This window comes from Eumetopias jubatus, unplaced genomic scaffold (assembly GCF_037043125.1).
Source record: "Eumetopias jubatus isolate StellerSeaLion01/CBP00866 unplaced genomic scaffold, mEumJub1_p1.0 scaffold_9, whole genome shotgun sequence".
Taxonomy (NCBI): domain Eukaryota; kingdom Metazoa; phylum Chordata; class Mammalia; order Carnivora; family Otariidae; genus Eumetopias; species Eumetopias jubatus.
Window position 1 is genome coordinate 129,456,021 of NW_028274815.1, and position 71,149 is coordinate 129,527,169.

General features: G+C 49.1%; 2 protein-coding genes across 2 annotated transcripts in view; both read right to left on the bottom strand.

Annotated features, from left to right (window-relative positions):
- Window positions 1–11,259: 11,259 nt before the first annotated feature.
- UBE2V1 (ubiquitin conjugating enzyme E2 V1) lies at window positions 11,260–43,082 on the bottom strand. Its single transcript, XM_028125198.1, has 4 exons — window positions 43,011–43,082; window positions 24,372–24,520; window positions 14,085–14,210; window positions 11,260–12,854 (listed from the first exon to the last, which is right to left on the bottom strand). Exons 1-4 carry the CDS (start codon window positions 43,030–43,032, stop codon window positions 12,708–12,710), a joined length of 444 nt encoding a protein of 147 aa, XP_027980999.1. The 5' UTR covers window positions 43,033–43,082; the 3' UTR covers window positions 11,260–12,707.
- An 8,944-nt stretch (window positions 43,083–52,026) lies between these two features.
- PEDS1 (plasmanylethanolamine desaturase 1) overlaps window positions 52,027–71,149 on the bottom strand; it is a 22,532-nt gene continuing 3,409 nt past the window's right edge. The window contains exons 2-6 of the mRNA XM_028125196.1: window positions 66,258–66,377; window positions 57,733–57,824; window positions 56,551–56,695; window positions 54,994–55,206; window positions 52,027–53,094 (exon numbers count right to left, since the gene is read on the bottom strand). Of these exons, the coding sequence (XP_027980997.1) occupies window positions 52,973–53,094; window positions 54,994–55,206; window positions 56,551–56,695; window positions 57,733–57,824; window positions 66,258–66,377 (692 nt within the window). The 3' untranslated portion in view covers window positions 52,027–52,972. The remainder of the gene's footprint in view (window positions 53,095–54,993; window positions 55,207–56,550; window positions 56,696–57,732; window positions 57,825–66,257; window positions 66,378–71,149) is intronic.

Below are 71,149 nucleotides of genomic sequence, written 5' to 3' on the forward strand. Positions count from 1 at the left end.
GCAGCAGGCCTGGAGTAAGGGTGTTAAATGTTGGAGCGTTTTCTCCCTGTCTACACGCACGCACGCACGCACACAGACACACTTAAAAAAAGATGGGCATTTCAGCCAAATCCTACGTTTTCCCATAAAAATGCAGCTGGTGACAATCACACATGCGTTTGGCTTTGGCAAACGTCCCTCTTGGGACGGGGAGCTAAGGAGAGAGAGTGGGATGGTACATGAAGAATGGGGTGACTCTGGCGCCCATGAGCATGAGTGGGGGTGGGTGTGCTGGGCCCGCCCGTTGGCCGGGCCCTGGGCATCTTGCTGTGCTGAGCAAATTGTAAGTTCAAAATCGAGGTTTTCAGCCCCTATGCTCCTAGATCCTCTGTGAGGTGCAGCAAAGAGCCGACTGGATGCTGGGGTGGAGGGATGGGGGCAGGTTTGTGGAAGGCATTTGTAGCCTCTCACTGGGACCTCTCTCAGGGACCACTGTGACCACGCCTGGGGTGGGGGTGGGTGCTTTTCTCCCTGACCCTGCGCCCCACTGTGGGGTTTCCAAAAACGAGGGCCAGCTGGTGCTCTGCTGAACCAAGCGCCCGGTAGCAGAACCCATTCTGTGATTTATCTGAGCAGAGCTTTGGGGGGGTGCAGAGACCCCCACGCACAGTCCACACAAATTCGTTCCTGGCTGGCCGGCTGGGGTCGGATCCCTCTTCTGTCAGCCTGAGGGTCATGTATCTATGATTAGATAAGAAGTGCTGGCCTTGGATGAAAGTGTCAGGGGCCTCGGCCCAGTGGATCCGGTCCTGGGCTGGAGGTGAGCAGGGGGTTGGCGTTCCCCTCCTAGGGCTGAATTCTCGGAGGTGGTGGTGGTGGGGGGCACTCAGAGCTCTGAGTCACAGTCTGTGGTCAGGCTGAGGGGACCGAGGCTCAGGGACAAGCAAACTGCTCAAGGTCACCCAGCATGCTGCCCTCTCTCAGCACCTCGGGGTCTGTGGGGAGGTTGGGGTCTGGGGGGTCAGCAGGAGCTGCAGGGGCCAGCGGACTTCCTCCCACAATCATTTAGGTCTCGATTTCTTCTTACGTAAAATGGGCTTGGTAAATAGTCCCTGCCTCTCAGGGCTGGGGAAGATAGTTTCGTGATGTGCCCAGCACGCAGAAGATGCTCCTCAAGATCTGACAGTTATTCTTAGTCCCTGGGTCACCTGCTCCCCCAGGCTGCCCCCTCGGGGGCCTAGAAGGAAAGCTCTGGACGAAGACAGTTTGGGTTCAGATCCCGGGTCTGGGGGGCCACCCCATTCTAGCGACTTAACTTCTCTCTCTCAGTGTCCTCATCTGAAAAATGGGGGCACCAACAACATCACAGGATAGTGGGAAAAAGAGTGATATTGGGGGCTGGGGGTGTGATGCACTTCAGCCCCGGGATTTAGTCAGTCCTGAATAAACTGGCCTCACAAGGCTGGTCAAGGAGCGGGTAGTCGTCGTGGTGGGGAGGGGGGGTAGGCAGTTAAGGCCTTGTGACTCGTTGGAGGCCAACTTGGTCACAGTGAATCTCACTTTGTGGCTCCGAGCTGTGTGATCTTGGGCCAGTCACTCAGCCTCTCTGGGCCTCAGTTTAATCCTGTTAACATCAGAAGACCCCAGGGTCATGCAGGAGAGGGCTGGGTGGGGCCTGGAGTCTAGTCCCAGCTCCGCTCCGGGCCTGGTGCAGGGCTGTACCCACGAGGAGAGGCGCAGGCCCCCCACCCCCGCCCCGGGCTTATGCCTGCAGGAGGGGGGACCTGTGCCTAATTTGAAAGCATGAGCAACAGAAAGCCTTTGTCTTTCCATCCATGCTGCTCCTGGGAAGTTCAGACTCGAGCCTTCAATTCCATTTCTACACTGTCCACTGTGACATGTCTCCCGCCCCAGCGTCTGTCCCTAGCCCCAGCTCTTCTCTCAGCTCTGGACCCACAGCCTCCTTGATCCCTCCGGCTGGAGTCACAGGTGGTGTAGCATACTCAGTGCTGAACCCCCCGCCCAAAACGGACTCCTCCAAGCCCCCCTACCCCCCCCCCCCCACCCGCCGCCGCCGGGACAGGAAAAGGCAACGCCAGCCTCCCCGGGCTGGGCCCAGGACCAGGGATCTCTGCTCCTCTCCCCTCACCCCCGCACCCACTCCGTGGGCTTGCTATCCGATCATTCTGCATTTCATGAATCTAAGAGGCCGTGTAAAATGGGAGACATACGATGTGAAAAAACATGCATCCTTGAATCAGTGAAGTGCCGTGTCCAGCATCCAAGCACTCCTCACCTGGGCTCCTGGGACCGCCTGTGGCAGCCCCATGCTCTCTGCCCGCCCTCCCCACCCTGTCCATCTCCGTCACCTCTCTGTCCCTTGCTTCCACCCTCACCCCCCACAGTCTGTCCTCCGCCTGCGGCTAGAAGGACTCCGTGAAAACCCGACTCACTTCCTGTTCCTCCGGTGCAGTTTCTATCTCCCTTAGAGAAAAGGGCAAATCTTGACAAGGTCCTATATGATGTGTCCCTTGTCACCCAGACCTCGTCCCCTCCCTGACCCCCTCCCTCACTCTGCTCCAGCCTCACCAGCCTCTTGGCTGTTTCTCCAACAAATCAGGCTGCTCCTGCCTCAGGGCCCTTGCACTGGCTGCTTCCTCTGCCCAGAACATTCTTCCTCCAGGTACCCACATGACTCACTCCCTCATCTTCTTCAGGTCTTCGTTCAGATGCCACCTTCTCAAATAGCAGGTCTTTCCTGCCCCACGCCAATCACCCCCACCTGCCTACCCTGCTTAATTTTCCTCCATAGCATTTATCACCAACTAATATTCTACATAATTGAATTTTTACTTGTTGGTTTCTTCCTACCCGCCTCCATGGTCGCCACCCCCAGAAGGTCAGTTTCACAAAAACAAGTGTTTCTGGCCTGTTTTGTTCTCTGCTATATTCCCTGGGCCTGGGGCAGAGCCCGGCACACAGTAGGTGCTCATTGTTGGATGAATGAATTTGGAGGTGTGGATGCTGACACACCCCTGGGTTATCTGGGAAGCTTTAGGGAGCTCTATGATTGGGAATCACCCTGTAAACTGTAGAGTGCAATACTCCCTCGATACCATGGCTGGGTCAGCATGTTCTCCGTTGGGGTTTGTGGGAAAGGGGGCAGCTGAGGGTCCTGGTGTTTACAGTCAGATTCCCAGAGCTGGATCCCGATCAGGGGCCGGGGCAAGAAGGGGAGACAAGGGGGGGCTCCTGGGTCTGGCTTCAGGCCTCTGACCACAGTGTCAAGTTTGTGGAGAGAAAGATCAGGAAGGCGGTGGGGTCAGTGTGGCCGGAAGTGGCCGGCCCAGTCTTCTGGCCTGAATTATCTGGGAAGAAAAATAATCACATTCCAAGAAACCCATGGCTTGGGCGCTGGAGCCACTTGTGGGGGCGGGGTGAGGAGGCGAGGGGCAAGGCTGGCTGGGTAGGTGGTGGCCCTGCCTGAGGCTCAGAGAGGTCAAACGGTCAGGTCGGGGTGACCTCAGATGGCTAGGATTTGGACCAGGCCGGGGGAGGTGCCCCCAGATTGTGAATGGCTGGGGCATGGCAGCCAGGGCACAGGTCCTGGGGAGGGGAGACCACCGCTGTCGTCTGGGGTGCAGCTCGGGGACCCTGCAGCTGGCTGTCCACTCCCATCCCCCAGACCCTGGTGGGGGGCAATCCGGCCCACAGAGGGGCCTACTGACCCTACAAGCCACCAATTGGGCCCAAAAGACCTGATGGCTCTTCCTAGGATGGTCCCAAGGCCCAGACCTGGGGAGAATGACAGAGGTTGGTAATAATAGTATTGATAAGAGCCCATATTACAGACTCTTTCCTGTACTGTCTCATTTTACCCTCACATCACCTCATGAAGAGGTCACCCCATTGCCATCGCAGGTCCCCAAGGACCTGTGGGGTCTGCTTCCATCTCACTCCTACCAGCCAGATCCTTAAACACTCTATTCCAGCCACACTGGCCTCTTTGCTGTTCTGTCATCCCATCAAACTCATGCCACCCTCAGGACCTTTGCATCTGCTGTTCCCTCTGCCAATTCTTTCTCTAATCAGCACTCAGCTCAGATGTCACCTCCTCAGAGGTCTTCTCTGACCACACATCTAAAGTGGTTCCCTGCCCTTTCTCCTATCACATGAGCTCACTGTACTGTTTTTATTGCCCCAATCCAGTTGTTAAATTATCTTGAAAATCATTATTTCCTTACTCTGTGTCTCCCATGCCCAGAATGACAGCAGTGTGAGGGCAAGGGACTTTTCTGCTCTATCCTCTTCTGCACCCCCAGTGCCTGGCACAGAAGTAGCCCTCCCAATATGTGTTGAATGAACAAGTGCCAAAGAGACAGACATGTCCTCTCTCTGTGCCTCACTCGTGACTGGATGCGCCAATAAGTCTACCTTTTAGGAAAGATCTCATTTCATCCAGGCTGGACTCGAACACAGGATGGGTTGGGGGTGCTTCTGTAGCCCCCAAATCACTGCCTTTCTCTAGGGCAGGGCTGATGTTCCTGGAACCTCCTGCCCACTCTGGCCCAGGGAAGTCAGATGTCAGCTCAGCTCCCCCTCTCCACCCCATGCCTCTTGACAAGCCTACGTGGACTCTGAGCCAGTTTGTAGAACACAGACAAGGGGGCTCAGGCCAGATGTGGGGGGATGTCTGGGGCTGTGCAGGGGCCCTGACAGCCAGAGGTAGAACTGGAAACTCATTCCCAGCTGGCCTACTACGTCTGAGGCCAGAGCATGTGTGGGAGAGGCCTAAGATCAAGCTGATGAAACCAGAGCAGGAGCAGCTGGACTGGGTCTGTTCATTCATTCATTCATTCTTCATCAGGCATTGCCTCCCCCGTGCCCAGCACAGGGCCTGGCACAGCACATCCGTGTGTCTACTTAGCCATCCGTTCAGGCACTGTGGACTTTTAATGTGATGATGTGACATACATCTTCCTACCCCAGGGCCTTTGCTCTTGCTGTTTCTTTCACCTGGAACTGTCCACCCTGCCAGGTTCTGGGCACGGCAGGCCCTTCACACACTTGGTAGTCACCTGCTCAGAGGTATGTGCTTAATGCTTCAGAAATGACATTGTCTGTTGTCCATCTCCCCCATTTAAACATCAGCTCCACGAAGGCAGGGGCTCTTTGTTTTGTTCTGGGCTGTGTCCCCAGCAGAGTGGTCAGCACAGAGAAAGCACTTAGTAAATGCTTGTTGGATGAATGCTCTCCTGGGAAAGCTCAGGGATGGGGGTGGTACCTAAGCCAGAAGACGGGGTGACCTGCAAATTGGGGCCTGGAGGGAGCCTGGGGGAGGGGGCAGGTGTGGAAACAGAGGGACATGGTTGTATCTCAAAATGCCTTCCTCCAAGGCAGCATTAAAAGGTAGATCAGAGGTGGCAAGTGGTGATTAAAAGTTAAAAAAAAAAAAGCCTCTAATCCATTGCCATCGTAAAAATATGAGATGCTTTACTAAATCCTGATGTCTGGCTTCTCTCTTGAAAAATCAAAAGATGTGGCCATCCCGAGCCCATATTCCAGGGGCAAATAGGTCAAGTTTCCAGTTCGCAGCAGCCCCCATCAGGCCCTTGAGGCGTTTGGGTTTGTGATCCCCCCAGCCAGAGGCTGCAGGAGTGTGGCTAGGGTGCACCAGGGTAGAGCTACCTCCAGGTACGGGGGAGGAGGTTGCACACCCTCTCCTCGGGTTTCCTGCAGGGCCCCTTTTGCCAAATGCTCACATGCAGACGCCTGAGAGCCCAGCTCTCAGAAGTGGTTCCTCCCGGCCACATCTGTCCCTGGGGCCGGGCTGGGAACCGAGGTGTGGCCCAAAGCACCGGTGCAGCGGTCCGCAGCGCGCGGGCGCCCTCTGCTGGCCCATAGCGGGCGTGCAGGTCTGAGCCAGAACTGGGCACCAAGGGTCAGGAGACCTGGGAAATTTCTTTCTATTCTGTTCAGTAGCTAATGTTTCCTGAGGGTTTGCTGTGTGCTGAGGACCGTAAGAATCCCACTACACGTAAAACCTCTGGTAATCCTTAGAGCAACCCTGTGGAGTGGATACAGAGAGGTTAAGGAGCCGGCCCAGGGCCACACAGCGGGTGCACGGATGAGTTGGGGTTGGACCCCTGACTCCTGGCCCTGGCCCTGCACTGGGGTCCAGTGAAGATCTCGCCTCTGCTCACACATTTCCATCTACTCAACATTTACAAGCTTCACCTGGAAGGACCAAACTCAGCCGATCCCCCCCCCCCCACCGCCCTGCTGCCCTAGTTTTAGTGAGCTCATGGCAGAGGCAGGTGGAGGCGTCACAGGCCATCGAGACCCTCCCCTCCCCCAGCTTCTCACTGTCCGTGGCTGGAAAAGGCAGGCCCAGGTCCAGCTCTGAGGAGTCAATTCACGTGCTCATTTAATGCGTTCTAACTTCAGCACTGCTTTTTGGTATTGGGGGGCAGAGCAGGGAACACACCACATGAGGCACTCGCCTGCCTGAGATCCACTCCAGCGAGGGAAAGAGGAATAACTAAACCAATACAACAGATTGTTAGATATTAGTAACTGCCAAGAAAAACTCACAATCAGGTGATGTGGACAGAAAAGGGTGGGGGTTGGGAAGGCCTCTCTGGAGAGGACACACATGAGCTGCTGTCCTGGGGCTGGGGAGCCGGCCACACAGAGAAGAGTGAAGACCACTCCAGGCTGGGTTTGTGTGTGGAGACGGGGCACAGCTGAGAGCCCAGGACGCTGGCGGTGGCTTGGGCTGGGAAGGTAGTGGTGGATGGGAGAACTGGCTTCCAGAAGCAAGATGTTTCTTAGTGCACCCACTCATTGGCATGAGGTCTGTGCTTTTCCAAGCACCGCTGGGGGCAGGGCACATCAGAACACACAGCCCGTCACGCAGCAAGCTCTGGGTGGGGTCAGGAAGCCACTCTGAGGACCACGTGCCTGTCCCCTATTCATTTACGGGACTCAGACAGGTCTTGAGCAGGGACCGAAAAGGTCCCCAGCCGACCACAATGGAAGGGGTTTCCAATTTGAGCTACTCGTACCACAGGGCCCTTGATGGCTGGTGAGGGTGGCCACCCATCGGCCAACCCTGCCAAGTACACCAGACCTATTTATGCTTCAGATGCCCGTCTCAGACAGTGAGAACTCCTTTACGTAAAGCACTCGCACAAATCAGTAGGAAAAAGGAACAAAAACAGGACTTTTCAACTTGAGAAGACACACCCTCACGCATGAGAACGTGCACATGAAACTATGGGACAGCCGCTCAGCTCAGACTGGGGCAGGCAGGTGAGAACAGGCCCATGTCATGTAGCAGCTGAAGGCCTCACAGTACGATGAGAGAGACAGGGAGCGGGGAACCTGTCCCCCATTGTTGATGGAAAGGGGTGAGTTGATGCGTCTTTGGTAGACAGCTTGAAAATGACAGAAGGTGCCTGTGTCCATAGATGGAGAAGCCCACTCCCAGGGCTTGACTCCACAGATGTGCACCTGCACACGTGTGTGCGCGCACACACCAATGCATGCAGAACATCAGAGACCACCTCTGTGTCCATGAGGGCCGGGTCACCTGGGTGGGGGCAAGCTGTGTGCTGGGTGCTCAGCAGCTGTTCAGAACCGCACGCTGTTCCCTCGGTGCTGCTCCACGGCGACCTTGAGAGCCCGTTTGGGAGGAAAACATCCAAGGCAAGAGCGAAGTGGAGACCACCTTCCCAGTTACGCGAAACACAACGGTGGGAAGGAGAGATGGGGAGAGGGCGAGGGAGCATGGAATGGACCTGCACCTGCGTACTGGATCTCAGAGGGACCCACAGCCCGGGTGCTAGTCTGGAGAGGATGGGGTCAGAAGCGGGAGAGGACCTCACCTTCCATTCTATTCCCTTTCTACCGTGTGAAGTACTTCCTAGGTCCACGTATTCTCTTTCGTCAAGACAGAAATGGGAGCCTCCAGCTCAGGTGTGCAGATGAGTGTCTTTTGCAGGGGATGTGATGTGCTGTCCATCCTTTGCCACCAGCGTGGCCATCTCCTCTGCCCTTATCACAACTGACAATACAGTCTGCTTCTCACCAACCGGACATGTTCACATCTTATTATTTCTGGATTGGGACATTCCTTATCATCAGTAGGGTCTCTCTTAAGATTTTATTTGAGAGAGAGAGAGAGAGAGGGCGCATGTGCACGCACAAGCAAGGGGAGCAGCAGAGAGAGAGGGAGAAGCAGGCTCCCTGCTGAGCAAGGAGCCCGATGCAGGACTCGATCCCAGGACCCTGGCACTATAACCTGAGCCGAAGGCAGACGCTCAGCCGACTGAGCCACCCCGGCGCCCCAATCAGTAGGGTCTTACACTTATAACTGACAGCATTTTTTCTTGGTGGTACATAAAATAGTGGTACATCTCAGTGGACTGCATCTGACGCAGTGGAACCTGGGTCTGTCTCCCGTGGGTCCTGCAGTGACTCTGGTTTCTTAGAACCTTCCTCCGGAGTGCCACAGGTGGTGCTGCTCCTGCTCTGACCCATGGTATGTCCTGGGGGGCAAAGGCCACCATGATCACCATCTTGGGAGGGTCAAGGTGCAGCTGGTGACAGGGCCTTAGGGCCGAACAGCTCTCCCGTGGCCTGCCGGCTGTATCGGCACTTTGTTCTACGCACGGAATGAAAAGTTGGTCAGTTGACACACTAGTGTTGGGAGATCTCACATAAAAATCTGCATTGTCTGTCTTGCAATCAAAGAGCTGGCATTCACTGAGCCCACATCTCTAGCCCACATACCCATCCCGCGCCCCCCCCCCCACCCCACGCCTGCACGGCATCAGGTACACGCCCAAACTCCGTGTTCCGGTTCACAGTGAGACCGTGAACACACTTTGTGCTGTCTCGCGGCAGCTAGACCTTAGGCTCTCGCACTAAGACCTCCCCTCCTCCAAGGTCACCTCCAGGCAACGTGAGGCGGCTTGGACCAAAAGCAAAAGCAGGTAAAACTTCATGTTATCCCAAGAAAGCCTCCAAGGTACATCCAGTCACCACGTGTACAGGTCAGAGCTACGCAGTCTGTACAGCCTCCAGCCTGGCAGAGGGTGACTCGCAAGCTGGAAAGACGACCTGCTTTCACAAGCTGCCCTTCCTTCGAATTTCCTCCTCTGCTGAGTAAGGAAGGGGAATTCCCTAATGCTGTGCCCCGAGGCGGGTTCTGATGATGGACTAATACGGAGTAGGCACAAGCAAGGAAGGGGAACGTGTCCACTAGCTCCCTGGGAGCAGGGAGGGAGCACAAAAAGGCAAGGGGCCGAGCAGGGCGCCCGGACAGCCAGGGTGGGCAGGGCCGCGGCACGTGGAGTCTGTGCCATGGACTCAACACCATCACAAGGCACCAGTGCCAGTGCCGCCCCCACCCAGAAGGCTCCGGGAACCTTCCCAGCAGAGCTGAGACGAAGCTCAAGAGCCCTCATCTCGATATCAAAATCCAAGGTCATGGGGTAGTGGAGACCCAGCACGGTTTGCTGTTGGTGTATCAGAAGGGGTGCTTCCTCGCCCACTCAGATTACCCTGGAGACCTCCGTGCACCCCCACACCCTGCAGGTCTACACAGTGAGAAAGAACACAAGTATCTTCTCTCAAGAGCAAAGACCTGGCAGGCGCTGGGGACTGGAGGCGTGTGAGCTGAGGCTACCTGGTGAAGCAGTGCGCTTAGCCCCCGGATGAGCGCTTCTTCTGTACCCTAAATTGAGGCCCGACGACAGACATACCTGTAAACCCATCAGCGACAATGAGGGGCAAATCACATGACTGTGGGACATAAGCACAAATCAGACTCCATTATCACATGTCGCGCACTAAGAAGGTGAAAGGTGCACTCTAGCAGTTCAGATGGCTCTTCTCTCCGGAGGTCACGCAGCCCATGAGAGCTGCCACCTTTAGATTTAGCCCTGAATTTGCCTTGGGGTTTTCCAGGAGCATTTTGAAATAATTTTAGAACCTCCCCTGTCCCTTCCCTCCCTTGGGGGAGCTAAGGACCAAGGGCAAAGAACCCACAGCAGAAAGGCAGTAATTCACTCTGGAGGCCTCCTAGGGACCCATATGGCAGAAATTTGGGCAGTGCTTTCTGGAGGGTGGCCTGGTAGGAACAATCTGGCTCTACCCAGGCACCAGGTTCTGACATCTGAGCTGGCCCCAACAGCCACAAAAGAATGGGCCTGGCTCCTGCCACAGGACACCAAGGTCATGCCTGTTGGCGGTTGGGACCACAGCAGGAAGTTCAAATCCTGGATAAAAACAACCACAGACACGTTTCCACTCCATACACGGTAGGTAGCAAACTGTCAATTGTCAGGCAAAACTCTTGTCTCCAACACCAGAAATCCATGTGAAAGTCCTATATTTCCCTTCCCAACAGACTACTAAATCCAGCTGGTAAGTAGGTACTAGAGGGGACTTAATAGCTGGAGTCCCACAAAGCTACTTAAAGGAAAGACTCCCCCCCGCCACTCGGACATTTTCACCATAACCTTGTCAGACAGGGGTTGGCAAACTGTGGTCCATGGGCCAAATCTGGCCCACTGCCTGTCTGATGAAGAATGATTTCTACAGATGAACATTTACAACGGACTTGATAAATCATACAATGGATTTGATAAATCATACAACGGATTTGATAAATCAGGAATACTAACTTTAAATTCCAGTAAGCAAAATGTTATCCTCTAAAAAAAAAAGAATTCCATTTCTCTCATTAGTTGACCTGTAACATTAGAAAAGAACTATACTCAATTACTAGATTTTGAATTCCATCAATAAACAATTTTGTGGACATCTGTTTTCTCTCACTATGTAAGTATTTACACAGTACCTTTAATTTTGCCTCTTGGCTCACAAAGCCCAAGTATTTATTGACTTAGGCCCTTGGTGGAAGGAGGTTTGCCGACCCCTGATTTAGGACATCAATTTGAATCCCAAAGCATCTAAAACATCAAATTCTGTTCCTAAATTACATGCCAAGAGGAAGAAGGGCACAGCTTCTTAAATATTAACGCACACTTTTTTTTTTTTATTATATTAAAATCAGGCAATGGTCTGACAATAAAAAGGCTGCTTATGGAATACTGTTATGTTCAACTTTACTTACAGGATGTTAAATCCTTAGAACTAAGGTATCCCCCAGAAAAAGATTAATGGAAACATCGATTGTTTTCAGACTTGATAGTTGCTGCTTCAAAAGGTGGTTTTATACAAACACTAAATTAAAAAAAAAAAAAAAACTTTAGAACACAATGAATCGCTTTTATTTCGGTATGCATCCACATCTCAGCATTTAGTGGTCCTGAACAGAAAAGTGGAAAAATGCAGCAATTTGCCAGGAAGTCAAGCCCGCCAATTTCAGGGATCTGCTGTGCACACCGAGTTCTTTCTTAATCCCTGCTGAGGACCATGGGAAGCAGCAGCACCAAAACCAAAGTATGCACCGAATTCAAGGTTCTTTTTTGTTCCAGTTGTCAGATTCCAAACTAGACCCAAATGGATTGTTAAGATGACCACATGAGAACCCTGTTTAAAACTTCTTCAATTTTTAAAAGCCAAAGCAATTATAGGAAAAGAAAACAATTCATTCAGAGGGATCATGTGTGCTTACAAGTGTCTTCTGTGGCCTTTCTCCAAGTTTAACCACCAAGCACTTTGAGAGCTGGCAGGTCTGAGTACCCCTGGTGACTGTTCTTTTCACTTATCAAAACCTGAGCTAAAAAACCGCATCAGCTGACGATGACAGCAGAAGGTGGCAGGGCTGAGGACCCAATATTCATTCCCAGGCTGGTGGAGAGTGAGTAAATGTGGTTCCAAAACTAAATGAGGGAAGTCAGAGACTCTTTCCAACCTTACCTGATGGCTTCTGGCCAAAGCAAGGAAGTGTCGTGGACAGTGTTGGGTGGTAATGGTGCAAAAAGGGTCTTGAGGAGGAGGAAGGAAAAAGCAGCACCCCTCGATTAAGGTGGGGGAGAAAGTATAGGAAAGCCCTGAATTCCTCACCAAAGGCCAATTTCAGAGGGGAGCAGAGGGGGTTACAATCTATGCTTCGGCCAAGGGTGGTCATGGGAAGTGGAGAAAGGATGATGGCTTGGAGTGGGGAGGGCATCATTTAAGACTTAAAAAAAAGAAACCAGGGGTGCAGCTGGAGCACCCCCGCACACCCAGCAGTAGTCCCACAGGCTGCGACCTGAAACCTTCACACCTACTCTAGCAAGCCACCCCAAGCTGGAGGGCTGTTGCAGGGATAAAGGGAGGGAGGGAGCGGGGAGGGAAGGAGGGGAGGAGGCAGGGAGGCAGGGGGAGGAGAAGGGGAGAAGGCAGAGACCCCAGGCCATGTAATCAGCAGCAAGGTGATTGTGTGATGTGTCTTTTCACAGTTGAGTTAGATGTGCCCCACCAGTTATGATGGGAATCAATTTAAATATACTTTCCTGATCCCAGAAGTTCAACTATGTGGACAGTGGTTACACTTGACAGGATGATTTGTTATAGCACAACTTATATATTTCAAATGGACAAAAAATTAGTATCGTTTACAGTATCTTAAGATAAATTGCCTTTGAATGGGAGCTTCCTTTCCAGTACTTTGAGGTCTACAAGACGTATCTAGAAAATGTACTACTGTGGAAAATGACTGCTTAAATCGAATGGGGGGAGGGGGGAGGGCCTGTGGTTTCTCTTTTTGATTAATTGCTGTAACACTGTCCTTCAGGCGGCTGAGGGAGTTTCATGTTTTCTTTAGACATCATTAGGCGCCGGAGCTCTTGCAGGACAACTTTGATGCTATATGAATTCTGCCATTTTGCTAGCACTGATATGGCTCTTGGGTCCACCTACAAAAAGGCAAACAAAAAACTGTCAGGCTCTCAAACAAATGAATTGCTATGTGCTGGAGTAAAGCTGCAGATAGGAGTAAAATGCATTTTTCCAGTTGAACATGCCCATCACACAATGGTATCTGACATGCAGAAAATACCTGCGTGATCCCTCCCTTTGGTTAGTCTGTGTTTCCTGGTTTGTGTCCCAAACCCTCACCATTTGGGAGAAGGAAACTATGGATAAGTAAAGCCACCCTTAGAGAAATGGTCCTGGCACTTGGCAAGAGTCCAGCTGGCTCTAGAACAGTGACCTGCTCTCCTGGACAGGCTGCTATGGCTCAGGGTCCTTTCTCGACGCCACACCCAGGTGGTGGATGCTAACGGCACCCAGGGCAGTAAGGAGCAAAGGCGAGCAGTGGCCCAGACCCACGCTCTCGTGACAAGGACTTGCCTCTGAGTCACACTCTCTCAAGTTTGTGCAGCAATTACCAAAAGAAATCTCCCAAAGTGTGGGTCGAGTTCTGGGTTCAGGACTTTTGGTGGAACTCAGATGCAACATGAAACACTGAACACACAGCAACAAGGCTCATCTCTTTTTCGCTTTTCTTTCAAGTCTTCTGAATATCTCAAAACAAAGGCTTAGCTCACATGATGCTTAACGTGTAAAACCCTTCAACGCTCGCTGATCTCCCCTTTGAACAAGAAAGCAGGTCTCAAAGGCTCAAAGCCTTTGGCAAGAAACCTATGGAGGAAGAATTTATTAACATCACTTTGATTTTGTAGTATTTATTACTGCCACTACTGCCTTCTTATGACAAGTGAGATTGGTTTTCCATTTATGGTAATAAAAATAAATTTAAAAAGCAAGGCCATTAAAGGGGAAAAAACAGCATGTATCATAAGTAAGGCTCGAGAAGTACGAGTATGACCCTGGACAGGACTTTGCAGCTCTGTGCCGCAGGCTCCTCATCTCTGCCTCATGAGGGTGCATCATGAAGACAGAATGAGCTCCTATCTCAAGAGAGCCGCACAGTGTTGGCCCGGGGTGAGTGTGGCACGAACAATGATTTAAATATAGCTGGGGAACAGGCCCTCACCCCGAGTCTGCGTATGTTCATACTGTGGTATATTTCAGCATCAAGCAACCAAGAAATATATGGACTTAGGGCCACAGCGCCCCTGATGTTTAAGTACAAAGCATTTCTCAACCCAAAGGAACAAGTATGGGCAGGAAAAACAACTTACCACTCCATTAGAACTATTAACTCCATTCATATTAATTTTTGTTACAAATCTTACAAAGGGGGGTGCTTCTGGGTATTTAGGTCCACATTCTATTTTAAGGCTGTATATTCGGTTTTCATAAATTGTCTGGAAAAAAAGGTACAGAGATGTCAGGCAATTACAAACTATGAATTCAAAAAGGCAGATCTTTTGAAACCCCATTTATTCCTGCCTGCAGAACTGGTGCACGTGCTTCCTTTATACAGAGTCTACCTGTTACCTGTGAAGTCAGTAGTAACTAGTCCCCACACTAGTGTCTATGAACTCTTATCTCGGGGGAATACAAAGAAAATTTACAACAGTATCACTGAAGTTTCAAGTTAGTATTATTTAAGTCCAATCAGATGGGCTTGTTTGTACACTAATTTCTCTACTTTGCAGACCCCATCCTGTGCTCTGGGCAATGCTGCGTAAGAGGCATTCTTTACTCTGGGAAGCCACACTAAACGTTTACTCACACCAGGGTCATCAGCCAATGCATTCAATACCACCATGTGCAAAGCACAGAACAGGAGGCTCTTTGGAAGAACTTCAAAATGAAACACAAGTTAGGGGGTGCGGGTGCAGATGCGAGAGCCGCTTTCCCACTACCTCATTACTCTGTGGCTGTGTGCCGCACCCTCTCTCCCTGCAGGCTTTACATCGACCTGAGAGATTACAGGCATGTAGTGGGTGAGGTGGGCAGCCACGGATGCCAGGCCCGCAGAGGAAAAGACTGTCCTTCTTCAAACGTCAACCACGGCTCTGTAGAAAAAACTGGAAAGTCCAATTCCCCATGGCAGTGAACTTTTCCCTGTTAACTTCCACCCAATGAGCAGCAAAATGTGCTGTCAGTAGCAGGCTGTTCCATCTGCCTAGAGCGCCCTGCCTGCCCCCCCCTCCCGAACTACCGCACATTCATCAAGACGCAGTTCAAACATCACCTGCTCAAACGTCACCCAGTTCAGTCATCATACAGGTTAGTCCATAGCTTTCTGTCCTACATGAAGTGGCAATGTTATCATTTACATGTCTAAAGACCACCCTGAAAGGTGACGTGTCCCCATTAGGTTGGCCCCCTCGAAGGCAGAGGCCACTCCCCTCCAATGGGTCCCCGTCCAGGGCACCAGTGCTCCTGCCTTCCTCAGTGCTGCCTGCACAAGTAACCGCTCCTGTGTAAACAGCAACATCTAGCTGTCTTTGGGGGGAATCAATTACAGAAGATGTGATTTAAATCCTAGAAAACATTCCGTCTAAACGGTGGTCTAGCCCTAAGAAAAAAACTGGAACATATTTTAAGATTCAGAAGGCATTCATAATATACCCATAGAAACCTTTCACGTCCACTTAACAGGTACTCCAAACTGTGACAAACCTAAACTCAGTTCTGGATTTCCACCCGCCCTCAAGCCGCTCTTCCTCTCTTCCTTTATAAATGGCACCGCCACCTGGCAGTTAGTTAAAGCAAAACCTAGCAGCCAGCCACAATTCCCTTTTCTCTCACCCCCTCCCTTCTAATCAAAAGGTCTTAGCTTCCACCTCCAAGAGCGATCCCACACCCACCCACTTCCCTCTACCACACCCTTCGTCTCAATCACCTGTCTCTGCTCTTTCTTGCTTCCCCTGCAATCTGTTCTCCAAACAGCAGCCTGGCTGCTCTTTCAAAACCAAGAACTTGACCCCTCCAATGGCAGCTAGTGACCCGAGAAGGAAGCCCGTGTTCTTGGATCGGACCCTGCGCACCCCCGCCTTCCTCTTTTTCTTCTTCCTCTCCATCTAGCCCCAACTTCTCTCTACCTTGGGGCCCCGACACCAGCTGCTGTTCTGGGTACATCCTGCAGCTCTTTGGCTCAACAGCACCTTCTTCTCAGAAGTCCTCCTGACTCCCCATCTGAAGTCTTCTGTCAGACCTCCCTTGATAAACTAAGAACAAGGAGGGTGAGGGCCTCAACAGAACTGGTACTCAAATGTTCCTTGACTCGAATATTGCTCTTTGTAAGTTTATAAAATGAATAGCTTGCTGCAACTAAGGTGCTCCCTCAGAAGACAAAAATTCACTGCGTCAACATGACAAGAAGGAAGCAAACAGGGATTTATGGAAAATAGGATAAAAGGTCTACACTCAGCGCCTAGCACAGTCTCCATCAGCAACTATGCACTCGGCAGTATCTGTTGACTACCTGGATCCCAAGTTCATCTCTGGATGTCTGTCCTACATTCATACTCAATGGTTTTGTCACACAATTCAGATAGAGTTTCTTATATAAAATAGTCCCTGGGGGCATGGGCTTGTGGTTTCAAAATCAGTTAGGTCTTTTAAAAAATATTCGATATCACATTTTGGAGGTTCTGATGCACCAATGTATTCACTTGCCAGTATGTTTTGTGGCTTATCAGTCTCGAAAAAATTTCACTAATCATTCTATCTATTAACAACAGCATCAAAATGGCTAAGAAGGTGAGCAGCTTGGTAACAGGATTCTGATTATTACATATTTTAAATCTTATTACTTTCGACACTATGAAGTCTAATTTAAAAATGTGCATCCTATGACTAACTTCTTAGAAGGCAAAAAATACCAAACTTCTGACCATTGACGTTCAACTGGCAACTTCACTGGAACACAGTAAAAAATGCCTCAAGTCAAGTGAACATAGAGACACCTGAAGGATCATTAAAAAGTATAAAGCAAGACTTCTGTAGAAAACAGGTTCTGGTTTTCTTTTGTTTTGTTTACTAGTGTTCCAAGACCTGCTTTGTAAAAAGGTTTCACTGAAGAAAGGAATTATGCCTGGAGAAGAACTGTTAGAACATTCTGTCTATGAGGAACACTTCTCAAGATTCATTATCTGATCATGAAACACTTTCCACTTTATCGACATGGCTTGAGCTTCATGGGGCAATTTGGCAGTGCCTATCAAAATGTGGAACAGGCATGCTTAAACCAGCAAGACTATTTCTAGGAACTTCCTACAGGCAGACTTGTACTTATACACAAAAATGTGAAGCATTAAAAAAAAAAGTGAAGCATCGTCTGCAATAGCAAAAATAACTATGAACAATCTAAATGTCCACCTGCAAGGGACTGGCTGAACAAATACAGCATATTCCTAAAATTGGATCCTTTGTAGCCTTTTCAAAGGCTGAGGCCCAGACACACACATGGAAAGACTGCCAAGACATGCATGGGTCTTGGTACAGCCAGCCAGTTGGAGAATATGTGTAAGATATAAAAGCAGACAGACACCCCCCTCCAACTGAGGCTATGTTAATGTGCACACACGTTTCATCCACTAGACACTACAGGCCCGCAGCGTAAAGATGACAAACTTTTCCTGGGCCTAAAATATATATACGAGAATCCCAGCCGAATCATGATGAAAAATGTCAGATAAATTCCAATACAGACATTCTACAAAATACCTAACCAGTATGCCTCAAAATTGTCAAGGGCAACAAAACCAAGAAAAACCTGAAACTGTCACAGCCACGAGAAGCCCAGGATATGATAATAAAAATATAATGTAGTATCTCAGATAGGATTCTGGAATAGAAAATAGACACAAGGTAAAAACTAAGAACACCTGAATAAGACATGGACTTTAGTTAATAGTAATGCATCAATATGGGGCCACTGGTGGTAACAAATGTACTATCCCAATATAAGATGCTAACAACAGGGGAAACTGGGGGAGGGGTACACATGGAACTTTCCATACTATCCTTTTACTTTTTCTGTTAAGTCTAAAAGTATTGTGAAATAAATGATTCTTTAAAATGTAGGAGATATGAGAAAAGGAAAAGGTACTGGTTGCAAAAATGAGAAAATCACAAACTGTCAGTATATAAAAAGTTGACTCGGGTCAACCAGATGACCACTACTCAAGTGAAATCTTGAGCAGGCGTACTCAACTTATGTGCGCTGTCCAGGGTGGGCTTGTGCTGTGTGAGAACAAGGTGTGGGCCCTTCAAAGTGAGAAAGTCTATATGGCTCTGGATGAAGACAGGGAGGAAAATGCACAGGAAGAGCTGTGGAAGGAGATGGACTGGATGCTGCTCACAGTTCACCTGGAGAGCAGGGATATGGCAGTTAGGGATAAGCCAGGAAACAAGACACAGCACTAGGCATTTTAACACAGAATTTAACATAGGGAATTGGTTAAACAGGTGTCACTGGACTGAAAACACAAAAAGGGAACCTGAGCTAACACAGAGGTAACCTGCAGAAAACAGGTGGCACCCCTTGAGGCTGGGGGAACCAAGGGAATAAGCCAGTTTTTCAGACCTAGAGGCTCAGGGCCAGAGGTCTCTAGAGTTGAACTCAGACCTCTGAGGAGGGGGCGCCACAGGCCAGCTCTGGGAGTGCCCCCAAGAGCTGGAGGCTGCTACCCACTACTGATGCCGGGATGAAGGGCCATTACCAGAGTGGCGCAGAAAGAACAGGCAAACAAGCAGAAGCAAGTCCCTTCTCCTTGCCTCTCAGGCGCTCTCCTGTGTCTCTGACTGGAGGAACCTAACAGGGTGCCAGCTGGCAAAGGAAACCTGTAGTTTGCAGAGTCCCAGCCCCAGTATCCAAAAGCAGAGCTGAGGAAGTTGGGCTTGGAGCTTAAGTGGGCATCTGTGCACCCCTCCAGACAGTGACAAGACACAATTTTCCTCTGTACAGAGCCTCTCCCTCTTGCCACCACTCAGGGTATCCTGCTGAGTGAGCCATCAGACCAGTCTTCAGGCAACATTAACTATTCATTTCTCCAAGTCAATGCTAGTGCCACTTAGCATTCTAGGTTCTAGAATATTCTAGAACCTAAAGACTAAATTGTCCAGCTAACCACACAAACCCAATATAAAATATGCAGGAGAAAGGAAGCACTTATTCCTTCCTTCCCGTTTGCTTTCTGTTCCTGTCACGTCAGCCTGCAAGTGCCCCTCATCTAGGCCATGAGAGCTGCTCTGGTTTCCAGCGTCTTTCAGTGTCCCCAACATTGTCACTGCCTCCTGGGACCACTCCTCCCGGTGCTCGGTTCTGATGGCTGTGCCCCCCAAGTCCTCCCAGCCCCAGGGCTAAGCTGTTGTTCCCTGCAGTGTTATCTCTGTGGTCCCACAGTGTGCCTTCTCTACTTTTTCAGGCCAACACTAATTTGATCAACTTCCTGTATTAAATTCTCTCTGTTGAAATACCTAGCATGGTTTCTCTTTTCCTGACTAACACAAAGAGTTAAGGGGAACAAAGTGAACTTCTTACTTTACATACTCTGTATTGTTTGAGAATTTTTATGAGGATATATTCATGTATCAGACATGCCACATAAAGCTGTTTAAAAAGAGATCAATATGCACTGATATGGAAAGACATCCACCATCTGTTAACCATCTGTTAAGTGAAAAAAATGAAGTTGCAAAACATTATGCATAGCAAGGTCTCATTTTTATTAAAAAGGATATGTACTTATGTTTGTGTACCCAAAGCAAAAGCCGGTAGAAACACACTCATTCTGTGGGGAGTATAATGAAATGGGGGAAGGATTACCTTCCTTTTACCTCACACATTCCTGTAATTATGTTCTGTTCTCGAGCATGCATACAGTATTTTTAGATAAGTACGTGTATAAACACACACCCACGTTCTAACCCGCACCTAAAAACATTATCTTGGACAACCCCAGAGACACAGTGTTTCTCAACCACAGCAATTTCTGCCCACCCCCCTCTGGGTGGGGTGGGAATTAGGCAACATCTGGAGACATTAATGGCTGTCACAACTGGGGGAGGGAGGTGCTACTGGTATCTGGTGAGCAGAGACCAGGGATGCTGCTAATCCCACAATGCACAGCACAGCCCCACAACAAAGAATGATCCAGCTCGAGCTGTCCATAGCGCTGAAGCTGAGAAAATGCTCTGTAACCTGGCTATTCTTAGCGCCTCTGGGGTCAGAGTAGAAATAATCCACATCTAATGCTGTGGACAACTGGACATTTGCCAGAATTCTGCAAAGGGCACTTGGATGAGAAACTTCCTTTTAGGTTTGGAGAACTTGCTTTCTTAAAAAAAAAAAAAAAAATCAAAATAGCTAACACACATATAATTAAAGCAACTCAGAGTACAAAAAGGTATGTGGTAAAAAAAATCAATCTCCTTTCCACCCTGGTCCCAGCTAGCTAGATCCCTTTTTAAGAAGGCAACCACTGTCACCAACTTCTTTCATGTTCCCCACAAAGTACTGTAAACACAAAGAAGCACAAGTATATGTATGACTTCTTCCGCTGCCCCCCACTCCTCCCCACCCCAGTGGCAGCATATCCTATACTGCTTTGTACCTTTTTTCACTTAAATATCATGGAAATCATTCCATTTCAGGACACATTATATCTGTCTCTCTTTTCAACAGCTAAACAGTACATACTATGGTCTACTGGAAGACTCTGCGGTGGTTTCCAATATTCTGCGACTACTGAAAACACTGCATTCAGTAACTGTACATACAGGCCTTTGGGTAACACATTAAAAAAAGCTGAGTAAATTCCTAGAATTGCTGGATCACTTTTTTTATTAATAATTTTTTATTGTTATGTTAATCACCATACATTACATCATTAGTTTTTGATGTAGTGTTCCATGATTCATTGTTTGTGCATAACACCCAGTGCTCCACGCAGAACATGCCCTCTTTAATACCCATCACCAGGCTAACCCATCCCCCCACCCTCCTCCGCTCTAGAACCCTCAGTTTGTTTTTCAGAGTCCATCGTCTCTCATGGTTCGTCTCCCCCTCCGACTTACTCCCCTTCATTCTTCCCCTCCTGCTATCTTCTTCTTTTTTTTTTCTTAACATATGTTGCATTATTTGTTTCAGAAGTACAGATCCGTGATTCATCAGTCTTGTACAATTCACAGTGCTCACCATAGCACATACCCTCCCCAATGTCTATCACCCAGCCACCCCATCCCTCCCACCCCCCACCACTCCAGCAACCCTCAGTTTGTTTCCTGAGATTAAGAATTCCTCATATCAGTGAGGTCATATGATACATGTCTTTCTCTGACTGACTTATTTCACTCAGCATAACACCCTCCAGTTCCATCCACGTCGTTGCAAATGGCAAGATCTCATCCCTTTTGATGGCTGCATAATATTCCCTTGTGATATATACCACATCTTCTTTACGAATTCATCTGCCGATGGACATCTTGGCTCTTTCCACAGTTTGGCTATTGTGGACACTGCTGCTATAAACATTGGGGTGCACGTACCCCTTCAGATCCCTACATTTGTATCTTTGTGGTAAATATCCAGTAGCGCAATTGCTGGATCGTACGGTAGCTCTATTTTCAACTGTTTGAGGAACCTCCATACTGTTTTCCAGAGTGGTTGCACCAGCTTGCATTCCCACCAACAGTGTAGGAGGGTTCCCCTTTCTCCACATCCCCGCCAACATCTGTCGTTTCCTGACTTGTTAATTTTAGCCATTCTGACGGGTGTGAGGTGGTATCTCATTGAGGTTTTGATTTGGATTTCCCTGGCTGGATCACTTTTGATGGAGGATTTTGAGTTATACAGTCACAAAGATACAACAGGCAGATGGGTTACTTAAGTGCTCTATTTAGATACTTTAATAATTACACTGATATTCCAGAGGCCCAGCATATGCCTTGTATGTTAGTCATAAAGCAGACTGGTCACAGGAAGCACCTAGAAGCAGACAGTTTTCTTCTTTGCTTTTAACCTTGGGGAGCCAGGGCAAGCATAACTATAGGGGTAAAAAAAAAACAGTCAGTGACAAGCATTGGCGAGGGTGTGGAGAAGCAGAAACCCTCATGTACTGCTGGTGGAAACATAAACTGGTGTAGCCGCTTGGGAAAACAGTCTGACCATTATTTAAAATGTTAAACATAAAGTTACCATATGATCCAGACGGTTCAACTCCTAGGTATACACCTAAGAGAAATGAAAACTTACGTCCATACAAAAACCTGTACACAAATATTCATAGCAGCATTATTCATAATAGGCAAAAAAAATGGAAAAAATCCAAATGTCTATCAGCTAGTTAATGGATAAAGAAAATATGGTCTATCTACACAACGGAATATTATTCAGCCATAAAAAGGAATGAACTACTGGTAAGTGCTAGAACATGTATGAACCTTGAAAACAGTAAAAGCCACTACAAAAGACCACATGCTGTGTGATTCCATTTATATGAAATGTCCAGAACAGACAAATTCATAGGGACAGAGTAAATGAGTGGTTGTCAAAGGTGAGGGAGGGAGGTGGGGAACAGATTGGGAGCGAATGCCAATGGGGAAGAAAGTTTCTCTCTGGGGTAATGAAAATGTTCTGAAATTGGTGACAGTTGCACAATTCTGAATATAAAAACCACCGAACGGTACACTTTACAAGTGTATTCTACAGTAAGTGGATTCTACAATATGTGAATTACATCTCAGTAGAGCTACCATATTCATATATATATATATATATATATGAATGTGTGGAAAGCACCTTGCATACGGTAGCCACTCATTATAAGGGAGGCCCCTGTGGAAAGAGTTAAAATGAAACCCAAGATAATCCAAGGTGTTGTAGGTAGAACAAAATATTTCCAATGGAATTTGGTGGTTCACTTTGTTTGTTCATTTGTCGAAGTGTATAATTCAGTGGTATTTAGTGTATTCGCAATGTTGTACACTAGTTCATTCTTAATTTGTTAGAACATGAAAATCAGTCTGCTAATGAACAAATCTATTGAACAACTACCCCAGGCTGAGTCATTTCCAGGTGCTCTGGTGAGTTAGGAGGAGGGAAGAATGGTTCTCATCCTCAAGAAACTGGAACCATTCTTAGGCAGAGAAGAAATGCAGTGAAGGAAGTCAACACCACACAGTGGACTTCCAGAGATGGCAAGAAATGATCTCCACGAAGAAACAAGCTTTCTAGATCAAGTTTTCCCCAGCATTTAGTAGATCCAGAAATCCTGGTTTTCAGAGTTTTTTTTTTTAAAAGATAAATGAATAAAAACAGTAAACTGAGTATTTTTCTTTAACCCAAAAAACAAAACCATGGGATCAAAGATGACTCAAGAGGTAATGTTAAATGGCAAAGCCAGTCATTCACCAGAGTGTTTACGACGGTCCAAGATGAACAGCAGATTTTCCTAACACTTAATGAGCATGACCTTCTTCCTTGTTTCAGTCGGGGCCACATCCCACATGTCTTTCTACTTCCCACAGAGCTGGTGCAGAGCCTGTGCACGCAGTGAAAAGAATGCATGGCCACCATCATCTTCGAGCACAAGCGCACACAGGAAAGGTCCTGCTACATTCAGGCAGAATCTTCCATTGCCTGAAACAAGTGTCACATCACGGGAATCTATTTCCTTACTCCTACCTCATATTACTACTAACACTCCGGCTAATTCTATAACGGGAACAAATGAAATCTCAAAATCTAAACAGAAGGGAGATAATGTAGCACAGGGTTAGGAGCACAGGTTCTGGAGTCAGAACCCCCTTGGGAATTATCAGCTCTGTGACTTTGGGCAAGTAACTTTACTTCTCTGAATCTGTTTCCTCACCTGTAAAATGGGATGGGATGACACAGTAGTAGCCCCTAACAACAGGTTCTTGTGAGAATTCAATGACATTTCTTGGGGGTTTTACTATGTACATATGTACTGGCATTATGAAGCCTGGGAACTCTCACAAATCACGAAGCTCTAAAAGAGAGGTCAATTTTCTCATCCCCATTGTCCTCTGTCTTCTATGCAAAAGCCTCTGGGTCTCACAGTGCCTGCAAGAGACCAGGGCCAACCAGACAGGCAATCGCCTTTGCTGAACAGCCCGATTAATTAGGATGTGGGTGCATGGCAGACCCGGGAAACCGTGAATGAAAACCACAACCATGAAGGCTTTCCAAAGTTCATTTGGACGCTGTCTTCAGAACATTGCCTGTATCTGGAGACTTATTATTTGATAAGCCCAAGAGTTTGTTCTAAAGTACACATGGGGGTGCAATGACCTCACACCTCCCTGTCTACACTGCCATGTAAATTCACACTATGAGTCTAAACAGGTTTTTGCTTACCATGTAGAGGGATTAAACAGCATCAGAGGAGGTTCAAATATATAAACTGAAACTGGTCAAAAAAGAATAGCCACATTTCAGAAAATATACCATTGGTGAGTTTTTTCCGTGATAAGGCTAATATTTCTTAAAAGGAGGCACAGTGAATTTAAGACATTGACATTTATAGCCGTAGCTCGACGCTTACTCTTGGAGGCCCAATTATCATCCCTGTCCATCTTGTAAGTGTCATGTCTTCGTCATCTTCTAGACCCCAGCTAACTGTGCCATCTCCTACTCCTTTCTGGCCTTCTTCCAGTTCTTCCAACAGTCGAAAATTGCGAGGGACTTTTACTCCTAAAATAAATGGAAAGAAATTCAAGATACTAGCAACTCCAGGGGAACCTGTAAGGCTAGATCTGGCTGCTTGTTATTACTATGTGGAAATAAAGATGCTAACATGCAAAAAAATGGCTGAAAGTCGTCGTCCCTCAAACTTGCTTACAGAGCTTCCAGTACCGACCAGTGCGCCCACAAGGAAGGGCCATGTGGTTTTATTTCCGGTGAAGTGACCACTGAATCAAGTCTAGAAAGACTACTCCCCCCACCCTGGCCCCACAGCTTTGATAAACTTCATCAAGAGTTTACGTGTCAAAATGCTGATCAGTTTGGGTCCATAACAGATGAAAACCACCAATATCGGTATCATGAGTAGTAAGTGCCTTGGAAGAGAAGAGGCTACTGCTTTTGTTTCATTCTTATTACGTATTTCTGAGGCTAAGGGTGCGTGCATTTGTTGGAATGACACTCAAACTGCCTCAGGAGGAGAGCCAGCCGCCATGCCACATGAAATAAAAATGGTATCCTCTTGATCAGCTAAGAGTCAACTGAAGGCGCCAAGGATAAAATTTTCAATTAGTCAAGCCACAGTTTCTCTCTTATGAAAAAGCCGAAAGAGGGCGCTCATTCTCTGATTTACTTGTTTCCAAAAAATCCCAAAGCCTGGCAAGTAGCTCATGGAAGAAATCACACAAACACATCTCACAGGTTCAAGCTACTATACCTGAGTTCAGATTGAGGCCTGAGCCATTTCTGGGTGTTTTCCAGAACAGAACCGAAGCATTGGGGCCAGGTGGGGGATGAGGCTGTGGGAGGGCAGGGAGAGCAATTTCGTCCTGTGCTTGGGCACCAAGCAACTCTCCCAGGGGTGCGCGCCCAACCAATCCCACCTGCGTCTCCCCTCCTCCACCTCCCTGCCTGGCATTTGAACAATTACCTCTGGGAAAAAAACCTCAAGTTCAGACAAATTATGAGCACTTTTTTGTCTTGAATGCTGAGCCTCCAACTGGCCAGACTCCCTGAGGCGAGCAGCACTTACCACGTAGCCGTGGAGAAAAACCCACTGGAGGGGCTCCAGACTCGGAGGTGCTCCCAGTTCATCTCACTGTTTCCCAAGGTGGGACTCCTGCTACTGTACATTCAACTGGAGTAAATACCTGAGCATCTGCTATAGGTCGGGCGCTTTTCTAGGCAATGAGGAATAAGCAGTGAACAAAACAAAAATGCCTGCCCTCGTGGAGCTTACATTCTAATGGGAAACATATAATCACAAAACAAAAATACAAATTATATAGGATGACAGCTGGTGGAGTTTTGGAGCAGGAGTAGGGGGAGGAGCTACAATTTTAAATGGGGGTGATCAAGGAAAGCCTTACTGCGAGTAGGTGTCATGAAGTAAAGACCTGACATGAAGGAACATGACCTATGCACAGCTGAGGGGAGAGTCTTCCAACGAAGAAACAGCAAGTGCTAAGACCCCCTAAGACTTTGCCAGGAATGTCAAAGAACAGCAAGATCCCAATTCAGCTAGAAGCGGGTCAGTGAGATGGAAGAGCAGTGGATGGTTAAGGACTCCAACTATTACTGACCTGAGAAGACACTGGAGTTGTGAACAGAGGAGTGACGGGATCTGACTTGCTTTTTTAAATAGATCCCTCTGACGGCTGTGTACAGACTCCAGTGAAGGGAGCTATGGCCTATTGTAATAACCCTGGCAAAAGAAAACATGGCTTGGACCAGTGAAGGTGGTGAAAAATAGTACAATTTCAGATATCTGGGAGGTATACACTGGTAAGATTTGCTGCCAGACTGCCTGAGAAGCACAAAAGAGTAGTAGTTAACTACTCTGGCTTCCAGGCTTTGGTCTGAGCAAGTGGAAGGGTGGAGCTGCTAGTGGTACATTAGAGAATTTTAGGTGGCAATAAGTGAACACTTCACTTTATAGTTCTGTATTCATTTTTAAGAATAATTTAAGGCAAGTAATACTATACTAACTTCCCATGTACAATGATGGTAAAAAATTTCCTTTTACCATAAACGTAAGCAAAAGAGTCGGTTGATTGAAGATAAGAGTAAACGACAAAGACAGTACTTTAAAGGAAACAGAATAAACTGGAAAGCATACTTGAATGGCTCATTTGTAAAACACTGGCATTTTTTACAAGATTTTATTTATCTATTTGAGAGAGAGAGATCACGAGCAGGGGGAAAGGCAGAAGGAGAAGCAGACTCCCCATTGAGCAGGGAGCCCGACACGGGACTTGATCCCAGGACGCTGGGGTCATGACCTGAGCGGAAGGCAGACACTTAACCAACTGAGCCCCCCAGGCGCCCAAAGACTGGCATTTTTAATCTAAATAGTCAACTGGATTATTCAGCTATCCTGGATTGTGTTCTCTAGCAAACACAAAACTAAAGGATGTTTGTGATGTTATAAGCAAAATGCCAGACAATACAATGTCTTTTGTCCAGAGAGTTAAATCTGAATCTTAGTAATCCTAACTAATTTGCCTGGGCAGCAGAGCAGGGAGGGGGCTCACTGTGTAGAACTACTGCTGTTACTACTGCTTAATGTGTAAGCCTGCACGAACGAAAATGAATACCAAAGGAACACAGAATCATACGGAGAGGAAGACTGATAAATATCACAGATGGTGTAATACGCTGAATTGTGTCCTTGTAAATTCATATGTTGAAGCCCTAACTGCTAGCACCTCAGAACACGACAGTATTTGGAAATAAGGCCTTTAAAGGCGTGATTAAATTAAAATGAGTTCATCAGGGCACCTGGCTGGCCCATAACGTAGGGCATGTGACTCTTGATCTTGGGGTTGTGATTTCAAGCTCCATGTTGGAGGTGGTTTACTTAAACACACACACACACACACACACACACACACAAATAAAATCTTTTAAAAAATATAAATAAAAGGGGCTCCTGAGTGGCTCAGTCAGTTGAGTGTCTGACTCTTGATTTTGGCTGAGGTCATGATCTTGGGAGTCGTGGGATCGAGCTCTATGTGGGGCTCCTCGCTGGGCGGGGAGCTTGCTTGGGATTCTCCCTCTACCCTCCTCCCCACCCCGCCCGTGTGCATGCTTTCTAAAAAAAACCCAACAATACACACACACACATATATAAGTGAAAAATAAAATGAGTCCATTAGGATGAGCCCTAATCCAATTTGACTGGTGTCCTTATAAGAGGAAATTTAGACACACAAAGAAACAACAGGGATGCACGAGTGCATGGAGAAAGACTGCGTAAGGACACAGGGGGAGGGCAGTCCTCTGCAAGCCAAGGAGAGAGGCTTCAGAAGAAATAAACCTGTTGACACCTTGAGCTTGGACTTCTAGCCTCCAGAGCCGTAAGCAAATAAATTCCTGTGTGTGTGTGGTACTGTTACAGCAGCCCTAGGAAACTAACACAGATGCTAGGTGACATTTTAAAAGAAGCTTAACAAAGTTGAAAAGGTTAGAGACCAAGACAGTAACAGCGGTTATCTCCAGGTGCAAGGATTATGGGTGATTCCAACCCCTTTCCTGTATTTTCTTTTTTAAATCATTTTATTTTTTTCATCATGGTAAGTGTACTCTAATCCCCATCCCCTACCTTTTCTGTATTTTTCTGATTTCTTTTACATGATCTCAGTATTTGCAAAACAGAACACTTAGGAACTATGCCAACTATACTCTAGACAAGGTCCTACGTCTGGGCTTTCACATTTGCTGTTCCCTTTGCCTGGGACACTCTTCCCCCAGATACCCATCAAGCTCCCTTACCTTCTCAGGGCCTCACTCATATGAGTAGGAATCTCACTTAATGGTTTTCCCTAAGTGACTAATTTTAAGTAAGTGATCCATGTTTTTTAATATTGTTAAAACTTGTTCAAGACAAATGCACAATGGCAAAGTACAACGGTTGCCACAGCTAAGCCCTTCATTACTGAATGGAAGCTATGTGTGTGACCTCTATTTGAAGTTGCTCTTTTTGGAAAGATGAAAAATGTGCCTTCTTGTGTCAGGTATTTAAATCAGGCTGGATTAACTATTTCTGATATGACTATTTCTCTTGTAAATTTTAGCAAAACTTTGTGGCTGGAAACACTACCTCTTCATTAACAACCAGATCTGATTAGGGAATCCTAATCCAAAGATCACAAGCTCATTGTATTAGTTTCAAATAGTGAATTCAAGTTTTATATATGTATATATATATTTTTTAAGATTTTGTATTTATTTGACAGAGAGAGAGAGACAGCGAGAGCAGGAATACAAGCAGAGGGGGTGGGAGAGGGAGAAGCAGGCTTCCCACTGAGCAGGGAGCCCGACACAGGGCTCGATCCCAGGACCCTGGGATCATGACCTGAGCCGAAGGTAGATGCTTAACAACTGAGCCACCAAGGTGCCCCTCAAGTTATATTTTTCTGATGTTTGATTTCTACTTGTGAAATGGGGAAAAATATCCTATTATTTAATCCTATACTTCCAACAGACATTTCTATTGGATTAGACATTCAGTTAAAGCCCATGTACACAAGTGAACCCCCAAGAAATAAAGAATCAGTTCAACTTATTTTAGGTTAGCATTTGGAACAGTCAAAGAGCATCACACAGGACAAAGCAGTGTACAGTTCTTGCAGTACTGACATTATAGGATCATTCAATTTGATTCAAGTTATAAAACAGGATTCAGAAACAGTTTAAGGCGCGCCTGGGTGGCTCAGTTGGTTAAGCATCCAACTCTTGATCTCAGCTCAGGTCTTGATCTCAGGGTCGTGAGTTCAAGCCCTGTGTTGGGCCCCACGCTGGGCGTGGAGCCTGTTTAAAAAAATAAAAAACTTAGGATTGGCTAATGTCTATTAGGTAGTCAAAAAATATTCTAAGCGGGAGTTGGAACATATATATAAATATCAGAATAACTATACCATATATTGATGAATTACAATAAGCATTCATTCCATTTGAACAGCAGTTCTCAAGTTTTTTGGTCTTAAGACCCCTTTATACTCTCTTAAAAATTACTGAAGACTTCAAAGAGACTTTGTCTACGTGGGTTACAGCTATTGATATCTGCCAAATCAGAAATCAAAACTGAGAAATTTAAAAATATTTAATTCATTTAAAACTAACTACAACAAATCATCACCTGTTGAGATAAATAACATATCTTATGAGGTAACTAGTTTCCAAAGAAAAGAAAATTCGTGAGAAGAGTAGGATGGCTTTACAAATTTTCTTTAATGTCTGGCTTAAAATAGGGAGTGTTAAGAACTGAGGTGAGCTGGAGAAATACATGTCCTTTTCAAAGGGGACAGTCACTCCTTTGGTCTAACCAAGTATCTGTGGGTCAAGTTCTGCTTATGGACCACCACTGTACATGTGGGGACACCTAACTGTTCTCAAGAATCTCTTTGATCCCTAACATCCTAGATTCACCTCAGAAAGTATTTAAAACCCTTTGTTCTGTCAAAAGGGTAAGTAAAGACTGATAAACACTGTGCTAATCTGGCATTGGGTGGTTAAGTACTCTGTTAACCTTTATTTAGCTAAACATTGAAGAGTTTAAGTCCACAAACTCAATAGCTTTAAAAGGGAACCGTCACTTGGAATTCATATTTACTAAGACATAAACTTTTATTTTTACTCAAAAACTGACTAAAAGCAGAGTCTGGAGAATAATAACAGCTAGCAGAGGTCAGGGAATTATAAAATTATAGCGTGATTCATTTAGTTTTTTTTCTGATATTTACACAAAAGTGGCTAGTTAGCACCTAGTTAACTGGTTTACTGAACTCTCTTTGGTAAGGCACCATTCTGGGGTACACCATGTTTAATGTGTGTAAAACTCTCACTCCACACTTCCAAGCAAAAAATCCACATATTTCAGGACTGCAATTTAAAAAAGTTTGCTAGGAGGGATGCCTGGGTAGTGAGTCGGTTAAGCGTCTGCCTTTGGCTCAGGTTGTAATCCCAGGATCCTGGGATTGAGTCCCCGCTTCCTTCCTTCCGGCGCCCTGCTCAGCGGGGAGCCTGCTTCTCTCTCTCCCTCTGCTTGTTCTCTCTTTGAAATAAATAAGTAAAATCTTTGAAAAAAAAAAAATGTTTGCTAGGCTTTTTACCTGCTTGTCAAAATTTCCCTACACATAAATTTGTCAGTAACATATACGTACACAACTTCTTTCTGTGCAATAATACCTAACACTTATCCAATACCATGCTAGACCTTTGAGGGGCTGTGAAAGAAAAACAGGAGTCTCCCAACTGGGGTATAAAGTCTCACTATGAAAACAAGATACAGGGGCGCCTGGGGGGCTTAGGCGTTAAGCATCTGCCTTCGGCTCAGGTCATGATCCTAGGGTCCTGGGATCGAGCCCCGCATCGGGCTCCCTGCTCGGCGGGAAGCCTGCTTCTCCCTCTCCCACTCCCCCTGCTTGTGTTCCCTCTCTCGCTGTGTCTCTGTCAAATAAATAAATAAGATCTTAAAAAAAAAAAAAAAAGAAAAGAAAAGATACACACACACAACGCTCAACAGAACAGAACAGTATCAAAACTGGATGAGAGAAACATAACCTATCACAGGACAATGTTTCTTAACCTTTGTGAGGGTCCTAGACCCCTCTGAATTTGATGAAAGCTAAAGAGGTGGAGCCATGCTACCAAGAGGAACAGGACTTTAATCCCAGGGTCACTAGGCAGGAGCCGCAGAAGGCTCCAAGTAGGATGAGAGATAAGGTGACTCTCCTGAATAATGTTCAGGGTGGGCTGGGAAGGATGAGAGGCCAGGTTAGGGATATGCAACCATCAATGTCTCAGGATGCAAAGCCAGAAGCATTTGCTTAGAGCAAGTATTGTGGCAGAACATCTTATCAAGGGGCCAAGGGATGGGAAACCGAAGGAATGTTAAGAGGGGCGCCTGGGTGGCTCAGTCAGTTAAGCGTCTGCCTTCAGCTCAGGTCATGATCCCAGGGCCCTGGATCGAGCCCCACATAAGGCTCCCTGCTCTGCGGGGAGCCTGCTTCTCCCTCTTCCTCTGCCTGACCTTCCCCTGCTTGTGTGTGCTTGTGCTCTGTCAAATTAAAAAAAAATCTTAAATGGGAATGTTAAGAGATTTAAGGCAGCACATATTAATTTGCATGACTGCGGCAGTGGTTCCCATTCTTACAATGTGACATAAAAACAACTGGCCTGTACACAGCAGACTTTACATAAGTATTTGTTGAAAAATCCAAAACTGGAGGTGGGGGAAGAGGATAAAAAGGCATGCAAACCCCATTTTATAAAGATAAGCACACAGGTGCCTGGGTAGCTCAATCAGTTAAGCGCCTGATTCTTGATTTCAGCTCAGGTCATGATCTCAGGGTCTTGAGATCTAGCCCTGTGTCTGGCTCTGCATTGTGCACATGAAGCCTGCTTAAGATTTTCTCTCTCTCTCTCTCTCTCTCTCTCTCTCTCCTGTGTGCTCACTCTGCCCCTCCCAGCCCAAAGAAAAGCACAAGGCCACCCATGCTTCCTTGTATGGTATAATGATCCTTAGATGTCACAAACATACAATCATGAGGGTACCTGGTCTACCATTCTGTTATTTATTTTTTTAGGATTCTAGTTTTATTTATTTATTTTTAAAAAATTTTATTTATTTGACAAAGAGACACAGCGTGAGAGGGAACACAAGCAGGGGGAGTGGGAGAGGGAGAAGCAGGCTTCCCGCGGAGCAGGGAGCCCGACGTGGGGCTCGATCCCAGGACCCTGGGACCATGGCCTGAGCCGAAGGCAGACGCTTAACGACTAAGCCACCCAGGCGCCCCAAGATTCTATTTTTAAATAATCTCTACACCCAACGTAGGGCTTGAACTTGCAACTGTAAGATCAAGAGTTGCATGCTGTACCTGAGCCAGCCAGGCGCCCCATTCCATTTATTTTTTTTTAAAGATTTTATTTATTTATTTATTTGAGAGAGGGGGGGGGGGAGAGAGAGAGAGAGAGAGAGAGAGAAACAGCATGAGAGGGGAGAGGGTCAGAGGGAGAAGCAGGGTCCCCTCTGAGCCGGGAGCCTGATGTGGGACTCGATCCCAGGACTCCGGGATCATGACCTGAGCGGAAGGCAGTCGCTTAACCAACTGAGCCACCCAGGCGCCCCCATTCCATTTTTTAAATGCTCATCAGAGCAGTGGCTAAGTTATCTCCCACAAAAAAGAATCAGAGTGCACTCTAGAGAAAATTCTATAATCTCTCCACAGAGGATTAAGAGCAAGATCTGGGATCAAGTCCTGGCTCCGCAGTCTCCTAGCAATCTAGCTGTGTGACTGTACCAGCTACCTTGAGCCTCGAGACAGAGATACCATCACTCCCTGACACTATGGAGGGCAAAGAAGAATCGATGAGATAAAACCTGTAAAGCACTGTGTGTAATACCTGGCAGAGTAATGTTTCTATCGAATCACTTTCATTAGCACATTGTATCACCCACCATAAAATAAAAACCCAAACCCCTCACCTGATCCCATACCCCTTCCAGCTACCATCTCATTTCTTTGTTCCTTCTTAGCAAAAAACCCTCCGAGGGGTCGTCTAGACTCCTTGTCTGTCATTCCCCACCTTACCTGCACCTATCCTCATCAGCCCTTCTGTCTAGTCACTCACCAGAACAGCTCTGGCCAGGGGCACCAGGGGCACCCTCTAGCCAAATCCTGGGGCAGATTTCAGCCCCCACCCCAGAGCTCCAGTGGCAACTCCAGGGGCTTCCCTGAGCCTCAGGTTCTCTTCGTACCTCACTGGCTCCTTGGCCTCCCCTCCCTGACCTCCAAATATCGACTGCCTGGCCTCAGGGCAGTCCCCACACCTTCCCTTTTCTGTCTATTCTACTCCCCATCCCCAAGCGATTTTACCGAGACCTAGGAGGCTGGTAGTGACTTTACAATTTACATTTCCAATTAACTGTCTCCGTGACATCTCAGTTTAGAGGCTTATGAGGCCTCTCCAACTTAAAACACTTCCAAACAGAACTCCTTTGTATTCCTCAAAAAAAAAAAAAAAAAAAAAAAAAAAAACAAACTACCAAAACCACCCACACCCCAATCTCAGTATATGGCACAAACATTTACCAGATTGCTCTGGCCAAATATCTTGGAGTCAAGATGAGAAATCTTTCCCTTACACCCCATACTCAGTCCATTTCCAAACATATTCCAAATATGGTCATTTTTGCCATGTCCACTGTGATCCCTGTCGTCCATGCTCCCTCAGCATCCCCACAGGTTGCTCAGCCTACTGGTCTACACCTACAGTCTAGTCTCCAGGGTGAGCTTTTTAAAGTAAGTTCGCTCCTGTCACTCTCTCAGCCCTCCCCTGGCCCAGCACACACCTGACTCAGGAGGCTCAGGGTGCCTCCTGAGCACCATCTGTGTCTCCAGCATTCCCTGCCACCCACTCCTTTGCTCCCTGTCCTCCCTCAGCCATACCCACCTTCCTTCAGTTCCTGAAGGAACTGGCAACTTCACTTTCTGCCTCACCCTGGGATTCTCTGAATGGCTGGTAGGCTGACTCTCTTATTCCTCACTAAGGTTGAACTTCCCATTCCCTTATCTTGCTTTGTTTTTCTTCACGGCATTGGTTACCACTTGACATTTTAAATATATTCATTCCTAATTCATTAGCTGTTTACTGTCTCTCCCATCTGACCATAAATAAGCTCTGTGAGAGTAAAACTTCATCTCTTTTGTTCACTGCTAAATCTTCAACCCCTCAAGGAGTGCTTTGCCAGAGTATGTGCTCAAATGCTTGTTGACTGAATGGGTGCCTGGGTGTTAGCAAGGGATCTTATTTCAGAACGAATAATGCTCCATGTCACAAAATTCTAACTCTGGTTTATTTCTGAAAATAAAGCATGGAAACATTCATAGCACTATTAAGAGAAAGCCTTAATATTAAAAAGATTATCAAAGTATGGATTTTAAGTAGCTGAAGGAAAGTTATACACTGAATTCGGAATGATCTTGAGAAGAAGTAGAAATCTTAATTTAGAAGCCACGCAGTCTACAGAGGTCTTCTCAGAGCGCTCCTTCCCGACATCCCTTTACCCTTACCCAGTGTCTGTGCTGGACCTTTTCTTTCTCTTTACATTTTATTTTCTTTCCTTTTTATCATCTGACTCACTCTCGGAGCTTCTCGAGCTAGAGCTGTGACTCATTCAATCCTGCCTCCCCAGAATCTGGTGTGTTACCTGGCATACAATGGTGCTCAATAAATGTTTCCTGACAGGAGACACAGCACTAGCTCTTCCTTTCCTACTATAAACTCTAACATGGTCTACTGTGGCCAAAACACTGAACACTGATACCATGTAACTGAGAAACCTAATGTCTTTTATTTTGAGATCATTAAAAACTGGTAACTAGTTTTATCTTTTTAATCAAGTACGATAGAGACTTTCAGGGAAATCTACATTTTTTTAAATGATGGAAAACTGGTTTTTTACTCAAATCACACAAGCCAAAGGATTCTTCACTACAAGATGACCTTTGTTTTACGAAATATATATGAAAGCATGTTACTGATATTCTACACCATTTAGAAACTGTATACAAAGTTAATACATCAGTATTTTCTACAAAGCAAGCGCATTTAACTCCAAATAGCCTGACTACATCCTAGTGCTAGAACTTCAGGGTCTATACAGGGACACAAATCCAAATATTGGTGGAGTTCAGGGGCACCTGGCTGGCTCAGTAGGTGGAGTGTGTGAGACTCTTGATCTCGGGGTTGTAAATTTGAGCCCCACATTGGGTGTAGAGATTACTTAAAAATAAAATCTTTAAAAAATATGTATTAGTGGAGTTCAGAGATTCTACAGACCTTGTATCAGTCACAAGTTAGGACATCATCCCACCTGAATGGAAAGCATAAGCTTAAAATCATGATACATTAATTTTAACAAAAGATTTCAGTGAATATATTTAAAACTTAAATCCACACATGCCAAAGAACAGAAACACAACAGGTCAGAAAAACTTAAGAATACTCCAATGTATGTTTAATCCCTATGGCACTTTAATCCACTGAATCAACCTCAATTTTAAGATTCCTAATATTTGTGTGTGAATCTGACACCAAAAGGCAACTGGAGAAGCAGCTTCAAGGGACAATACAGAGGATGTAAAAATGAACTCTTGCTCATCTTAATAAACTACTGAAAAGTTAACTATGCAAATGTTAAGATAACTTCACCAAGGTGCTAAAATATCACAGTAGTCCAAGATTTTTTAAAAGAAAATATTTGTCCTGTTACTTCAGAATTCTTTCCAGAAAGATTTTTCCTGGATCTGTGTTAGTATCAAAAGTCAGCCAGTTTTTCTTCTGGCTAAATATAACCTGAAAAGTCAGCAGCTGCAGGATATTACAAAAAAAAATATGACAACCAGGTTGAAAAAGCATGAATATCTGACAGGGTCTTACACCATGTCATAGTAAAACATTCAATGCAGTAATCTGAAACACAGCAACATATTAAAGTATCTGTGGTACAAAATGGATTTGAAGCCCTTTAAAACACCTTTTGGGAAAGTCCTGGCCACAAAGCAGCAGCTACTATAGCACGCCAATCCTGGAAAACCCTGGCATGGCTGAGCCTCACAGGTTTTCTCCTGAAAAGAAAGTTGCCAATTAAAACTGGTTTGGTTGCCCATTTAAGGAAGACAGTGAACTAAATAAACTAGGAGTCTGGTGCTACTCCCGTTCTGGAAAATAAGGAGACCTGGATGGTGATGCACCAGCTTCAATGTTCCTGAAAAGCAGATATAAAGTCAGGGGCAAGTAACTTTTATTCCTGAGCAACTGGCAAGCGCAGTCTGGCTGTGTAGTTAGTGCCTGCCCAGAGGAGCAGAACTGTTCTCTCCTCTACAGCAATCATCCTCCAAGGATGGTCCCCAGATCTACAGCCTACACATCACCTGGAAACTTACTAGAAATGTAAATTCACAGGCCCCATCCCAGAATACCCCAACACACTACAGAACTACTAACTCTGGAACTCTAAGGGTGGAGACCAGCAATTGAACAAGCAATCCTGGAATTTGGACACTAGTTTAAGAGCTGCTGATCTTGGGGAAGAAACAGTGGCAATCCGTCTTTACAGCCCAGACGATGGGACAACAAGAGCTGATGACAAAATGCGAGATGTTGGGTTTCTCTGACACTAGAGTGACCAAGGACAAGGACCAGATTTACTCTGACAGGTGGAGACAAAGAATAAGATGTGGGAAGTGTATCAGGACAGTTAGGGAAGGAGAGGACAGAGTTAAGTCTAGCTAAAGTCCCTCTAGAAATACCAACCAATCAGGACAAGAGCTTTCCTTTTTGAAAAGCTGAAGAGTCACTTTTGCTTCTGCCTTATCAGACACACTGTTTCTCCAAATGTGTCAAATTTATATATTTGGCTACATCAAAAAAAAAAAAAGGCGAGAAAGTCAACAAATATTTACTGAGCACCTACTACGTTAGGAATTGTGCAGGGTGCTACGACATAACAGTGGAGAACGTGAAAGAATCCTGCCTTTGTGGAAAAGCACAGAAAACATGCAAGAAAGCAAGTAAGAAAACTTCAGATAAGGTGAGTGCTTTAGAAGAGAACAGAAAAGAGATGTAATAATGACAGAAGACTATACTGAATGGGGTGGTCAGGGATGTCCTTTCTGCAGAGCAGAGACCTTAAGAATGGGAGGCAGATCATTCCCAAGGGGGTTAGGGCAGGAGCAGAGGTGTGTGTGATACCATGTGAGGTTAGGGGGCGGGCAGGACCAAGACCACAGAGGGCCTTCTGGGCCCCAGAAAAGAGAATGATTTGATTCAAAGTGCAAGGAGATTTCATTCTAAGGGCTTTCTGCAGTGGAGTGGTAGTTTCTGTTTTCAGTCTGCAAAAGATCATTGTGCAAAAGATCATTGTGCTTCCTCTAGAGAACAAACTGGAAAAGGGTAAAACTGGAAGCTGGCTTCTGCAGTCTTTCAGACGAGAGATGGTTCTGGTTCGGCAGGAATGACAACAGTGGAGATGGAGAGGAGGATTTAGCATCTTTTGTTGGGTTATACCTACTGGACTTGTGATGGGTGGATGTGAGGATGAGGAAAGGACCCTACCCAAGGGCCCTGACTATCCACCTGTGAAAGAACTAATTGGCCAAGTCAGAAATGTCAACAGACCTGCCAGAGGCTGAAGAAATGTGAGATGCCTAGCTGGAGAGAAGGCAATGGGGGCTAGAAGAATGATAATGGGGCCAAGAGCACATGCCCTGGAGCAGAACTGTTCTGCACCCTAGCTCCACAAGTCACTGGACCTGCACCTCAGTTTCTCACCTTCACGACAGATGCCTGTCTTGAAGGACTGCTGTGAGGAGTGAGATCATTTAATATGACTGAATCTAATACACTGACTAGCACATAGTAGGCCCTAGAAGTGCACTTTAAAAAGAAGTCTGGGTGGCTCAGTCGGTTAAGCGGCTGCCTTCGGCTCAGGTCATGATCCCAGGGTCCTGGGATCGAGCCCCATGTCCGGCTCCCTGCTCCGTGGAGGGCCTGCTTCTCCCTCTCCCTCTGCCTGCCACTCTGCCTGCTTGTGCTGTCTGTCGAATAAATAAATAAAATCTTAAAAAAAAAAAAAAAAGTCTGGGGGTGCCTGGGTGGCTCAGTCAGCTGGGTATCTGACTCTTGATTTCAGCTCATGTCATGATCTCCAGGTTGTGCGATCAAGCCCACGTCAGGCTCTGTGCTGGGTGTGGAGCCTGCTTAGGATTCTTTCTCTCCCTCTGCCCTTCCCCACCCTCTTAAAAAAAAAAAAAAAGTCTGAAGGGCTTGCATGTAAATGAAGACAAGGCCCTACTTTGTAAATGACACGAAGAGCCCCAAGCCCAGCGAGTACTGAGCTTCCTTAAAAATGGACTTCACTGGGTGCCTGGGTGGCTCAGTCGTTAAGCGTCTGCCTTTGGCTCAGGTCATGATTCCAGGGTCCTGGGATCGAGCCCCGCATCAGGCTCCCTGCTCCGCAGAAGCCTGCTTCTCCCTCTCCCATTCCCCCTGCTTGTGTACCCTCTCTGTCAAATAAATAAAATCTTAAAAAAAAAAAATGGACTTCACTATCACTGGACAGCAGGTTACCCAGAATGAGACAAAGAGTGGCCCGGGCTGCTATAAAAACGGTCCCTGCTACAGCTGGCAGATCCCTCTCATTAAAGCCCTTTCTCTCACCATGATTAAACACTCCAACACCTAGGAGAGCATATGCCAAAAATCCATGCCTTTCCATTTCTTTCCTAAGATACTGGAGCAGGCTGGAGAGGGAGGTGGAGTCAATCCCCCTGGGCTCTAGTCTGAGTGCCACCACTCAGCCACCCTTCTCCCTCAGTAAAACTTCCTCTGGTTAGCTCACTGGGCTGTGGAGAGTTGGAGGAGACGACATAACAGGTAAGTTAAATTAAGTCAAATTACCTGGAAAACTCCAAAGCGTTTTAGAGTGTTAAATGTTTACTTCACCAAATATACTGCTCTGTACTTCACTGGGCCTTTTGGAATTTAATAGAGGATTCCTGACTTCACACGATGTATTCCACTTTTATCAAAGTACTGTAGCTACAATTCAGGTGAGAGTGAAGGGGAGGGAGAAAGAGAATGTGGTGAAGTGAAAAGCATGGTTTGCAAGTTACCACGAAGGGGAAAATCATAATCATCAAAATTAACCTTGGGAATCCCTGAAGAGGCCAATAGGTGGTAGTGGACCAACCTCCATCACTGGAGCAGACTGCTCCCGCTGAGCACTAAGTACATGAGGCAGTTCTCTGGAACGGAGGGCCCACGTTGTACAAAAGGTAGCTGGCTACAATCAGCACAAGACACTCACACGGTTAGACACACAGGAACAAGACCAACTTCACAGACTACGGGTTCTCATCTCCCATCTCCAGCTCTCTGGGAACACCCTTGAATGGAATGGAAGACTACTTAACCTCCACTGCCCATATGGTTAAATGTGCATGTGCCGAATGTGTACAGGAGGCCACTCCAGTGAACGCAAATTTAAAATCAGGCCCAGCCAGGGCTTATGCTTCTGGCACTCAGGTCTCTGGTTAATTGTCAGGGAAGCCTGTGGGAGGCTGGGTGAGAGGTAGGACCTGGCAACCAAGGGCTTGAGGTCCTGCAATCCCGGCCAAGACAGGAGGAAGTCACCTGTCACAGCAGCGCACCCTGAGGGATTCTCGTGGGCTTCTCACAGTCCACCCTCTAGGATCTATGCAGAATTCACGCACTGCAGAACCAAGGGAGGTAGCAAGGTGTTGCACCCAAGTGTTGAAAGCAGTGACCATTAAACAAACAAACAAAACAACAACGAAGGCCAGCCCTTTACAGGAACTCAAAGACTTCAGAGCTGTTTCCCGGCAACTAGAGGCACATGTTAATCAAGTGGCGTGTTCTAAACCTGACTAAGGAAGGCTTCAGGGTCCCTGACCAACCCCAAAGACTTCTCAGGGTTAGAAAGCAGGGGCTTGAACATTCATTTCGATTTAACCCATTTAAGGCCCTTCCGCTTCGACTCTCAGCAATCTGCACTCCTTCACTACATAGGGGCACAGGTCAGATCTTGTCATTCCCCTCTTTTTCTTTCTTTGTTTTTTTAAGCAGGCTCCATGCCGAACGTGGGGCTTGCACTTACAACCCTGAGTTTGAGAGCTGCATGCTCTACCAACTGAGCTAGCCAGGCACCCTGTCATTCCCGTTATTTTCAGACTCATTCATTCAATATTTACCAAATGCCTACTTCATACCAGCCACTTTGATGGCTTCCCTCCACACTGAATAAAATTCAAAGCCATATCTCCCCAACTCATCTCCTTAACAAGCCTCTCGTGCACAGTAAGGACTTTAATCTGTTCTTTCAACATACCACGCTTGGTCCTGCCACAAGGCCTTTGCACTCACTGTCCCTACCCGAACTGCCCATGATACACACTGCAGGCTTGGCTCCTTCCATCGTTGATATCAGTTCAAATACCACCATCTTCTCAGAGAAGCCTTCCCTGATCACCACTGCACACACTCTAACTCACATCACACAATTTCCTTCGTAGCACTAACTGCTGTCGGAAATTGGCTTAATTATTTATTCCTTTAATGGCTTTCCTCCTGACTAGAATGGAAGCTCCTCAAGGATAGGGGCTGTGTCCATCTTGTCCACTATTCACCATGGGACATAACAGGACTTCAATAAATATCTGTTGAATAAACAGACAAAGGACTTTAGGAAGCCCACTATTTGGAGCAACTTAAAGCCCGTTCTATGTTATCTGAACCATGCCAAGTGCTCTTGACACTGGACAGCAGCTGATGACGTTTTATCTGACCGCATTAGCATTTATGAAGCACTCATCAATTGGCAGGGCTTCAAGAAGTTAGAATTAAGTAGCTGTTACAACAGATTGTAGGCAGCCAATCTCAAGTGACTGCAAACAGGGTTGAGTTGCAATATGACCATAATGCTGGCTGCCACAGGCACACTGTACCCCCACTTCAAAGCAACCTGACAGGGGTGCTATTATGGGGAGAAGTTTCCCACAGCAGTCTGCCCTGACTCAGCCTCTCTCTTCTGTGGCAGTATCTTAAAAAATGAATTGACTCAGCACTATTCCAGCTAAGACCAAAACCTAGGAAAAGGATGTGTGGTCTCTTCTATCCCTCATGGGGGACCCCACTACTTTAAGTATAAAAGGCAGCTTGTGAGAGGTCACTTTAGTCTGATCCCCGACAGCCAATTCTATTGCCACTGTAGCAGATAAGGCTGGCTCCTTGGGATATTGCAGGAGCAACATCCTGGAAAGATGGACTCCCCTCACCCTGTTCCCTTTAGTTCACCAAGCCTCTCCTAACAGTGCTGATGCTATGGCTTTAACTAGCCAGAGGATTTCAGTCCCCAGGCTGGTGGCCCTGTTTGCTTCCTTCATCAGAGGTCACCCATCATCACCCTATCCATGAGGACTTCCTTGGCCAACATCACTGCAAGGTACCTCAGGGTACAGCCTCCTCACCGTAAGGGGGACACTCAGTCTTCCCCCAAAACTTGCAGTTCCAGAATCTCTTTTGCCTTATCAACCCCTCTGGGGGACCTCCCCCAGCCAACCTTTACCCCACCCCCTCAAGAAGGCCATCTAAGTCCATCTCCTGATGCCCGTTTGTGGAATGTTAACTCTGAAACAGACCCTTCAGGATTTGATCCTCTGGCCCATCTTAGCAGTGCAGAACAAGGAATCAAGTCTCAAAATAAATGCTGCTTCCTTAACCTACAAGGGCCTGAAAGAACTCCCCTCCCGCAAAGTATAGCTCCCTTATTCCCTCTTCTGAATCCTGGAGAATGGGGGTTTGCTCAGCTTTCCTGCCCCACAGTCGTCCAGAGTTCTATTTCATTTGTTCCTCTCCCCATGCTCATCCGCGCAATGGGGAACTTCCGAGCTGAACCCACATATCTTTTACCAACATCCAAAGGAATGTTAGGGAGTGACAAGCTCCTTAAAACAGACACTTCTAGGTTATGCTTCCCTCACCCAACAGAGGAGATTTTTCTTCTCTAAAAGAAACATCTCTGAAACAGGACTTTTTCCCACTCTCACCCACTGCATGAAGCTTCCATCAGTTGACCCTCCCGCCCCAGACAGACACCTCCAGGGCTCCCAATTTACCTGTTCTTCACCTAATATCGAAAGCTTCCACCACTACCCCACTCAGAGCTTGCCTCCTAAAACCTAACATGTCTCTTCAAATAAAGCCTGATAATGACGGGCTCATTTCCCTTTGGAATACAAGAGATCGTTTTTCCCTTCTCACTTATCCCCTTCCCCCAAAAACCTGCCACCCCAAGATGCCCCCTTTCCAATCAGCGTAGAGATTTCTTCAGCTAACCCCATCCCCCAAACTAACGCTGGAACCGTCCCCTTAACCAATGGAGGATCCTCGGTCACCCCTTGAGATCCCGTTTTCTTCTCCCATCCATCCTAAGGGATTCTCTGAAGTCCCCGCCAAACGGACATCCCGAGGCTCCCCCTTGGCTCGGACTTCTAGCACTCAGTAAAGAACTCTCAACCGTTTTGGGGAGCCTTCTCATCCCCTAAAAGACCTCTTGAATTCCCCCAAGCCCCCAGCCTCGGTCTCCTCAGGAATGCCTCTAGGCTCGCCCCTCGCTAGCTCCGGCCCCTCATCAATGCCTTGAGGCCCAGTCCTTCCTCTCAGCGGGGCCCTCACACCGCCCAGGGGAGCCTGTGGGCCCCGCCGCGCCGCCCACAGGCCCCTCCGGCCCCCGCCCGTGCTTCCGGCCACCGCCTGCTCCTCCTCCCCACTCAGGCGGCCCGGGTCGCCACCGCGGAGCCAAGTGAACAGATGCAGCGCAGAGGCCCTGGTCCCGCTGCAAGGACCTTTGCGGGTCCTCGGTCCCCGGCCCAAGCCCGCGCCCCCTTGGCCGGCCGGGCCCGGCGCCCCAGCTCACCCGAGCCCGTGGTGGCTGCCATCTTGCGTCGCTGTCGCTGGAAGACCGGCCCCTTCTTCACCCCCCCCAGCCGGCCCCTGGCCCTTCTGCGCAGGCGCACACGCGTGCGCAGACACCGCCGCTGACGCCCGCTCCGCCGACCGCGCGACCCGTTGCCGGGAAGATTTTTTTCCTGCCTTTTCAGAGGAAGGAAACATGATTTGCGTGCGGGAGGGCCCAGCAACCTGCATGTCCCTTCCCAAGGTTGATGAGGCTTGGGAGGACGCGATTGTGAAGGATACAGAAGAAAAGAAAGCTTAAAAGAATCTGTTTTGCTTCGGCCATTTTCCTCTCTAGTTGGATCCTCACAATATCTCTAGCAGGTCGGGATTAATGCGAAAAATGAAACTTGGGGGGGGGTGTTCAGCGATTTATCTAAACTTAGCTGTTAAGTGGCTGAGTCAGAATTTGAACCCACGCCAGATGCTCCTGAGCCAGAGAAGGTTTGTTTTGGGGCATTAAGGTGTCAGGGAAAGCATTCACTCATTCATTCATTCACTCATAATCCATTTATTCCTCCAAAGAAATACTAAGACCTACTCTGTGCCAGACGCTGTGCTAGGTCCTGGGAATGGATATACATCCCTGAAGTCCGCCCTTACGGGCTTACATTCCAGTTGGAGATAGAGAGCTAGTTAACAAAGAAATAGGAAAGAATATAACTATGATAGGATAGAGAGTAAACCAGGGAAGGGGCAGCAGGGGGTGGTAAGGGAGGGCCTCCTAAAGTGGTCACATTTCAAGAGAGACTGCATGATTAGGAGGTAGAGGGAACAGCATGTGCAAAGGTCCTACAGACACATATTTACAAATATATGTTAATCCAAGAAGGAACTGATCCTTTATCATAAATGGTCGAAGAAGCCCTGATAGGGATGTAGAAACAGGCTGAGAGAGGTGAAGGGATTGCCTCAAGGTCACACAGCTAAACACCGTCAGAGGAAAGATGGGGATTTTCAGTACAGAGGAACAAGGAAATGGGAAGTCCTCATCCAGCACAACCAATGCATCACCTTGTTCTGACAGCAGTGCCTCCTAAGCATTTCTCAGCTCCATCTATTTTTCCCACTTAGGGTAGACTGCCCTTGTCTCCCACTTGGGTGATCCCAGCAGCCTTTATTCTTGCCCCCATGGTCCATTCTCTGTATGGCAGCCAAAATTTGCTCAAAACACCCTTCAGTTAAATCTTTCAGTGGCTCCCCATTTCCTTTTGATAAAATACAGACTCTACAAGTTGCATGGCCATAGAATTAACATCCAACAAAAACAATCATCAAATTGAAAGGAGACCTAGTATAATCTTGCCGGAACAACGGGACTCTTCAGGGCAAACCACGGTGGATAGCCACCCTAACCAAAGGCCATGGACCTAGGGCCATGACCAGCGAAGCCACTGAAGTGTCTAGGGCTTTCACTTAAGTCTCATTTAAGGAGACTTTTATTCTTAGGTCTCAGCTCTGCACTTGCACAATCCTGCAAGTGAATACTTTCCTAAAATTTGCACGCTGGGTGCCTCTTTCCCCCGTCCTTGGCACAGGCTGTACCTCTGGGACTTGCCTGTACCTCTCCTGCTATACTGACCCTTTTCAAGGGTCTGCCTCCTCAGGGCTTTTGCCTGTGCTATTCCCACTCTTCAGTTCTCAGATCCAGCCTCCCCCCTCAGGGAAGCTTTCCCTGATTTCTCCAGGTCCAATTCAGCTATAATTGACTCTCCAAGTGCCACATGTCTCTCCTTCCCAGCACTGGCAACAGGGAATCATCTTGAAATCCTGTGTATCACGTGATTCAAGTTTATCTTGAAAAACACAAAATATTTGCCCTGGACTTTGGGTCATTGTAAAGCGTAGGGTGGCAAGTGGGAAGCATTTGGGCTCCTAAAGTGGACTCACCTCTGGAGCGAAATTTTCTGGATTCCAGTGCTCTTTCACCACTCCCTTTGCTGTGTGACTTCAGGCAAGAGATTTGAATCTCTCTTGGCATCAGTAACCCCCTCCTGAAAAGAGGAGTTAAGTATCAACCTCATGGGGTTGCTGGAGAGATAAAATGCTTTGATAAATCCCTTTAGTACAGAGGGAGGAGGGGACACTAGAACAGCTGATATTGACCAAGCCGTCATACCCAGTTTTTAATCCTCACAACAACTGGATGCAGCAAATTCTAGGGATATCCCCATTGTAGAGATGAGAAAACAGACTCAGAGCTAACAGGAGGAGCGGTGAGGATGAAAACACGAGCCACTTATCCATGATGCTCCTAAGCGTTTACTCGCATAGATTCCTTGGTTCTCGTAGGGAATTTCTGGCAAGCAAAATTGACAGGAGAGCAAATTCCCGTGCAGAAGACCTCACAGGAGGAGTAGGTTAAGCCTGACGGCCAGGGACATGCTGGGTATTATAGTTCAGCGGCGTCGCGGAGCCTATCGGGAGTTGTGGTCCTCCGCGCCAAAGCTCCCTCGGAGAGGCTCCGCCCCCCTCTCTCGGAAGTCTACAGCCAGTCCCCAGAGCCGGATTCCTCTGGTGCCTGCGCTTCATCTTCGCCTTGCGTTGGAGCTGGTAGCTTCAGCTGATGTGGCTAAGTTCTGTTTATTGGATTGTTGGGAAGATTAAAATGGTTAATGGAACTAAAGAATTTACAAAAGGCCTTGACACAGAGCAAGTGCTATATAAGTATTAACTACTCTTTTTCTTATTATTTCTTATTATTTAATCCTCGGTGACCCCTGCAAAGTAGCTTTTATCATCTGCTTGTCATATGAGGAGACTGAGGCTCGGAAGCGTTAGAATGCTTTCCCAAGGGCGCCTGGGTGGCTCAGTTGGTTAAGCGACTGCCTTCGGCTCAGGTCATGATCCTGGAGTCCCGGAATTGAGTCCCACATCGGGCTCCCTGCTCAGCAGGGAGTCTGCTTCTCCCTCTGACCCTCTCCCCTCTCATGCTCTCTCTCTATCTCATTCTCTCTCTCAAATCAATCAATCAATCAATCAATCAATCAATCTTAAAAAAAAAAAAAGAATGCTTTCCCAGGGTCACACAACCAGGAAGGAGTAGGAAGGAGTAAAATCAGGTTTGGAATTCAGTTCTCTTAACCCTGGGGCAACTTCCGTTGCCTCTAGTGGAACCTGGGAGGTTTTAAGCAAAGCGTGGAGCTGCTGAAGGAATCCTGGGGCTGTTTACCTATAGGTTTCTTTCTTTCTTTTCTTTCTGGATTTTATTATTTTTAAGTACTATCAATGCCCAACATGGGGCTCGAACGCACAACAGCAAGATCAAAAGTCGCATGCTCTTCTGCCGACCCAGCCAGACGCCCCTACTTACAGGTTTCTTAAGACCTGAGATAGTAAGTCTTTATTGCTTTAGCTGCCCTTAAAGGTGGGTTTTTGTTACCTACAGTCAAAAGCATCCCTAATAGGTACAGGAAGCTGGCACAGTGCCCCAGCGAAGAGACACAGATGTGGACTGTTCCACAGTGTTCATTCAGAGACTATTCTCAACAAGGTGGGAAAACATCTGGGCAGTTTGGGAATCTCTGTGATGTGAAAGGCATAAGTAGTATATTCAAAATGTAAAAAAATGCAATATACTTTTTATAAAACTGGTAGTATTATTTTTTAGAGCAACACTCCTCAAACTAGACTGTGCACACAAATCACTAGGAATCTTGTTAAAATGCAGATTCTGATTGTGTGTGTGTTTGGGGGGACGGGGGTTATGCTGAGATTCTGCATTTCTAACAAGTGCCTAGGGGATGCACAGACCACACTTTGAGTAGCAAGCTTGTGGATAACATTGTATAATTTTATGTTTATATTTCCAATTTATAGTTAAGAAAAAACCCCAACCTCCTGCTATAACTTTTATAATACAAACTACAGAAAGTAAAGCTGACAAATTGTTGACAGAGGCAGGGTCATGGGCACCCGGAAGACAGAGTCAAATGCCTGGGGAGGGGGTCTGTGGTTGATGGGGTGTGGGAGACACATTTGTTAATGGCATTTCATGGCACATACATGGAATTATATCCCTTGGGGGGGGATATGCTATGTCTGAAGTTTAGCATTAATATGTTTTATCTAACATTTGATGAACTTGCTGAAGTCTGCAACCCAAAAGGGATGGGAGTGCGTGGAGTAGGGGGTACAACATATTTACTCATTCTCCTCTTGATGGACATCTGAATTGTTTCCATTGGCTTCTTCCTATACAATTTATTTCTGTACTGTCTGAATTTTGTATCATCTGTTACTTTTATGGTCAGGGAAAAATAAATAAGAACCAGAAGTCTGGAGTGGCCGGGGTGGGGGAACCAAAGGATGAGTTTCCCTAAATTACAAAGAATCCTTGCAACTCATCGTGAAAAAAAGATAAACACTCCAAAAGAAAGATGTTAATCATAGCAAACATTTGTGCAGGATTTACCATGTTCCAGGAGCATAGGGTTTTGCATATATATATATATATATATATATATATATTTAAAGATTTTATTTGTTTATTTATTTGAGAGAGAGAATGAGAGAGAGAGAGAGAGCATGAGAGGGAGGAGGGTCAGAGGGAGAAGCAGACTCCCTGCCGAGCAGGGAGCCCGATGTGGGACTCGATCCCGGGACTCCGGGATCATGACCTGAGCCAAAGGCAGTCGCTTAACCAACTGAGCCACCCAGGTGCCCGGGTTTTGCATATATTAATTAATCTTCACAACTACCCTATACATTCAGTACCATTATTATCCCTTCTTACAGACGAGGAAACAAACACAGAGAGGTTTAGTAACTTGGCCAAAACACAATCTTGTAAGTGGCAGAGCCAGGATTTGAACCCCAAGCTCTTAACCACCACTACCCTGCTTCCCAAGAAAAATAAGAAAAGGACATGTACAGAGTAAGGAAATGAGGTAAGATACCCGATCTCACTCAACATTTTGCATTTTAGTGATTCTAAGATGCACATTTTTACATTCAAACATCTCTGGAATCAGGATGCATCTTACAATCAATGATCGCTTAGATTCAATGAAATAGAGTAAGAGAAATGTAAATTAAAACCAACTATCAGATTGGCAAAGGACAAAACACTTGATAACACACTGTGTTGGCAAGGGTGTGGGGAACCTGGCACTCTCCAAAGTTGTGAATTTAGATGGGCAGTTGGAAGGCAATTTGGTGTGAGCTATCCGAATGGAACACAGACATCCTGGGCCCAACAATTTGGTTCCTAGGACCTGACCCATCAGGTCTACTGACCCTCATGAGTGAAGACATAAGTTCTCCCATGCACACAAACAGCAGTTCGTATTACCCAAGATTGAAATGTCCAAAAAAGACGAGTTAAAACATGAAAGTCCATTCTGAAGTTGGAATGCTACACAGCTGTCAAAAAGAGGAAAGGAAGGAGTTGATGGAACACTGTCTCCATAATACACTAAGTGAAAAAAGGCAAGTGCAGAACTGTTTATGTAATATTCTACCTATCACGTGAAAATGGGGGCAGGCATGCCTCTCTGCCTGTCAGAGGGACTTGCAAGGGTCTTGTTGCAATAATGGCATCTGGGGAGGGAAACTGAGGGCTTGGAGAAACTCGAGTAGGAGCAATTTACTCTTCACTCTAGATCAGGAGTTGGTAGACTTTTTATTTTTATTTTATTTTTTAAAAGATCTTATTTATTTATTTGGCAGAGAGAGAGACACAGCGAGAGAGGGAACACAAGCGGGGGGTGGGTGGGAGAGGGAGAAGCAGGCTTCCCGCCGAGCAGGGAGCCAGATTCAGGGCTTGATCCCAGGACCCTGGGATCATGACCTAAGCCAAAGGCAGACGCTTAACAACTGAGCCACCCAGGCACCCCCTAGGATTTGGTAGACTTTTAAAAAATTTATTATTATTATTTTATTTTATTTTTTTGTAAAGGGCCAGATAGTATTTTAGGCTTTGAGGACCGTTTGGCTCTCAACTTTGCCTCTGTATTGGACAAAATGCAAACGAATGTGTGTGGCTATGTGCCAGTAAAACTTTACCAACACACTGAAATTTGAACTATGTGTTAGGGGATACTCTTTTTTTTAACCCCCCCCCCAACCACTTAAAAAAAAATGCTCATGGGGCCATGATTTGGCTCCCTGGCGGTATCAGCTGACCCCTGATCTAGATCTTTTTGTATTGATTCTTTTATTCTTTACCTTATGCATGCATTACCTATTAAAAAAATGTTTGGGGCGCCTGGGTGGCTCAGTTGGTTAAGTGTCCAACTCTTGATTTTGGCTCAGATCACGATCTCAGGGTCATGACATCGAGCCCCGTGTTGGGCTCCACGCTCAGTATGGTCTGTTTGAGGTTCTCTCTCTCCCTCTGCTCCTCCCCCTGCTCACGCTCTCTCTCTCCCTCTCTCTTTCAAATAAATAAACAAAATAAAATAAAATAAAGAAGTGTTTAAATGGCAGCTTGAAATTTTTAGGTTTATCAAAGGGGGTGGGGTTAAAGTTGGGGATAGTTGCCCCGCCCAGACCCCTCTAGAAGAAGCCAGCACAGAGGGGAGTGCATGACATTCCCAGCCAAGTGGGGAAGGCGTCTGCCCTGCGTTGCTTGCTACCTGCCCCACTCCACCACCAGATAGCAGCACAAATCCACTGAAAAGCGGGCCATCCCCACAGAGCTGGGAAGCTGAGGGCAGAAGTCAGCCGGTACACCTGTTTTATCTTGCCTACCATCTGTTTAAAAAATGGAGCCGGCATTTAAAAAAAATCTGGATTTCTGGTTCCTCTTTAATCAGCTGAAGTGAGCAGCCGCTGCCTCTGGGCCTGAGGTCCCCAGGGCATCCCAGTCCTCAGTGTCAGCGGCTCTTTCCCATCCTGCTGTGTAGCTGTTTTTTCGCAGGGGACACAATTCTCACTTGCCACCTGCCTCCTCACCTCCATCCCTCCACTGGGGCTACAGGCTGGTGTTAAAGCATAAGGGCTTTGGGGCAGATTAGGGCTCAGGTCCCAGGCCTGCCATCTATCAGCTGTGTGACCTTGGGCCCGTTCCATGACCCCAGTGCCTCAGGGTCCTTGTGTGCAAATGGGGCTGAAAGTACTCACCTCTCAGATTCAATGCATGGAGCTCCGTGCAGTCTGGCGGGTGGTCAGTGCGCGTGGATAGGAGCGTTTTCCCCTGCCTGCCCCTCACAAGCCCTTGTTTGCAACACCCCGCCCAATCTCACAAATGACCCCAACACAGACACAAAACATAACTGAAGGTTCTGAAGGTGTTTTTCCAGCCCCTGGGATTCAGGAGCAGCGAGACAAGTCTGCATGTGAGGCCTGGCACTGATCTTACGAGTTGGGATATCTTGCGCACGTCAGTTCACCTGTGGACGCAGGCTGGTTTTTTGTTGCTGTTGTTGTTTGCTCTGGGCAATTAAGACAGGTTGGTAGGCCTGGAAAATCTCTCCACTGGGGCTTGTGAACTAGAAACCAACCTCTGCGGCCCCAAGTGTGCTTATCTGACCCTTCTGAAGTTTCACTGTCTGTCCCACCCACTGTGGACTTGATAACACCTTACTTTTCCTTTTGGGAACAAATCACCTCTCCCTCCTCTCATCCTGTGGCTTGTTCTCACCCCTGTAACCCCAGGTGACATGTTTCAAACCTGGCCAACCAGAACCATTCACCACCACAAGACCCAGTCTGTCCCACTGAGAGCCTTCCCTGGGCTTTTGCTGCAACCACTGGAAAGGGAAACTTTTCCTGCTGAGATTGCTGAGCTGGTCTGATACCAAGTCTCAACCCAGAGAAAAACAGGACCAGACTGACCAAGGTCTGGTGAATCATGTGAGCCCCTCAGTCCTGCCAAACCTTAAGTCACAACCACCCCCTCTCCACTTTTCAGTTATAGTAGTTATTCAAATTATTCTAGCTATTTTTACTTAAGCTATTATCTTCTGCCATTTATGAATTGAACTCTTAATTCCCCTTCCATTTGTGGTCCCCTCGGACAGTCACAAATCATCTAGTCGTGGGCAAACTTTAAGGAAAATTAAGTTATGGGTCACATTTTTTTTTTTTAAAGATTTTATTTATTTATTTGAGAGAATGAGAGAGAGAGAGAGCACATGAGAGGGGGGAGGGTCAGAGGGAGAAGCAGACTCCCTGCTGAGCAGGGAGCCCGATGTGGGACTCGATCTTGGGACTCCAGGATCATGACCTGAGCCGAAGGCAATCGCTTAACCAACTGAACCACCCAGGCGCCCCTGTGGGTCACATTTTTTTCAAAGAGCTTTATCTGTGACCACTCTAAACAGTATTTTATCATCTCTGTCCCCCCCTTTTTGGGGGGGCTAGTATTGCAGAAACTATCTAGCCCAGATTAGATATTGATTGTAATGTCTGTATGTTCACTACCGAATCTCAGTGCCTAGCACATGGGAGGTGCCTTGTAACGTCTTGCTCAACGGATAAATGAACAAGATACTCGTTTGTCTAAAATGTCCCTCCTTGGAGAGACCCTCCTTGACCGCCCTGCAAAACTGCCCCACCTTGCTTTTCCGATGTGATACATTATTTTTGATTTTCTTCATAAATCACCATCTGAATGTACATGTGCATTTATTTATGTTTATTGTCTCTCTCCTCAGGAGGTCAACTCCACCTGGGTTTTGTTCACTGCTGTGTGCCCCGGTGTCCAGGTCAGAGCCCAGCACACACCAGGGGTCAGTAACATTTGCTGAAGGAATTCACTAATAGGGATCTGCCTTCATTGCCTTATCATCATGATCTCCTGCAGGAAGACCATTCCTCATCCAGTGGTGGGTCCCCTCCGAAAGTGTTTGGAGCAGATGGCAACATTAATTCACTGTGTCAGGTGGCGAAGCTCCCATTTTGAAGCCCAAGGGACGAGGGGGGGAGCTAGGAATGAGATAGGCGTGGGGCCTCACCCTCCAGGATCCTTAACCACCCCCCACCCACCAGCCGACCCAGAAACACGAGGCAGCCGAGGTAAGTAGGACTCTTGCTGCTTTGTTATAAATATATTATGTACATCCAAAACATGACATTAAAATATTACTCCGTGTTACAGAAAAGATATTAAGGCTTTCTATTATTTACATTAAACAAGCAAGCACCTTTAAAAAAAAAAACAAAACAAACCAAAACAAAAAAGCCCCATTCTTCCTTCTTGGACATCCCCCTAGCCAGAGGGGACTCTGTGTCCCCTTCCAGATGGCCAAGACCCATTGCAGGGGCTGCACTCTGTGAAGACATCCTCTGATTAGAAATATCAGCTCTGGCTGGAATCCCATGGGCAGATGGGGAGGGGCGGGGGGAAAGGGGTCCAGGCTTGGGCAGGGGAATCCTGCCTCTTCTCACACCCTCGCTGCACCTGGCCAGCCTTGGGTGAACAGGCTAGGCTGAAGGTGGTGCCTGGGGCTGTCCACCCACCCAGGCTTTCAGGGTCAGTTCGAAGGGCCATGGCAGGGCAATGCTCCAGGCACAGATAGGTGTGCCTGGGGGGCTCACAGACCACTGGGGGCAAACAAAGAGAGACAGAGAAGACGACTCAGTGGCCCCCAACGCCAGCCACGCTGAAGGGCTGCCCAGTGAGGCGGGGGGTGGGGTGGGGTGGGGGGGGCTGGGGTTGTGCAGGGAGTGGGTGAGCTTCTCCTCTACCCAAGGAATGGCTAGCAGGGCAGGGCTCCTTTTTCTGCAGAGTTAGGCTTGGAGACAGCGCAGCTCAGGTGGCTGGGGAGGGGCCGAGGAAAGAAAATGGAAAAAAGGAAATGAAAAATCAGTGGCTCAAGTATTCTGTGTCACGAGGGGTGGGCTGGGGGGTGCCCGGGCCCAGCCCAGGAGGCGTCCTCCCCATCTGGAGGGGCCAGCACGAGGAGGCTGGAATTTGGCAGATGGCTTCGGTTTGGGGGGCTGGGGAAGGTTGGCAATAAGGTGGCAGGCTCCGAGGAGTTATTTGATCTTCTGGGCCCATTTCATGTCGTCTGCCCGAGGCTTCTCACCGGTCAGGCCCTGGATGAGGTCCTCTAGGCGTCGCCAGAAGCCTATCTTCTCTAGAGGGTAGTTGAGCCAGCCTGCAGTGGAAACAGGGCAGGGGGGTTTGAACGGGAGAGTGGCAGTTGAGGAGATGGAAGAAAAGTGCTGGCTTTGCCTGGGGCAGGGGCACCGAGGAGTCAGTCTGGACAGGGCAGGGGACAAGGGCTGACCAAAGAATCTGGGGGTGGGGACCTCCCACCAATGGGCTTAGGGGCTGCTCACACATGCCTTCGTCCCCTCACTCATTCACTTTCTTACCCAGTGCTTATTTTGTGCCAGGTACGGTGGCAGCATTTCTTATCACCAGGCTCCCCTGCCACCTCTTCCAGGGAGCCTTCCTTGACCACATCACCCTCTTTTGTTTCGTTACAGCTTTTATGATGACCTGGAACCATTCTCATTAATTCACCCCCTTCCTGTTTTGTGTTGGTTTTTCTCCGCAACTCCCAACACAGCAGAACCCCGTGTTTTTCCACTGGTGATCCCCGGGGCACATAGTAGATGCTCAATAAATATTGCTCAAGATCTTACTTCCTCTCTTTTACAGCCTCCCACCCAAATCACGAGGTAGGTACTATCTGTGCCATTTTCCGGATGCAAAGACAGGCTTGGAGGGGAGTCTCCCAGTTAGTGGGTGGCCAAACCAGGATGGATCCTAGGCCTGGCTGAGCAGTTACCTGATCTCAACAGCCTAAATTCTAACCCCTCCCCCTGCCCAAGAACATGACTTTCAGACATACAAAAACTACTTTTTGTGGTTCTCAGTTCTGCCTCCAGAAAGACAACGCACCCCGCCCCCCGCGAAAACCAGGAGCTGTAACTTATCCAGGAGCTATCACATGACAAGCACCTGGCCTCTGCCATAGTGCCATTCACAGCCTGGCCTGGGAAGGCCGTATGTAAGGAGGGCACTGCAGCCCCATTCCGGGGTGGGGGGCAAGGAGCTGATATAGTTGAGCCGAAGCCGGCCTGACTTACTGCCAGGATGCCGAGAGCACCTCAGTCCCACTGAAGTTTGATGCCAGGGGGCCCCAGCAAACCTGCTCCATTCACCTTTGGTACGGGCCCATGAACCCCCAACGGCATGTGGGTCTCCTTACTGTTCCTCAGCCACACCAGGCATGGCTGCAGGGGTCCCTCTCACGTTGGTTTCCGATTTCTCACCTCCTTCTATGAACAGCTACTCCTGCCTCCTCACTCCACGTGTCTCTGCCCTTTACCCTGCTCTGTCCCCCATAGCATTTCTCACATCTAGACTGGGTCATCTCCCCTCTACTCTGCCCCTAATGCCCTTCACTCCAGCCATACTAACTACCTTGCAGTTCCTCAAACCAACCAGGCACATGTGTCCTCCTTCAGGCACTTTGCACCTGCTGTTCCTGTAGCCTGGACTGCTCTTCCTCCAGATCTGCATCATTCTCTCCATCAGTTCAAATGTCCCCTTCTCAGTGAGGCCTTCACCGACCGCCTTCTCTCAAGGGTAAGGTCCCCCAGTTCCTTCTCCTACCCTCTGCTTTGTTTTGCTCCACAGCAGTCGGCATGGTTAAATGTACTGCTTCTGTACTGTCTGGCATGTCCCCTAGGAGAACAGGAATGCCACAAAGGCAGGGATCTGTGCCTGTTCCTTTGGTGCTGTGTCCTAAGCCCAGGAGAGTGCGTGGCACACGGTAGGTGCTCAACAAGTATGAGCTGGCTGGCTGGGATCACAGCTCCATGAGGTGGGAGGTGGGAGTGGGGAAGGTCGTCCCCCTCATACTGCCGTGTCCGCCAAACCTAGGATGCTTGGCACATAGTAGGTGGGTGTGTGTTGTAAAAGCATGCTCCTGCAGGGCAAGGATTCCAGGACCTCCTCCTGTGACCCCTGCCCTACCGACCCTGAGGATGGAGCTACAGCTGGAGGTGGGGACAACCTATTCCATGCCACCCTGTAGCCGCACCTGTGGTGATGCAGAAGTAGGTCTCGTGGGGAGAGACGTGGTGGATGCGGTGGTGTTTGCGTGGCAGGATGACATGCCAGTCCTGCAGGAGGGTGACCCAGCATGGCAGCCCAAAGTACGTGTGTGACCACTTGTGGATTTGGTTGGTGAAGGTGCCGAAGAGGATCAGGCAGAAGATGAAGCACTCCCAGGGGTACAGCTGCTCCAGGGCTTCTGCAAGGCGGGGAGAGAGTGGTGCCCACAGGGCCACACAGTTGTCACCGGGCGGGGCCACCACCAGCCTGGCCCTCACCACTTGCCCCTGGGCAGCTCCCAGGCCTCCTTCCACCCTCCCCCATGGTCTCAGGCAAGTTCACACTCCCCTCTGGGCCTCAGTCCTCTCTTCTGTTCAGTGGGCAAATAACGGAGTCAGCATTAAGGAATTGTTACAGATGTAGGCTCTGGAGTCAGGCAGAGCTGGGTTCAGGTCCGTGCTCTGAGATTTCTTGGCTATATGAGTTTGGGTCATGCCTCTGCCTCTTTGAGTCTCAACTTCGTCATCAGTAAAATGGGACTAAGTCTTTGTCCAGGTTCCCTAGAAGCAGAGCTTGAGACAAGGGTTCATGTGCTCATAATTTATATGAGGAGGAATGGGGGGGGCATCCTCTGTCCTCTGTTCAGAAAAACACCTGAGCGGGTGAGGGAAGCAGGGGGAGGGCTAAGCAATGATGGGGTTGGGGGGGGTCTCGTCAGCCTGATCCTGGGGGCAGCTTGGGAGGGTTAATGGCTCCACAGAGTTGGTCCCACCCAGAGGTGAGAGGGCTGGTCTTCTGTAGGCTTTTCCTGTCACTTCAGGCTTAGGTTTCAGGCTTATCCCAAGGGGAGAGGTGGAACCTACTCTGGCAGTTCTCAGAAGGGACAGCTGGGAGTTGTTAGCTGCCACCTCTCAGGGCAGCCGGGGGATGGGCGCAGGCCTGTGGAAGAGCATACGGGCGGGCACTGCAGCACCCACCGCACCACAGCAACTCCTCTCATCTACCCCCAGAGGGAGCGGCTGCTCTAAGGATGCATGAGGTGTCAAGTTGTTAGAACAAGACCTGGAACAGAGGAAGTACTTATCCCCCCTGCCCCCCGCCACCTTCTGCCCACCTGGCAGATAAGGTAACTGAGGCTCACAGAGGTGAGAATGACTTGCTTGCTTCCCCAAAACAGGCAGAGCAGAGATCAGAGCTCAGAACTTCCTGAGTTCACAGCCTATATTCTTCCGACTAAGCCCGGGCAGCGAAGCCAGCAGCCCTCAGGGCCAGGCAGGTCATGCAGATGAGCAAGGTGGGCCGGGTGTAGGACAGCAGGGGGGAATGGGGCCTGTCTAAAGATGGCGACCGCAGCTCAGCTCCCACCAGTGGGAACGAGGACCCAGGATGGCCAGAGCGGATCGTCCAAGAGAAGCTGGGAACACAGATTTTTATGTCAAATATCCAATTTTGTAGGACGAGAACTAAAAATCTTTTCTATGGTTGTGAGGGGACTCTGTCCCCGCAGCCCCTTGCAGCCCACCGCCAGCTGTGGCGCGCTCACCGGGGCTCTGGGTGTGGAACTTGTAGGCCATGTTCAGCAGAGGCAGCAGTGTCAGCAGGCAGTTGTCCCCGTTGGTCTCGATGAAGTCGTGTCGGGTGATGGCTGTGGGGTCGATGTGATGCTCCCGGAAGGGTCGAATGAAAGCCTGGGGTGGGGGTGCCGGTGGGAGAAGGGTTACATGGGACCAGTCAGCCTGTGGTGGCCAGCCTCTCTCCACCACCTCCTGTGCACACTGGACTCGGGCTCGTCTGCCGGCCTCCGGGATGCCAGAACATTCCACCATGCTACTGATAACAGAGCCCACATGGCCTTCAGGGTCCCGGTCTAAACAGCTCTGGCAGAAGGCAGTCGCAATGACTTGGCGGTGACCTCGGGATGGTACTGCCCCACTTGGGGCCTCAGTCTCCCCATCAGCGGTGTGCGGGGAGTTGGAGACAATCTCCACCCCTCTTCCCCACTCTAATACAGCTGAGGACGCCCCTCACAGTGGCAGGCAGGCCCCCTCTATTTCTCCCCTGCGGCCATGCCCCTCCTAGTAACAGTCTCCCCCTCTTCCTCTTGTGTTGGTACAAGCTGTTCCGATGGGGCTGACCCCTCCATCCCCTAGGTAAAAGTGAGCACGTGACCCTGGCCCGGCCAGAGCATCTCTCTGCCATAGTGACTGACAGGGATGCAGAGAGATGGAGTCATGAGAACACGGTATGACCGTCTGTCCTACTGGATCCGGCAACGCTTTACCCTGGTTCTACTCTTGAAATGTTCGGTTACATGAATCAGTCCCTTTATTTGGTTAAGCCAGCTTGTACTGGATGTTGTGTCACAAGCAAAGAAGTCTGAGAGAAGGCAAAGTTCAATTAAAATGAACAGTGAGATGCAGCAGGGCTGGCAAAGGAGAGTAAGACGTGGCCCCCAAATTCATGGGATAGTCAGAAAGAGACGTGGCCCCCAAATTCAGGGGGTTCAAAGCTTTCTGACTATCCCATGCTCATGCTTTCGCTTCCAGAAAATCCCAGGGGGATTTCTAGTCTCTTCTGGTCCCAGAGGAGGGGCATGGGGTCAGGCTGGAATGATGGTTTCCGTCTTTCAAACAGGGAAACAGAAGGCTCAGAGAAGAAGGGGGCTCACCCAAGGTCAGACAGCCCAACCCCATGCTAGGCGGCAGGGCTGGGTCAATATACGCACCTTCCCCACGATGGGCAGCTCCACGGAGCCCCAAGTGTCAGCTCCCCAGTGCACCAGGCCAGACAAGAAGTCAGCAATGAGAGCACCTGCAACTGTGGGCAAGAGGAGGGTGAGGTGGGGGGTGGGGGACCCCCAGGGGGGCAGTCCTGCCCACCCTCCACCCCACAGTAGGGAGCCCCTTGTTCATTCACTTGCCTGCTTGCTCACTCACACATTATGGGGGGGGGTGGTGTCCCTTCTCTACTTGGGATGCTTTTCTCCCTGTGAATGGAGCCTTTGGGGTAACACTCCCGTCCCTTTACTTGCTCTGCCCAGGGCATATGTGGGGACTCATATGCCTGGTGAGTCTGGAGGAAATCAACTGGGCATGCTCAGATCAACTCAATTTTCCCTATTAGGAGCTGCAGGTGCCCTTCTCTGACCCTGATCCCTCCACAGAGGGAAGCCCGCTCTACTTCGGTGTTGCCAGTGACTAGATGGAAATGTCCTCCTGGGCTCTGGTGTCGGAGACACCTGAGGTGCGGACAGGAGCCACGCCTTCCTCCCCAGCCTAGCTTTTGTCACAATAAATGTCATGATTTGGCCTCCGGAAGCCTTTTCCTTGACTTTGTTCTCCATGTGTTCGGAACTGGACCGGGGTTCCCTCAAAGAGCCCAACACCATTCACTTACTTGAGGGTTCAGGATAATACAGAGGTTAAGAGCTGTTAGATCTGGACTTAAATCCTAGCTGTCTCTCACTAGCCGTGTGATGTTGGGCATGATACTAAGCTCTCTGTGCCCCCGTTTCCTCTAGATGGATGGGCATGGTCATTATAAAAAACACAGCGGCTACCATATATTGAGCACTTTCAGGGCCTGACACAAGTGCTTTACGTGCTTGATCTCAGTGGATTCTCAGTCTGGTCCAAGCTGGTACCACCCTCATGCTCCCCTTACAGAGGTGGGTAACGGGAGGCCTAGGGAACAGAAGTGACTAGGCAGAGGCCACAAAGATGGCAAGCGGCACAGCTGGGCTCTTAACCTGCCTTGAGGTCCAAATCTATCACAGCAGGATGCACCACCACCCCTGCACATGGGGGGAAACTGAGGCAGAGTGGCCCGCTACCTGTGCAAGGGAACACCCCAGTGCTGTCCCCATCACTCTCCCTGCTCACTGCCATCTCAGCCCTCCTAGCTCATTCCCTTTCCCCATGCACACCCTTCACACACCTCTGCATCTCTCTCTCTCTCTCTCTCTCTGCATTTGCTGTTCCCTCTGCCTGGAATATTCCTTCCCCAGGTGTAGCAGAGCATACTCCTTCACTTCCTCCAGGTCTTTGCTCAAACATCTGCTGGGGACACCTGATCTAAAATTATAACCACCCCCATCTTCCAGCATTTCCTGTCTCCTGTCCTTCTTTCTCTCCAAGCACCTATCCTTGTGGACTTCACTCCTGTTTGCTCATGGTCTCAAGAATGTCAACTCCACAAAGGCAGGGGTTTTAGTCTTTTGTTTATGTCTTCATCCCAGTTCCTGGCACTTAGTAGGGGGTTCAGTAAATATTCCCGGAATTAATGCAGACTACTAAAGTACAGTGCTTGGCACAGAGCAAAAAGATCAATTGTTGTTGTTCTTCGGTCATTTTGCCTATCCAGCAACATTCGGTGAGGACCTACTGTGTGCCAGGCTCTCGAGCCAGAGATGTAGCAGACACCAAGCTCACTGTCCCCTGGGGCAGAGCGATGGGGTGGGGGGCGGTGGCAAGCTGTAAACCATGCAGGCCACGAATGCAGTTTCGAGTGGCAGTACGTGTAGTCCGTTGGGTCACAGGACTTCAGGCAAACCCTTTCCCTCCTCCTCTCCACGCTGGTTCTCCCTGTGAAATCTTCTGAGGCCTAGCTGGGCCATTTAAGGGCTCTTTGAGTTTTGCTAGGGTCCTCAGCTCCTTGGTGATAGGGGACCGGGGCCTTGGGACACTGTGGAGGCTGCAGAAAAACCCCAAGATGCCATCCAGGCTGGGCAGTCCTGCTCCTCAGTGACAGTGCTAGGATGGTGGACCTGGGCTAGGGGAGTGGGGAGGCTGGAGAGACAAAAGCCAACAATGGCTTCTTCTTCTTCTTCTTTTTTTTTAAGATTTTATTTAGGGGCACCTGGGTGGCTCAGGTGGTTAAGTGACTGCCTTCAACTCAGGTCCTAATCCCAGGATCTTGGTCCTTGCTCAGCGGGGAGTCTGCCTCTCCCTCCCCATCTGCCCCTGATCCCCCGCTTGTGCTCTCTTGTTCGCTCTCTCTCTCTCAAATAAATAAAATCTTTATTTATTTATTTTTTAAATTTCACCCATTTATTTGAGAGAGCAAGGTGTGGGAGTTATATTCCCCAATAATGCATTTTTAACATCATTGACACAGGGCCTGGCACACAGGAAGCACTCCGTGATGTTAACCACTATCATAAATACTGTTTTTCTAATATTTTATTATTATTTATTATTATTCTTGTCATCTGTAAGGATTAAATGCTTAGGACGATTAAGGAGATAAGATATGTAACTGGCTTAGGACAAGCCTTGGTACAGTTTAGGGATTAAGAGAGATAAAACAGTTAAGGTGCTGGTACAGGGCGTGGTACCTATAAGTGATCAATAAATAGTGAGAACAAATAAACAGCTGGCAACCTGGCCCAAAGTAGCAATGCAGGCATATGTCTGCCTACAGGCTTGTGCGTGAATGTTAAGCTTGACTCCTAGCAGCTGCACCTGGAAAGCACCCAGACATCCAACAGCTAAATTGATAAATGCACCATGGTACATCCAGACAATGGAATACTGCTCAGCAGTAAAAAGGATGTGCCATGAGAGAGATAAAGCAGGGAGATGCGACCAAGAGCACCTGCAGTTGGTTAAGCATCTGATTCTTGATTTCGGCTCAGGTCGTCTCATGGGTAGTGAGACTGAGCCCTGTGTTGTCAGGCTCCACACTCAGCGGGGAGTCTGCTTCTCTCCCTCTCCCCTCCCCACCTCCCCTTCTCAAGTAAATAAATAAATAAAAAGAAAAACTCCAGGGGCACCTGGGTGGCTCAGTGGGTGAAGCGTCTGCCTTCGGCTCAGGTCATGATCTCAGAGTCCTGGAACGGAGCCCGGTTTCCAGCTCCCTGCTCAGCGGGGAGTCTGCTTCTCCCTCTCCCTCTGCTCCTCCCCCCTGCTTGTGCTCTCTCCCAAATAAATAAAAAAATCTTAAAAAGAAAAGAAAAACACTAGACAAATTCCCATAGAGGGGTGTCCATGAGATACCACGGCTCCTCAAAACTGTCAAGGTCACCAAAAACAAGGAAAGTCTGAGAAACTGTCACAGCCAAGAGAAGCCTAAAGGAACATGATAAATAAACGTGAGTGGGATTCCTAGATGGGAGCCTGGAACAGAAAAAGGACACGTTAGGTAGAAACTAAGGAACTCTGAATAAATTATGGACTTTAATTCATAATAATGTATCCATATTATATGGTATCTTGATTGTAACAAATGTACAGACACTAATGTAAAATGTAAGATGTTAACAATAAAGGCACCTGGGAGCAGGCGGTGTATGGGAACTCTCCGTATTACCTGCTCGTTTTCTGTAAATCTAAAACTTTTAGTAAATAAAATCTATTTTTGAAAAATTGCATCATCTTATTTCACGTCCATAGTGATGGGCCCCAACACATCCCGACTTTCCAGGGGAGAAAGGACACTCGGAGGGTAAGCGCAGTTGGGGCTGCGGGTGAATGGCCGGGGCCCATAGTGAGGGCGGTTCACAATGATGCTGAGCCTTCATGTCCGGGTCTGAGAAATGGGGACTTTAATAGCACTTACTTTCCTTAAGTACAGTAGGTTAATAAACTGGGCTAATGCACGGAAAGTCAGTCCCTGGAACATGGTAAGTGCTCCCAAGGTAGCTCCAGGGGTTACCCACCTCTCCAGGTCTCAGTCTTGTCATCTGTCGAATGACCAGCACCTGACCTTTGCAGGCTGCCAAGCAGGGAGGGATGTGTGCTTTGGACAGATGTCAGGAATTATTTTTGGAGAGAAGGAGCCCCCCCCCCCCCCCCCCCCCCGCCCCGGGCTCTCTGAGCCCCAGGCCTCTGCAAGCGGCTGTTTCTAGAGCAGTGACTCCAGGAGTCATCGGCCTGCTGCCTGAGGAGGCTGTAATGGGGGGCAGGGGTGGCCAGGGTAAACACACAGGGCATCTTTGTCCCAGTGCAGGTGGCAGCGGCTGGAGTTGGCTCATCCTGGGCGCAGCTTGGGCCTGGTCAGCACCCCATGTGCAGGACACTGGAATAGGGTACAGGATGGTGAATAACTCACTCGGGGCCATCCTGACCCACTGGGTGGGGCCTTCATCTGGCCACAGGTCACCCAGCTGTGCCTTGTTAGCCCCCTCCCATTTCAAGGCCTGAAGTGGAGACCGTGAGAGCAGCTAAGACTGATGCGATCATGCCTGGGGGGCTCAGCCGGTTGAGTGCCTGCCTTCGGCTCAGGTATGATCCCAGGGTCCTGGGATGAAGCCCTGCATCGGGCTCCTTGCTCAGCAGGGAGCCTGCTTCTCCCTCCACCTGCCGCTCCCCTGCTTGCGCTCATATGCTCTCTCTCTCTGACAAATAAATAAAATCTTAAAAAAAAAAAAAGAAGAAAAGAAGCAATCGGCTGAAGGCAGGCTGCTCCACAGGGGCTGGGCCAAAACCTGGCTTTTTTTTTTTTTTTTTTTTACCCTCTTTCAGCTTGACTCCTCACCTGACCCGAGGCCAGGTGACCTCTGACTTCACCACCAGTCTTTGCATTCACTGTGTTCCCTTGCCTGGAACACGCCTCCTCTACCCGGACACCAGAAACTTCTACTCACTCCTCAAGGGCGAACTCACAAGTGCCCAAGCTCTTCCTCCACTTTTCCCAGGCACAGCCAATAGCTCAAGGCTCCCAGGGACATTCACTTGTTCACACTTTCACTGATGACAACACTGTCCTTGTCAAGGTCACTGATGGCCTCCGCGTGGCCAAATCCGGTGGTCCCCTTGCTGCCCCATCCTGCTGGTCTGCTCCACGGCCATTCCTAGTTGACCCCCAAGTCTTCTGGAAACACATTCTCCTTCTGCCCTCTGCAACCCCTCCTGCCCCCTCAGCTGGCTCTTCCTCCTTCCCCCACAGCCTGGAGGCACGGGGGCCTTGGGCCTCTTCTCTGCCTGCACTCAGCCCCTGGGGGCACTCTGCCAGCAGCTGAGCTTCAAATACCTCTTCTACTGAGAGGACTCCCAGATTTCTATCTCCGGCTGCCTTCCCGGACACCACACTTGGATTTGCAATTTCCTGCTTGGCACCTCGCCCTGGCTCTCAGGCAGGCAGCTCAAGCATCTCCCCCCAAGCTGCCTCTTCCCACCCCTGTTAATGGCCACCTCATCCCTTCCATCAAAGCCTGAGAGTTGCCACTGACAGGCCCTCTCTCACCTCCACAGCCAAGCTGACAGGACACGTTGGCCGCTCGCCTCGCACTGCTCACCAAAAATCTGACGATTTTTCGCTGCCTCCACTGCCCTACCTGGTCTGGGCCACCATGCTCGCCTCCTCTCCGGGCCTCCCTGCCCCCATCCATCTTCCCTGTAGCTCACCAATGGCCCCTCGTGGCCTGTAGAACAAAACCGTGAGTCCAGACCACGGCCCTGCCGTCTACACCCCCCTCCTCCCACCTCTGAGCTGCCACCAACTACTTTTCCTCGGATCAACCTTCTCCAGCCACGCTGGCTTCCCGTCTGTTCTCTGGGCACACACCAAGCCTCTGGGCCTTTGTACCTGCTGTTCCCTGCTGCCCCTCCCCCAGATACCTACCTGGCCTCTTCCCTCGCCTCCTTCAGGTCTCCCTGCAAATACCACTTTTCCAGAAGGGCCTTCCCTGCCTGTTCTCTTATCTTGGTTTTGCTTCCCAGCATTGCATCATTGGTCCATGTTTATTAACTGGGCACCTTTTCATGCTTCCGCCTCCCCTGGTTTCCAGGGCCTGTGAGAGGTGCCGGAACCTCTGGGGAGCTAGTGCTGGGCTAGAGGCAGGCTCTGCAGACTGGCACGGTGCCTGGCCTCCTGCGTGTTAACACACAAATCAGGGTGGATACTTAAATCGATTAGGGACTTTGCAAGCACCACTATCAGGAGATTGTCTGCTCTTATCAGCCCAGAGGCAAAGGTGTGGGATGCGGGAGCTGGTGTCACACACTGTGACTGGACCGCCCGAGTTCCTGAGCCAGGGATCGGAAGGAAGTTCTGATCCCAACCAGGGAAGGGAGGTGGTGACCTGCCTGGGACACCCAGGCTCCTGGCTCACACAGCACACACCTGGGCTCTCCCACATGTTCTCCTCCCGGTGCTAACTGGAGGCTGTCCAGCCCCTGCTGGGAGAGGCTGTGGCTTAAGAGCTGGGCAGGTCTGGACGTATGATCCCAGACTCAGCTGCTGCCCTGGGGACGGCCAACTGGCAAGCCACCTGGCCTCTCAGAGGCTGGTGATCAGAGCCTCCTCGCTAGGTTGACACCAGGAGTTAAAAAGTGCCCAACGTGCAGCTTGGTGCACAGCAGGCACTTGGGAAATACCCGCTGCTAAACAGAGCTCTATGTCGGAGGGCCTCCTCCCCACCTCTGCTCAGTCACCGGTACCTCGGCAGCTACACACACCTGCATTTTGCCCATACAACAGCCCAAGGACGCAGGTACTGCAAGCAGCCCCAATGTACAGATGTGGAAAACAAGGCTCAGAGATGCAACAGCACCTGCCCAAGGTACCCCACAGCCACAAGGTAGGAGAGCTGGGCCAGGGCCTGCTCGTCACCACCCCAAGATGGGGTACCAGGGCTCATGCTGGCTACATTCCTGCCCTTGAATGTAGTGCCTGGAGGCCGAGAGGCTGCAGGTGAGGTCCCTCTCACCCCTGGGCAAAGGGGGCATGTGTGGCTCCTGAGGTGGGGCCCAGGCTCCCCAGCACCGGATGGGTTAACTCCTTGTCCTCCAGCTGGCCCAGCCCCCAGCACAGGCCCACCCCACCGCAGACCCAGATGGCTCAATTAGCCAGCCTGAGCACTATTGGCTTAGGCGACCAGAGTGCTTTTAATGAGATTGTGGGAGCCGAACACTTAGGGAGGACCAGGAGGGCGGACCAAGGGCACAGATGCCCCCTCTGCCTGGGAGCCTGGGGCAGGGGAGGGGATGAGTGCCTGAGTCTGAGGGCAGAGGGGAGGCTGGTGCGCGGACAGGAGGGAAAGGAGTCACCCCAGGACCTGGGAGTGGAGATAGTGAATGAAGAACTGTGTTGTGCTTCTGGCTTGAGGTGTGACGCTGGCCTGCCCTTCTCTAAGCCTCAGTTTGCTCATCTGGAAAATCATGACAAGTGTAGCATCCAACTCCCTGGCTGTGGACGGGGGAGGCCCGACCAATGGGAAACACGAGCAGGTACTGTAAGTTGCAGCTTGCTCATTCATTCATTCCCTGATTCGATAAATATTTATCAAGTACCTACTGTGTGCCAGGCCTCATGCTTGGGGCTGGGCTGCAGCAGTGAACACACAAGAATGTCTGCTCGCAGGGATCTGAGATTTGAGTGGAGGGAGACAGATACTGAGCAAATAAATACATTGTATAACAGTATGCTGAAGTGATGGTGTATGGTAGGGCTGCTATTTTTGAGGGGTAATCAGGGAGAGCCTCCCTGAGGAGGTGACCTCTGCGTAGAGACCCAGATGAGGAAGTGAATCAGGTAGGTGTCTGTGGGAAGAGAGTTCCAGGCACAGGAACAGCATGTGCAAAGGCCCTGAGATATGAGTGTGTCCAACAGTGCATGGCGGAGACACAATGAGGAGGCCCGTGTGGAGGGAGCATGCTGTCCCAGAGAAGAGTGGAGGGAGATGGTGTCTGAGGAGGAACTGAGGAGTCGGTGTTTTATTCTACGTATACAGAGAATGGGGGTGTGGCATGACCTCACTGGGGATCTAACGCGATGCTTCTGGCTACCAGTAAAGAACGGATAGTGGGGGCAAAGGGGAAGGTTGGGAACCAGGGAAGAGGCTCCCACAAAAGTCCGGGCAGGAGAGGCCAGTGGCCGGACCAGAGTGAGAACAGCGGAGGTGGAGAATAATGTTTGGATTCTGGGGCTTCTCCCTCTCCCTGCCTCCCACTCGTGCTCTCCCTCAAATAAACAAATAAAATCATTAAAAAAAAAAAAAGTAGAGCCAAGGGCATTTGCCGAGGGCTGGATATGGAACGGAAGACAAAGAGAGGAACTGAGGATGATGCCCAGGGTCTTGGCCCAAGTAAGAGGAGGAACGGAGGTGTCACTGAGACAGAGGTGGGGTTCCCACGGCACGTCCTTGATTCACATGTGCACACAGGCACGCGCGCGCACACACGTGGGCACGCACAGCCACACACCGTAACACATGTGTGCAAGTTGCCATCAGAGTGGTGCAGACAGTGGGCAGGTCCCTGACCCCTGGGGAACCCGAGGGAGGCAGAGAGCGGGGCCCCAGGCACTCACCGACACCCAGCATGACGAGGGGTGTGTGCTCCCAGCGGGCCACCAGCAGGAGGTGGACCAAGTTGTGGGCGATGAGGCTGAGGCACAGGACCACGCAGCACCACTCCTGGAAGCGCTTGCCTGCAGGGACAGGAGGCCAGAGGTGAGCGGGGGGGGCAGGTGGTGAAGGCTGCGGGGCTGGGACTAAAGCCAGGCAGGGCCGGACCTGTACAAGCTCTTCCACGTGTTCAGAGTCTAACGTGCGCGGCACAGGCTGAACATAGGGGCCGCCATGAAGAAAAGGCCTCAGCCTCCCCATTTCACAGATGATGTCACTGAGGCCCAGAGAAGGGAAAGAGTCGGCCCAAGGCACCGGCCCATGAAGCTGGCCTTGCACAGGCCAATTCTTTGGCAGACAGGACCAGAACTTGTCTCCTGGGCCCTTGTGGGCTCTTTGGAGAAGCTCCAGGGAACTTTAATGAGCTTTTTTTTAACTGACCTCATGGCATCACTTGTCCCCTTTTGTACATAATTATTTGGAGGTGGAGGCTACTGACACCTTTTAACTCTAGAGGATCAGATCCTGTCCAACATCCATCAAGCAGGGCTCCAATGAGTCAGGGATTTAGGAGAAATGGGCCTTGGTTACCACTTCTAGGGCTCCTGCCAGGCGCAGGGGGTCTGGTAGCACGACACAGGAGATGAGGGGCCGCAAACCCCCAAAGCCTCCAGGGGCCAGGCAGGAGATGTGGAGTAAGGTGGGCTGCGTGGGGGCTGTGGGTTGCGGCACCCGTGCCCTTTGTGAAGGAGGGTCACTAACGTGCAAACTCCTGCCAGGTGGGAGGGCAGGCCCAGGGTGCCCGAGCTTCTAATTCCCAAGAGAAGCCAGAAATCAAGACATGGGTGTGAAATCTTTTTAAATCTCCTGCCACATATTTTTAAAAGGCATGTGAGCTCAGACAAGCTGATTCACTCACTGCTGCAGCTCTGTCTGAGGTGTCTTTTGGGAGGGTCTCAACACTGGAAACAATGGAAGTGTCCAGCGCCTGGGGGATCAGCCAAATTAATTTGGTCCATGGCATCCTTGCAGCCAGAAAAAAATGCCTGGGTGGCTGTTTATACGTGGACATGGAGGTGTCCAGGACAAGAACGCAAAGTGCTAACCAGCAGCCATTTATGCAAGAAAAGAAAAAGCTACCTGGTCAAGACTGGCTTTCACTTAACCCCCTTGGAATTTAGTATTTGTGAATGTACTCCTCTACCAAAAATCTTTTGTAATTTGTAAATTAAAATTTAAAAATATAAAAGGGAGGGGCGCCCGGGTGGCTCAGTTGGTTGGGCGACTGCCTTCGGCTCAGGTCATGATCCCGGGGTCCTGGGATTGAGCCCCGCACTGGGCTCCCTGCTTGGCGGGAGGCCTGCTTCTCCCTCTCCCACTCCCCCTGCTTGTGTTCCCTCTCTCGCTGTCTCTCTCTGTCAAATAAATAAAATCTTTAATAAAAAAAATAAAAATAAAAATAAAAATATAAAAGGGAGGAAAAACATTGCGTGGGGGGTGCAGATTGCGCCACAGGAACCCTGGGGTACTGTTTTCCCAGGCAGCTGGTCCCAAGGGCATGGAAGACCCTTAATGATAATAATTTTCTTATCATTAGTGTTTAACATCTACTGAGCAGTTGCTATGGGCCAGGTGCCTACTGAGGTGATGCCAATTTGCAGAGATCAGAGGGTCAGAGTGGTCCCGAGGAAGTAACCTGAGGCTGCACAGCTAGTTGGCTACAGACTAGGATCCTATGGCTGGGCAGGTCCTTGTGAGTGATGAACACCTGAAGGGGACATGGCAGAGAGAGGGGTCCTCCTGTGTCTGTCCTCTCTTAGTGCTTGCTATTCCCTTCACTGGCTTCTGACCTGGAGTGACTCTGGCAATGCCCTTGCAGACTTCCACCTCCAGGAGGCCATCCATGATGCTCCCTCTGACTCTTGGACTCCCCCCGGCATACGGCTGCCCCTATGACATCCATCTTCCCTGACCCAAATGTGAACTCAGGAGGCCCAGGACCATGGCCGGCTTGCTCACCAGGGCCCTGGCACACAGCTCGTACTCAATAAATGCCCATGGAATGAACAGATTCATGAACAGAATCTTAGAGGACAACTGCCAGGCTTTGTCTGTGGGGGCACCTCACCAGAGCACCTTCAAAGGAAGTATCAGGCATTGCACTGCTCCTGCTAGGGAAATAGGTCCAGAGAGAGAGAGAGAGAGAGAGAGAGAGAGAGAGAGAGAAGGGCCTTGGCCAGGACCTACAACAGCATGCTGAGCCCTGGGCCAGAATCAGAACAGCTGCCCTCCCTTTGCCCGTAAAAAGACCAAGGGTCAGAGGGGGAAAGGGCCACGCCCAGGGTGGCATCCCGTCAGCCCCATCTTGGACAGATGAGGACCCTGCGGTCCAGCAAGGGCGAGGACCCCGACAAGAGCCCCACAGCAGCAGATGTGGGCCTAGAACCTCTCGCATCCCACTTCTTAGTGGCTGTTTCCCTTGGGCCATGTGACCCTGTTGCTCCAGCAGCCCCTACCTGGGGTCACTGTAATCCAGCCCAGCATGGCCTTCCCCTTTCTGGTTCCTGCTTGTGGCCCAGGCCTGGACTTAGAAGCAGAAGTCTGCAGGGGGCAGGTGGAAGGGGTAAGGAAAAGGTGATTCTTCAATGCCAGCCAGCCTGCCTGCCTGGCCTGGTAACATGATGGAGTAACAGTAACAATGGCCGACGCACACTGAGGCCTATCACAGCTGGGGTGCCAGGTGCAGCCCACATTAGAAATGCCGCAGACGAGCTCCCTACAGCACATTTTGCTCTCGGCTTAAAAAAAAAAAAAAAAAAAGCTATATTAAAAAAAAAAATCACCTACAATTCCTAATTTCCTGCTTCCCTTGAGAATGCAAGGCTCTGGGCACCCCAGGCCTGAGCAGCAGTAGCTGCCCGTCCCCATCAGATGGGGCAAGAGCTCCTGGTTCAGCCCAGTCTCCTCCCTTTCCTGCGGCCTCCTATTGGGTGGCTTCCTTAGGGGGCAGCAATCACCAGCATTTTGAGCTGGATACACGGTCCCTCATTCAAGTCTCAATGCTTCCAGGGATGAGCTACGTGATCTCACTTCCCAGGTGAGGAAACTGAGGCTCAGTGGGTAAAAATGAAGAGCTGGGTTTGGGTCCCGGGCTTGTCAATGGGACACGTTAGCCTGGACGCTGGGAGCTGTCCTGGTTCTAAAGAGCGCCCAGCTCTTTCAGCTTGCCTTGGAGAATGTCCCTGAAATCTGAATAGTTTCCCAACTAAACGCCATCTATCTTTGGCCTCTGGAATCTGGATCCTTTCGAGACCAAGTGCTTGAACTTTGAACCATAAAGAATACATCTATAATACTAAGCGGCCCTCACTGAGCACCTACTATATGCCAGTTACGGTGCCAGGGATGAGCTCAGCCAGCCCTTGCCATACACTGTGGGCTGGGGACCATTTGCCCTTTCCTTCAGAGGGAGAAACGAGGCCTGAGAGATGAAATGACTGGTCCAAAGTCACAGCATGGACAGTCAGCCTGGCTGGGCCTGCGAGGTCAGGCGGTCTAAGTAGTGTCACTATACAGGTGGACAGACTGAGGTCCAGGGGGGAGAGAAGGGCTTTGCTTAGGGCACGAGCGCTCAGGCCATCTCTGGCAGAGTGCTGGGCCTTGTTTTCCTGAGCCAGCCCCTGGCCTGGCCAAGGTCCATGATCTGGCCTCTGAGTTATGGCAGTAAATGCCTGTTGGCCTGGGGAGGAGATCGGGCTTGTGTGTGGTGGTTATGGAGGGCTGGGAGGAGCAGGGGAGGCCAGGTGTCAGGCCTCGGCCATCTCTGCTTTCCTGGGGGCAGGCCACGGCGGCCAAGGGCTTGGCATCAGGCCCGACTCTTCTTGTTTCAGTCAGACAAGCCCTGAATAACCTGCACTTCTGATGGCCCCTGGCGTCGGGGAGGTGAGGGCTGGAGGCTGAGACAGGAGGCTGAGAAAAGGCAGGAACCAGAGACAGACAGAGGAACAGAGAGAGGCAAACAGATGACAGAGAACAGGAAGTAGAGACACAGAGAAATGAGAAATGGAGAGACAGGAAGAGAGGAAACACAGAGACACGAAGAGATTATAGGGAGACAGAGAAAAAAAGACAAAGAGCGCCGCCAGAGAGGAGAGACAAAGAAATGGAAAAAGAACAAGACTGAGGGAGACAGAGAGAAAACTCAGCCCAGAGTGGCAGGGACCAGGCCTGGCCTGGAAAGGGGCCCCAGGTCTCTGGGTTCAGTCAGACCCATTTTGGGGGACCGAATCCTTGCCCTGACCCCAAGCTAAGAGATCCTTGTACCCCCCAGGGCCAGAGGTACCTGTAGTTAGCCAGGGTGGTTTGAACAGCTGACTCCAGTGACCCCTGAGGGTCCACCCCTGGAGCCCGGGGCCCCTGAGATGTGGCGCGCACACACACACGCACACAGCCAGGTTTCAGTGGGTACCTGCTGGGAAGCCATGGGAAGCCTTACCTCCGGGCTTGCCCACGAGGCCTGCCAAGCCCACCAGGTCCTTCACAAATCCTGGCACAGGGCAGGCTGCTGCTGTGAACCCCGAACCCCGAGCGCAGCGGGCTAGGGGACCCTCCATGACTCCCAGGATCCGCAGGACCAGGCCCCAACTTCCTAGCCAGACACTAGGAGCCCACAGGAAAGGGCCGAGGCTGCCTCGCTCCTTGGCCCTTGCTGTTCCCACCACCCAGTGCTGCCCCGATCAGACTACTCACAGCTCCCTGCAGACACTAGGCCCACTTGCTCTGTCCCCGGCCCTGCACGCACGCTGCTCCACTGACCTGGAACACTGGGCCCCTCCTGCACACCCACCCCGGGCTG

Coding starts and splice junctions, on each gene's coding strand:
- UBE2V1 (XM_028125198.1), bottom strand. CDS start 43,032: ATGGCAGCCACCACGGGCTCGG. Junction 24,521..43,010: donor GGCAGCCACCACGGGCTCGG/GTGAGCTGGGGC, acceptor CATTTATTTTAG/GAGTAAAAGTCCCTCGCAAT. Junction 12,855..14,084: donor TTAATAGTTCTAATGGAGTG/GTAAGTTGTTTT, acceptor GCCTTTTTGTAG/GTGGACCCAAGAGCCATATC.